This window comes from Entelurus aequoreus, linkage group LG15 (assembly GCF_033978785.1).
Source record: "Entelurus aequoreus isolate RoL-2023_Sb linkage group LG15, RoL_Eaeq_v1.1, whole genome shotgun sequence".
In the NCBI taxonomy this organism is placed as follows: domain Eukaryota; kingdom Metazoa; phylum Chordata; class Actinopteri; order Syngnathiformes; family Syngnathidae; genus Entelurus; species Entelurus aequoreus.
In genome coordinates this window covers 4,072,219-4,144,307 of record NC_084745.1, presented here as the reverse complement: position 1 = coordinate 4,144,307, position 72,089 = coordinate 4,072,219, and the positions used below count along the sequence as shown (strand labels likewise).

The 72,089-nt window shown below is 39.3% G+C and overlaps 1 long non-coding RNA gene across 2 annotated transcripts; it reads right to left on the bottom strand.

Annotated features, from left to right (window-relative positions):
* Nucleotides 1-15,471: 15,471 nt before the first annotated feature.
* Nucleotides 15,472-65,923, bottom strand: LOC133630347 (uncharacterized). 2 transcript variants are annotated; one of them, XR_009821234.1, is made up of 3 exons: nucleotides 65,830-65,923; nucleotides 24,067-24,139; nucleotides 15,472-15,613 (listed from the first exon to the last, which is right to left on the bottom strand). It is a non-coding gene; the product is annotated as an uncharacterized LOC133630347 (long non-coding RNA). The 2 variants fall into 2 exon arrangements; XR_009821233.1 differs by lacking the exon at nucleotides 65,830-65,923 and adding an exon at nucleotides 52,417-52,537.
* Between the last annotated feature and the right edge of the window lie 6,166 nt (nucleotides 65,924-72,089).

The following is a 72,089-nucleotide window of genomic DNA, read 5'->3' as shown; positions in this document are numbered from 1 at the left end:
TTTGTGTGTTGTATGTAGACCACATTGTTTGTGTGTTGTATGTAGAGCACATTGCTTAGCAGAGTTGAGTGATGCAAATGCATGTGAAGTTGATCAACACATTGTATTATTATTATTCTCCAGTGCAATAACATAACAGTACTGACATGAAGGCTAAAAAGGACATTAATGGGAGCCTTAAAAAACAAAAACAAAAAGAAGTAACTAAATAGTTACTTTTCACAGTCACGCATTACTTTTTGGTGTAAGTAACTGAGTTAGTAACGGAGTTACTTTTGAAATAAAGTAACTAGTAACTGTAACTAGTTACTGGTTTTCAGTAACTAATCCAACACTGATGATAACCATGCCGTACAATTAAACAGTTGATTGACAGCGAGAGAAATGTGGTCATTTGTCTTTTTGCTACTACACCTAGCGAACTTCACCTGAAAGCTAGCTAGCAACCCAAGCTAAGTCCCGCCCACAATGGATCGTAATGATTAGTAATAGTTTTGACTCTACTTTGCAATTGAGACGCAACAGAAGAACATTGTTGCTGCTGAGGAGACCAGTCTGCAAATAATTAGCAGTTTTGGTAAGTCATTCTTTAAAATGTCATTTATTTTGTCATGTAGCATTTTGTTACACACTTTGTTACACGTGTTGTGTTTGTGATACACCGATCAATAGTTAGTGATGTCATTTATTCAGACTGCATGACTTTGTGAAGCAATGACCTGTTTTTATTCACGCGGTGTTGTTGATGGTTCCTGGACCCGCCGGGTCTTAATGGCACTATTAAAGGGCAGCTAATTTGAGATAGAACATCACTGATGCTTTGTAGCTGCCTCTGGTACTTAGTGACTGGTCCAGGTTTTAATTAGTGATGGGCGATATGGCCTCAAATCTATATTGCAATGTAGAATGAAGCCTGCAGTGATAAGCATATCTAGTATAGACTATGTCAATGATAATAGAATCATCAATCAGTTCACAGAGTCTTCATTTGTCTGATGACATGTACGTTAACAACGTGTTATTCTCATTGGAATTATTTCTCAAAACTATTATTAATCTACCTGCAAATGTACAGTTAGTAGCTGGTGATTTTCTAACATGCTTTAAATGAAAAAGTACTAAACGCTTACTTTTCTGTGTTTGGATCATTTACGTCACTTTTGGGCGATACCACAAATCTGAGTATGGATCCAACATTACAGAGGTCATACAAAGCTGATATTAATATTCACATTTTTATTTGATATTTTTACATTTTTGATCACAATTTAATCAGACAGAAACACGGTGGTGTAACTTTGTCAATTAGCTATTTTTATTATTAGCTAGAAATTAGTTACTTTTTAAGAGATGCATTACTTTTTATCTAATGTCTAAAGTGAAACTTTTTACTGTTGCTTTCTTGCTCCTATTTAAAATGTTTTGCCCACAGCCAAATCTTACTAAAACATACTAAAAAATACTAACACATACTAAAACTTATGGAAACGTGCTATCATTGTTAGCCTTCTCATGTTTTTGCATCTGTTTTTAATAATTTTACCATCCTCTTTCCACTGTTCTATACATGTACTATTTTTTTTACACTTTGACAGAAAAAATCATCTTAAAAATCATCTTAAAATGTATCTGTGGCAGGCCGCCACAAGTACATTTGTATGTATGGAAACCATTGCAGAACTTAATGTATTTGAAACAATCAGGAAATATTAAAATTTAAATACTTTTTAGACACACTTGGTTAAAACAATTTATAAATTAATGAATAAAACTTCAATTTGAACAATAAAATCATCTTGAAATGTATTTGTGGCGGGCCGCCACATGCACGTGTATGTATGGAAAACATTGCAGAACTTCATGTATTTGAAACAATCAGAGCAACTATGAACATGTTAAATATGTTTTAGACCCACTTGGTTAAAAAAATTAAATAAAACTTACATTTAAAAAAATAACATCATCTTAAAATGTAATTGTGGCAGGCCAACACAAGTATGTTTGTTTGTATAGAAAACATTGCAGAACTTAATGTATTTGAAACAATCAGAGCAAATATTAACATTTTAAATACGTTCTAGAGGCACTTGGTTAAAACAATTATTAAATTAATAAATAAAAGTTCAATTAAAAAAATAAAATCATCTTAAAATGTATTTGTGGCGGGCCGCCACCAGTACGTGTACGTATGGGAAACATTGCAGAACTTAATGTATTTGATACAATCAGCAAATATGAACATGTTAAATACATTTTAGACACACTTGGTTAAAACAATTAAATAAAACACACATTTTAAACAAAAAAAATAATTTTAAAATGTATTTGTGCCGAGCTGCCACAAGTACATTTATGTATGGGAAACATTGCACTACTTAATGTATTAGGAACAATCGGAGCAAACATGAACATGTTAAATACCTTTTAGACACACTTAGTTAAAACAATTAAATAAAACTACAATTTGAAAAAAATAAAAACATTTTTTTAAATGTATTTGTGGCGGGCCGTCACAAGTACATGTATGTATGGAACACATTGCAGAATTTAGGAACAATCAGAGCAAATATGAACATGTTATATACATTTTAGAGACACTTAGCTAAAACAATTAAATAAAACCAAAATAAAAAAAAATATAAAAAAAAAATCATTTTAAAATGTATTTGTGGTGGGCCGCCACAAGTACATGTATGTATGGAACACATTGCAGAATTTAGGAACAATCAGAGCAAATATGAACATGTTAAATACATTTTAAAGACACTTAGCTAAAACAATTGAATAAAACTGAAATTTAAAAAAAAAAATTAATTTTTTTTTTTAAATGTATTTGTGGTGGGCTGCCACAAGTACATGTATGTATAGAAAACATTGCAGAACTTAGGAACAATCAGAGCAAACATGAACATGTTATATACATTTTAGAGACACTTCGCTAAAACAATTAAATAAAACCAAAATAAAAAAATATATTAAAAAAATAATTTTAAAATGTATTTGTGGCGGGCCGCCACAAGTACATGTATGTATGGAACACATTGCAGAATTTAGGAACAATCAGAGCAAATATGAACATGTTAAATACATTTTAGAGACACTTAGCTAAAACAATTTAATAAAACACAAATTTAAAACAACAAAAAAAATCATTTTAAAATGTATTTGTGGCGGGCCGCCACAAGTACATGTATGTATGGAACACATTGCAGAATTTAGGAACAATCAGAGCAAATATGAACATGTTAAATACATTTGAAAGACACTTAGCTAAAACAATTTAATAAAACTAAAATTTAAAATAACAAAAAAATTATTTTAAAATGTATTTGTGGCAGGCTGCCACAAGTACATGTATATATGGAAAACATTGCAGAACTTAGGAACAATCAGAGCAAACATGAACATGTTAAATACATTTTAGAGACACTTAGCTAAAACAATTTATTAAAACTAAAATTTAAAACAACACTTTTTTTTTTAAAAATGTATTTGTGGCGGGCCGCCATAAGTACATGTATGTATGGAAAACATTGCATAACTGAATGTATTAGGAACAATCAGAGCAAACATGAACATGTTAAATACATTTTAGACACACTTAGCTAAAACAATTAAATAAAACCAAAAAATAAAATAAAAAAAATAAAATCATTTTAAAATGTATTTGTGGCAGGCCGCCACAAGTACATGTATGTATGGAACACATTGTAGAATTTAGGAAAAATCAGAGCAAATATGAACATGTTAAATACATTTGAAAGACACTTAGCTAAAACAATTTAATAAAACTAAAATTTAAAATAACAAAAAAATTATTTTAAAATGTATTTGTGGCAGGCTGCCACAAGTACATGTATATATGGAAAACATTGCAGAACTTAGGAACAATCAGAGCAAACATGAACATGTTAAATACATTTTAGAGACACTTAGCTAAAACAATTTATTAAAACTAAAATTTAAAACAACACTTTTTTTTTTTAAAATGTATTTGTGGCGGGCCGCCACAAGTACATGTATGTATGGAAAACATTGCATAACTGAATGTATTAGGAACAATCAGAGCAAACATGAACATGTTAAATACATTTTAGACACACTTAGCTAAAACAATTAAATAAAACCAAAAAATAAAATAAAAAAAATAAAATCATTTTAAAATGTATTTGTGGCAGGCCGCCACAAGTACATGTATGTATGGAACACATTGTAGAATTTAGGAAAAATCAGAGCAAATATGAACATGTTAAATACATTTTAGAGACACTTAGCTAAAACCATTTAATAAAACTAAAATTTAAAACAACAAAAAAAATAATTTAAAAATGTATTTGTGGCGGGCTGCCACAAGTACATGTATATATGGAAAACAGTGCATAACTGAATGTATTAGGAACAATCAGAGCAAACATGAACATGTTAAATACATTTTAGACACACTTAGCTAAAACAATTAAATAAAACAAAAAACAAAACAAAACAAAAAAAATCATTTCAAAATGTACTTGTGGCGGGCCGCCACAAGTACATGTATGTATGGAACACATTGCAGAATTTACAAAATCAGAGCAAATATGAACATGTTAAATACATTTTAGAGAAACTTAGCTAAAACAATTTAATAAAACTAAAATTTAAAACAACAAAAAAAATAATTTTAAAATGTATTTGTGGTGGGCTGCCACAAGTACATGTATGTATGGAAAACATTGCATAACTTAGTAATAATCAGAGCAAACATGAACATGTTAAATACATTTTAGACACACTTAGCTAAAACAATTAAATAAAACAAAACAAAACAAAAAAAAAATACAATCATTTTAAAATGTATTTGTGGCGGGCCGCCACAAGTACATGTATGTATGGAACACATTGCAGAATTTACAAAATCAGAGCAAATATGAACATGTTAAATACATTTTAGAGAAACTTAGCTAAAACAATTTAATAAAACTAAAATTTAAAACAAAACAAAAAATCATTTTAAAATGTTTTTGTGGCGGGCCACCACAAGCACATGTATGTATGGAACACATTGCAGAATTTAGGAACAATCAGAGCAAACATGAACATGTTAAATACATTTTAGACACACTTAGTTAAAACAATTAAATACAACTAAAACTTTAAACATGTATGGAAAACATTGCATAACTGAATGTATTAGGAACAATCAGAGCAAACATGAACATGTTAAATACATTTTAGACACACTTAGCTAAAACAATTAAATTAAAAAAATAAATAAAATAAAATCATTTTAAAATGTATTTGTGGCGGTCCGCCACAAGTACATGTATGTATGGAACACATTGCAGAATTTAGGAACAATCAGAGCAAATATGAACATGTTAAATACATTTTAGAGACACTTAGCTAAAACAATTTAATAAAACACAAATTTAAAACAACAAAAAAAAAATCATTTTAAAATGTATTTGTGGCGGGCCGCCACAAGTACATGTATGTATGGAAAACATTGCATAACTTAGTAATAATCAGAGCAAACATGAACATGTTAAATACATTTTAGACACACTTAGCTAAAACAATTAAATACAACAAAAAAAATAAAAAATACAATAAAATAATTTTAAAATGTATTTGTGGCGGGCCGCCACAAGTACATGTATGTATGGAACACATTGCAGAATTTACAAAATCAGAGCAAATATGAACATGTTAAATACATTTTAGAGAAACTTAGCTAAAACAATTTAATAAAACTAAAAAAAAAAAAAAAAAAAAAAAAACATTTTAAAATGTTTTTGTGGCGGGCCTCCACAAGTACATGTATGTATGGAAAACATTGCATAACTTAGTAATAATCAGAGCAAACATGAACATGTTAAATACATTTTAGACACACTTAGTTAAAACAATTAAATAAAACTAAAATTTTAAACAAAACAAAAAGTCATTTTAAAATGTTTTTGTGGCGGGCCGCCACAAGTACATGTATGTATGGAAAACATTGCATAACTTAGTAATAATCAGAGCAAACATGAACAAGTTAAATACATTTTAGACACACATAGTTAAAACAATTAAATAAAACTAAAATTTTAAACAAAACAAAAAAATCATTTTAAAATGTTTTTGTGGCGGTCCGCCACAAGTACATGTATGTATGGAACACATTGCAGAATTTAGGAACAATCAGAGCAAATATGAACATGTTAAATACATTTTAGAGACACTTAGCTAAAACAATTTAATAAAACTAAAATAAAAAATAAAAAAAAAATAAAAAAAATAAAATGTATTTGTGGCGGGCCGCCATAAGTACATGTATGTATGGAAAACATTGCATAACTGAATGTATTAGGAACAATCAGAGAAAACATGAACATGTTAAATACATTTTAGACACACTTAGCTAAAACAATTAAATAAAACAAAAATAAAATAAAATCAAATCAAATCATTTTAAAATGTATTTGTGGCGGGCCTCCACAAGTACATGTATGTATGGAAAACATTGCATAACTTAGTAATAATCAGAGCAAACATGAACAAGTTAAATACATTTTAGACACACTTAGTTAAAACAATTAAATAAAACTAAGATTTTAAACAAAACAAAAAAAATCATTTAAAAATGTTTTTGTGGCGGGCCGCCACAAGTACATGTATGTATGGAACACATTGCAGAATTTAGGAACAATCAGAGCAAATATGAACATGTTAAATACATTTTAGAGACACTTAGCTAAAACAATTTAATAAAACTAAAATAAAAAATAAAAAAAAAATAAAAAAAATAAAATGTATTTGTGGCGGGCCGCCATAAGTACATGTATGTATGGAAAACATTGCATAACTGAATGTATTAGGAACAATCAGAGAAAACATGAACATGTTAAATACATTTTAGACACACTTAGCTAAAACAATTAAATAAAACAAAAATAAAATAAAATCAAATCAAATCATTTTGAAATGTATTTGTGGCGGGCCTCCACAAGTACATGTATGTATGGAAAACATTGCATAACTTAGTAATAATCAGAGCAAACATGAACAAGTTAAATACATTTTAGACACACTTAGTTAAAACAATTAAATAAAACTAAAATTTTAAACAAAACAAAAAAAAATCATTTTAAAATGTTTTTGTGGCGGGCCTCCACAAGTACATGTTTGTATGGAACACATTGCAGAATTTAGGAACAATCAGAGAAAATATGAACATGTTAAATACATTTTAGAGACACTTAGCTAAAACAATTTAATAAAACTAAAATTAAAAAAAATAAATAAATAAATAAATAAAATGTGTTTGTGGCGGGCCGCCATAAGTACATGTATGTATGGAAAACATTGCATAACTGAATGTATTAGGAACAATCAGAGAAAACATGAACATGTTAAATACATTTTAGACACACTTAGCTAAAACAATTAAATAAAACAAAAATAAAATAAAATAAAATAAAATCATTTTAAAATGTATTTGTGGCGGGCCTCCACAAGTACATGTATGTATGGAAAACATTGCATAACTTAGTAATAATCAGAGCAAACATGAACAAGTTAAATACATTTTAGACACACTTAGTTAAAACAATTAAATAAAACTAAAATTTTAAACAAAACAAAAAAATCATTTTAAAATGTTTTTGTGGCGGTCCGCCACAAGTACATGTATGTATGGAACACATTGCAGAACTGAATGTATTAGGAACAATCAGAGGGAATATGAACATGTTAAATACATTTTAGACACACTTAGTTAAAACAATTAAATAAAACTAAAATTTTAAACAAAACAAAAAAATCATTTTAAAATGTTTTTGTGGCGGGCCGCCACAAGTACATGTATGTATGGAACACATTGCAGAACTGAATGTATTGGGAACAATCAGAGGGAATATGAACATTTAACTTCACATTGAATATTGTGACCAGCAGACTTTCCTTAAACATTTGTGAAGTCTGAGAGACAAAAAGTTATTAATGTGTCATAAATGTGGTGAAATGTCTCAGAAGGTGAAGACTTGGTGTGGAAATAGGAAACAGGAAATAGGAAATAGGAAAGAAAGGTGATTAGCAAGGCTTCAGTGTGGAGGTAAGCACGTTGGAAAGGTGCAGGAGAAAATGTGTTGTCAATGGACTGATTACACATGTGACCTTTTATCTGATGGCTCACTAATTGAATCATGTGCTAAATAGATGATGATGATGATGATGATGATGGTGATGATGGTGATGGTGATGATGAGGATAATGAAGAAAATGCCTTTTTTCCCAGGCAGGAGGTAATAGTAGTAATTGCCTTTAAATGGAGGTCTGAGTGAGAAAAGTCGCAGACATGAATAATACAAGAAGTGGTGAGATAAAACCAAAAAGCCTGAGCTGGCACTAAAACGGAACCCGCCTCGCAATTATTACTGACACCCGGTGGAAACGATCATTATGGGGACCGTAGAAGGCCCTTAGTAATTTGGAGGGAGCCGCCCAGCTCAAAGGTAATAGCACTAAAGGCGAGGAGAGCATGAATTTTTAAAAGTTGTTCTACTGTAGGAAAAACAAGGACAATCGCTCTTGTGAAGCCGTCGGACGCGGGAGGCGGGATCAAAAAGGCGGGAGGGTTGAGCTCCTGATTATTTGTCGCCACGGGAGCCGAGTGATTGACATCATCGCAATCCTAATAATTGCCACGGAAATAGCACTGGTTGTCACGTCTGCGCGCGTGCCACGGTGATTGGCAAACACGGTGACTGACAACGTCAGCGCCAGACAACACCCGTGACATCGCCGCACTGGAGACCAGTCACGCAACGCTGGCAGGGAAGACTGGTCCTGACCCTGTACCACAGACCCTTCAGTTCTGTCATCAGGCTGGTTGCTTTTTTAAGTCCACCTTAGACCGACTCACAGGGAGGTTTTGAAGTCAGCCTTAGACCAAGGCACAGGAATATTTTGCAGTCCACCTTAGGCCAAGATTTAGGGAGGTTTTGAAGTCCGCCTTAGACTGAGTCACAGCGAGGTTTGGAAGTCAGCCTTAGACCAGGTCACAGGGAGGTTTGAAAGTCCGCATTAGACTGAGTCACAGAACGGTTTTCAAGTCCGCCTTAGACCGAGTCACATGGATGTTTGGAAGTCAACCTTAGACTCAGTCTAAGGGATGTTTTGAAGTCAGCCTTAGACCAAGTCACAGGGAGGTTTAGATGTCGGCCTTAGACCAAGTCTAAGGGAGGTTTTGAAGTCAGCCTTAGAACAAAACAAAGGGAGTTTTTGAAGTCAGCCTTAAACCGAGTCAAAGGGACGTTCTGAAGTCAGCCTTAGACCGAGTCAAAGGGACGTTCTGAAGTCAGTCTTAGACCGAGTCACAGGGAGGTTTGGAAGTCGGCCTTAGACCGAGTCACATGGAGGTTTTAAAGTCAACCTTAGACCGAGTCAAAGGGAGGTTTTGAAATCCACCTTAGACTGAGTTACAGGGAGGTTTTGAAGTCATCCTTAGACCGAGACACAGGGAGGTTTTAAAGTCAGCCTTAGACCGAGTCACAGGGAGGTTTGGAAGTCAGCCTTAGACCGAGACACAGGGAGGTTTTAAAGTCAGCCTTAGACCAAGTCACAGGGAGGTTTAGATGTCGGCCTTAGACCAAGTCTAAGGGAGGTTTTGAAGTCAGCCTTAGAACAAAACAAAGGGAGTTTTTGAAGTCAGCCTTAAACCGAGTCAAGGGAGATTTTGAAGTCAGCCTTAGACCGAGTCAAAGGGACGTTCTGAAGTCAGCCTCAGACTGAGTCACAGGGAGGTTTGGAAGTCGGCCTTAGACAGAGTCACATGGAGGTTTTAAAGTCAACCTTAGACCGAGTCAAAGGGAGGTTTTAAAATCCACCTTAGACTGAGTTACAGGGAGGTTTTGAAGTCATCCTTAGACCGAGACACAGGGAGGTTTTAAAGTCAGCCTTAGACCGAGTCACAGGGAGGTTTTACAGTCCGCCTTAGGCCCAGTCACAGGGAGGTTTGGAAGTCAACCTTAGACCGAGTCGCAGTGAGGTTTTGAAGTCAGCCTTAGACCGAGGCACAGGTTTTGCAACAATCCTTCACAGATGGACTCAGTCAGATTGTAAGACACAGATCATGTCGTCTTATCAACTCGTGACTGACTTTTATCTTCTGGAGAATCACTTTCTAAATGCTCTGAATTTCTTCCTGTTTTTCAGCAGAACAATGCAGAGGTTTTTGTGGAAGTACTGGTCAGTTCTCCCCAGACGGTGTCAAGTTCAGACAGCAAAGTAGATGACATAGAACCCAGACCCATCAGGTCAACAATTAAATGTCTACCACACTCTTTAAAGTGGACCACATATGCAAAACCAGCCTTTCTTACCTATTGCTTCCTGTTTTTGTGTTTCTGGGGTCTGCATAAGTCCCGGACATTCGAAATCAAACCTTGGAGACATGGCAGAGATGTTTATAAAACAATCTTGCCTTCCTTCTTACTTCCTCCAAACAAGACGTTTGGAACGTGCTCAATGTGGGATATTTCTTGAAGTTGTTGACGTCAGAGGATTTCTGCAGTTATGGTCAGGTTTTACCCAAAGATCTTTGTGCGGGTCCACCATTATAGTCCGACATTGCCAGTCCTTTTCTTCAATAAACAACCTGCAGATTGAATGACTGAGCACAGCACAGCACAGCGTGTCACGCCCCTTGACCATGACCTATTTACCAAGGTGGAAGAAAAAGTAGTTCCCACCAATCGGGTTTCATTGAGACCAGATCCCAGTGGTTTAGGGACTTTACACTGTGATCCTGGTCATGATAATCCTGAGCTCAAATAACTTGAAGGCAGAAGGTCTTAACCTAACTTGGGTCAGCCATGGATTAATTGAGGTGACATTGGCGCCCTCTTGTGGACAAAGACAGAAGCGGCGGTCCATGACCACAAATCTCTCAGCATCAGTTTATATGACCCAATCCAAGGAACTTTCCCCACTCCTAGAACTCACTTCCTGTGGACATTATTACACACATTTTAAATAACACATATATAAATCCATTACAGTGCATGATGGGTAATTTAAGCCAAACACTTTCTCTACACTTCCCCATGTTTAGCTGCTCGATATTTCTCATTGATTACTAAACTTTAAAGAGGTCGTCATAAGTTTTTTTTAAATTGTTAATTAACCTTTACTTAATCAGGAAAAAAATCCGACTGAGGTTAAAAAAATATTTTTCAAGGGAGTCCTGGCCAAGAGGCAGAAAATGTACACGTAAAATGACCTTCACGTTACACATTAAATGACCTTCACATTACACATCAAAATGACATCAAGTACAAGAGTGACAGACACGCGAGGCTGCTTTAAATGCTCTCAGCTGGGATTTAAAATCATTTAAGGGTAAAAATTCAGTCCCTTGGTAACAAGTTCCAAGCACAAGAAGCTGCAGGGACTAAGTTAAGTTAAGTTAAAGTTAAAGTAGCAATGATAGTCACACACGCACACACACTAGGTGTGGTGAAGTTTGTCCTCTGCATTTGACCCATCACCCTTGTTCACCCCCTGGGAGGTGAGAGAGCAATGAGCAGCAGCGGTGGCCGCGCCCGGGAATTTTTTTTGGGGATTTAACCCCCAATTCCAAGCCTTGATGCTGAGTGCCAAGCAGGGAGGTAATGGCTCCCATTTTTATAGTCTTTGGTATGACTCAGCAAACCAGGTAGGAGTCCAACTTTCACATGCTCTTGATATTTCATGTTTTATCGTTTATACTTCACATTGCATTGTCGTCACGGTGTGTTTCTGTGTGTGTGTGTGTGTGTGTGTGTGTGTCTGTGTGTGGGTGTTAAAGTTGCCCTAACCCGAACCCCTAACCCTAACCCTAACCCTAACCCTAACCTAACCCTAACCCTAACCCTAACCCTAACCCTAACCCTAACCCTAACCCTAATTCCAACCTTTGATGCTGAGTGCCAAGCAGGGAGGTAATGGCTCCCATTCTTATAGTCTTTGGTATGACTCAGCAAACCAGGTAGGAGTCCAACTTTCACATACTCTTGATATTTCATGTTTTATCGTTTATACTTCACATTGCATTGTCGTCACGGTGTATATGTGTGTGTGGGTGTTAAAGTTGCCCTAACCCTAACCCTAACCCTAACCCTAACCCTAACCCTAACCCCTAACCCGAACCCCTAACCCTAACCCCTAACACTAACCCTAACCCCTAACCCTAACCCTAACCCTAACCCTAACCCTAACCCTAACCCTAACCCTAACCCTAACACTAACACTAGTTTCAGTGTTGGTGCACATCCTCTCAGTTCCAGTGTTGGTGCACATCCTCTCAGTTTCAGTGTTGGTGCACATCCTCTCAGTTTCAGTGTTGGTGCACGTCCTCTCAGTTCCAGTGTTGGTGCACATCCTCTCAGTTTCAGTGTTGGTGCACGTCCTCTCAGTTCCAGTGTTGGTGCACATCCTCTCAGTTCCAGTGTTGGTGCACGTCCTCTCAGTTTCAGTGTTGGTGCACATCCTCTCAGTTCCACTGTTGGTGCACATCCTCTCAGTTCCAGTGTTGGTGCACATCCTCTCAGTTTCAGTGTTGGTGCACATCCTCTCAGTTCCAGTGTTGGTGCACATCCTCTCAGTTCCAGTGTTGGTGCTTATCCTCTCAGTTTTAGCGGGAGATCTTTCAGACGTCACTTCCATCCTCCCGAGACAAACATCTCAGGCTCCTTCATCTGTTTCTTTCACACTCGGCGTCTCTAAGTCCTCCTTAACTTTCCAGGCGTGTTGAGCTGAGACTCCCATTAGCGTCTGCATGGGACGCCATTAGCATGCATAATCACCTTCCGCAGCCAAGCTTCTGGAAGATACCACAGAGGGCCAACATGGTGTGAACATCTGTGTTATTATGCTGCACATTGAAGCTTTGTGAAGTGCCTGTGGATTATGTCTGCTGGTGTCACACTCACACCCACTAGCACTCCTAACTCAATACACTTTTATTTACCCCCCAGGTGGAAGTTCACATACGCTCTTAAGAGCCTTCAACGTCTTCACTTAGGCTCCTTCATTATTTATTGGCCGGGTAGTTTGTCTACGTCACCATCTTACATTTGTAGTCAACCTCAACTTACCTTAATAACCTCATATTTCATTAAAATAACAATTGAAATGGCAATATTTGAGTATTAACCCCACCGTGACTGAGAACTGTTGACGTTTTAGACTTTTTTCTTTTTTAAATTTTTTTTATTAATCAACAGAAAAAAAATAATGATACAATATTTATTTATTTATTTATTTTTTATTTTTTATTATTATTATTTTTTTAAATAATGTCCTGCCCAGCTTCTCAGGCAAATCATATAGCAGATGTAGATGCACATATCGGCTGTTCAGATTTACTTCACAAAAGAGAAGTGTAGGATACTTCTCTTGTTGCCTTACTTGTATTTTGACTTTATTAAATGTATTTATATTATCATTTGGTGCAGCCGGGCCGGAGCAGGAGGGGATAGAAAGAGAGAAAAAGGAAGACAGAGGGGGGAATTGTGGGGACAAGAGGGGGATTAGACAGAGAGACAATAATAATACAATAATAATACAATTCCAATACCAAAACCCAGCAACTTTCCGAATAGCAATCAACAAAGTAATTGAAAGGACACACAAACATGACACAAAACAATCCAAAAGTAGTCAAACAACAATAAGTAACATCAACAACAGTATCAATATTAATAAGAAGTCCAACATAACAGTGATTAAACATGGACATTATCATCACAGCCATTTATACAAATGTAAATAAAAACATTAAAAAATGAACAATAGTGTCACATCTCATAAGTTTGACAACACATTGTGTCCAATATTTACCACCAAGATAAAATAAGTCTTATTTTAGGTTCATTTAATAGTTAAAACACATTTAAATAATTTATCACATATTCCAATTTATGACTCATTATTATCTACACTTTTTTCTACTGATATCATCTCCATAGCTTGTGTATACCTCTCAGTAATTATTATGTGTGTATACCAGTCAGTATGTATTATGTGTGTATACCAGTCAGTATTTATTATGTGTGTATACCAGTCAGTATGTATTATGTGTTTATACCAGCCAGTATGTATTATGTGTGTATACCTGTCAGTATTTATTATGTGTGTATACCAGTCAGTATGTATTATGTGTGTATACCAGTCAGTATTTATTATGTGTGTATACCAGTCAGTATGTATTATGTGTGTATACCTGTCAGTATTTATTATGTGTGTATACCAGTCAGTATGTATTATGTGTGTATACCAGTCAGTATTTATTATGTGTGTATACCAGTCAGTATGTATTATGTGTGTATACCAGCCAGTATGTATTATGTGTGTATACCAGTCAGTATGTATTATGTGTGTATACCAGTCAGTATGTATTATGTGTGTATACCAGTCAGTATTTATTATGTGTGTATACCAGTCAGTATGTATTATGTGTGTATACCAGCCAGTATGTATTATGTGTGTATACCAGTCAGTATTTATTATGTGTGTATACCAGTCAGTATGTATTATGTGTGTATACCAGTCAGTATGTATTATGTGTGTATACCAGTCAGTATTTATTATGTGTGTATACCAGTCAGTATGTATTATGTGTGTATACCAGTCACTATTTATTATGTGTGTATACCAGTCAGTATGTATTATGTGTGTATACCAGTCAGTATGTATTATGTGTGTATACCAGTCAGTATTTATTATGTGTGTATACCAGTCAGTATGTATTATGTGTGTATACCAGTCAGTATGTATTAAGTGTGTGTACCAGTCAGTATGTATTATGTGTGTATACCAGTCAGTATGTATTATGTGTGTATACCAGTCAGTATTTATTATGTGTGTATACCAGTCAGTATGTATTATGTGTGTATACCAGTCAGTATGTATTATGTGTGTATACCAGTCAGTATGTATTATGTGTGTATACCAGTCAGTATTTATTATGTGTGTATACCAGTCAGTATGTATTATGTGTGTATACCAGTCAGTATGCATTATGTGTGTATACCAGTCAGTATTTATTATGTGTGTATACCAGCCAGTATGTATTATGTGTGTATACCAGTCAGTATGTATTATGTGTGTATACCAGTCAGTATTTATTATGTGTGTATACCAGTCAGTATGTATTATGTGTGTATACCAGTCAGTATGTATTATGTGTGTATACCAGTCAGTATTTATTATGTATGTATACCAGTCAGTATGTATTATGTGTGTATACCAGTCAGTATGTATTATGTGTGTATACCAGTCGGTATGAGTTGGACTATCATCATCTATCCATTTTTGTAATATTACCATTTTTGTTTTGATGCATATTGAAAGAAAGCTTTTGGACTTTGATCAAGTTTCATCCAAACAACGTCTTTATTTATTGCTTTATCATTTTCTCAAATATTGCAAAGCAGACATTCTGTTGCAAGATGATCAATATTTAAAGTGCTCGTGGGGAATTTGGCACAACTTGTGAGGCGCGGGTGTGCACAACCAGAGCGGATGCCACGATGCAGAGGACTGGAGAGGTTAGTGAGGCGAGTCTTGTAATTTCTCACACATGACACTGAAGCAGGAGACCAAATAACTGTAAGGAACAAAAAGGCAAATCAAAACAGAGGAAATGTCCAACCTGTCACCCATAGGGCTGGGCCTTTTGGCTAACAAGAATATTAATGATCTGATTTCGATTAATATCACCATTTTTTTATTGTTAGTAATCTTCCAGTTGAATAACATCAGCTGTAAAACTAAAGAAACTAGAGATTATAAATGTTATATTAGCATAGATAATGCAAATTACATAGTAAGAAGCAGAGTCACGCTAGCAACGTGCACATGGACACATTTAATCGGATTAAAAAACCTAAACAGAATGAAAATGTTTCATGTAAACACTCGGAATATTCTGACCCGATCACACGTGTTCGGATCAAAACTTTATTCTGATGGAGACGGGCAGTTTATGCTAAAAGTCATTGGGAATGTAGCACATGAAAACACATTTTTGACATTTGGGATCGAATGATCGTTAGTGCGCATGTCTTTGATGTCAGATATACTTTGGTGGTGGAGCAGGACTTCATTTAGTCGTCTCGTAATGAAGCGATTGTCTTCCACGTTCAACATGTACAGACGTTGTATGCTGTTGACTTTGTTGCTTTAATACGGACTAGCAAAAACTAAAGTATGTAATCGAGTGTCCATGTAACAATAAAAGAAGAGATCTAGTATCTTAACGAGCTGTTTTACTCACGACCTTAAAGCTACTCCAAGTGCTAACTGCTAGCCTCAAAGAATGTCGTAACATGAAGATGTGCGACAACTTATACGTATCGCAACATAAATGGCACACAGCAGCTCCATCTCAGAAAGAGAGGTAAAACAAAAGTAGCGAACAGAAGGAAACAATGATTAATAAATACTCCGATAACGTCGGACAAGCAGAAATGCACAAAGTCATGTTTGATAACTGTGGCAGTCACTGCCTAGTCAGCATATGCAGTGGGCAAACTTGTCCAAAAGATGGCGCTTTAACACAAATAATCACACACCTTTCTGTTTATGTTCGGTTCTGAAAATGCACGTCATAATTAACTGATTATTGTCAGCGTCCATGTACACTGGAACATTCTAATCCCATAGATGATCAGATTAAATACATGTTGTCCATGTACACGTGGCTAATGTACCGACAAACACTTTCATGCTTGCAAGTAAAAGGACGCCCATATAAGGAGACGTCAGTTAACTTCCCGTGAAGGCTTCACCTGCATTCTTAGCACGCCTGCTGTACTCTGCGGTGCGGAGACAAGCCCTTTGGAAAATAGACTGAGAGTAAAGTGAAAATGGAAACATGAATGCGGAGACATAACAGTGCAGCATGCAGATAGAGCTGTGGATGCTTGAGTAGTCGGGTTATAAACAATACATTATATTCATCTTCATAAAAGCTTTTATTCTATTGCCCAATGAAGAGAATGCATGTTGATGACACTTTCTGGCTGAGTCTGCAGAATGGAGAGCGACAGGCGGCAATGAAATGTAGCGTCCTGAGTGAGGGCTATTTTAAAGTCTGTCCATCCACAGTGTGGAGCCGCTCCTGGGTTACTAATCTTAGCCCCCGTTATGACATTCAAACTACATTTATTTGAAGTATTATTATCACTGGAAGAGTAGCTAATCACGTAACACACTGAGCAAGATATCCGTAATTTCCGTATTATTACATACAACCTACGATCTGTGATAGTGAAACACTACATTAGTGTCAATGATCCTTACTAATGCAGTTTTACATTTATATCAACTCAAACTCTGTTGGAAATAAGCTGCCACGGGCAGAACATCACTCCTCCCTTGTTGTAAGGACCTGAGACAACCCTGTTTGTTTGCTAACATAAATGTATTTATCCATCCATCCATTTTCTACCACTTGTCCCTTTTGCGGCCACGGGGATGCTAGGGGGTAGCGGGGGTTGTATATTGTAGCGTCCCGGAAGAGTTAGGGATGCATGGGATTCTGGGTATTTGTTTTGTTGTCTTTATGTTGTGTTACGGTGCGGATGTTCTCCCGAAATGTGTTTGTCATTCTTGTTTGGTGTGGGTTCACAGTGTGGCGCATATTTGTAACAGTGTTAAACTTGTTTATACGGCCACCTGTATGGCTGTTGAGCAAGTATGCCTTGCATTCACTTGTGTGTGTGAAAAGCCGTAGATATTATGTGACTGGGCCGGCACACAAAGGCAGTGCCTTCAAGGTTCTCGTTCTGTACTTCTCCCTACGGCCGTGTACCACATACTTGCCAACCTTGACACCTCCGATACCGGGAGGTGGGGGGTTGGGGTGTGTGTGTGGGGGGTTGGGGCGTGGTTAAGAGGGGAATATATTTAAGCTAGAATTCACCAACTCAAGTATTTCATATATATATATATATATATATATATATATATATATATATATATATATATATATATATATATATATATATAATTTTATATATACATACATATGTATGAAATACTTGACTTTCAGTGAATTCTAGCTATATATATATATATATATATATATATATATATATATATATATATATATATATATATATATATATATATATATATATATATATATATATATATATATATATATTTATTTATTTTATTATACATATAAATAAAATAAATACTTGAATTTCAGTGTTCTGGAGGCTATCCAGTAGATGGCAGTATTGTCCTGTTTAAGAGTGTCACAACATTGCTGTTTACGGCAGACGAACTGCTTTACGGTAGACTAAACGTGACGTGTGTTGTTGTGTGTTGTTACCACGCTGGGAGGATGTTAATGAAACTGCCTAACAATAAACCCACATAAGAAACCAAGAAGAACTCGCCCTCGATCATTCTACAGTTATGACGTCATTGGGCAGGCAAGCTGTTTATATTGTGGGAAAGCGGACGTGAGAACAGGCTGTCCCCACTCAGGTCCGCATTGAGCTGGAGGGGGCGTGGCCTCCAGCTCCGGCTGAATACCGGGAGTTTGTCGGGAGAAAATTTCTGCCGGGAGGTTATCGGGAGAGGCGCTGAATACCGGGAGTCTCCCGCTAAAAACGGGAGGCTTGGCAAGTATGGTGTCCCACTCCGTGCAGCGGCGTTTTAAAAGTCATACATTTTACTTTTTGAAACCGATACCGATAATTTCCGATATCACATTTTAAAGCATTTATCGGCCAATAATATCGGCAGTCCGATATTATCGGACATCTCTAGTTGTAAGCCATATTGTCCTTGGTTTGTGGCAAAAGGAACAATGTTTGTCTGGCACTGGTTCCAAGTGGGACCTGCTCCACCAGACCCAGCAGCTGGAAGTTCCTTGCAAGTTCTCCTGCCGCACGTTGCTGCCACCTACCTAGCACAGGTCTGTCACTTCAGGACCTAATGGTTTTATATTGGGGAACCTTTTCTCAAAGGGCAAAACACACCTATGTGATTACTTTGTATTATTTCTATTTTCCTTGATTCAATTCCATACATTTCCTCTTCCTCGAATCAGACTCAAAAGTCATCTTTCCTCACAATCCCATCGTGGCCCCGAGTTGACACAACCTGAAGTTCACCCCGATTTCCTGGCGGCACTAATCTCCTGGGAGCATTTGACTGCACACAGCTCTGTTTGTCTCGGGCTCGCACCCGGCCACCCTAGGGCAGGTAGCGCTAATGGCCTCTGCAGGAACCAACACTGGTCCCTTAGCGTCGATGCTAATGAAGGCAGGAACCAACACGCACTTTGTTCTGACTGGGGAATTTGATGATTAAAAAATGGTTCTTTGCAGCGACATGACAGTTTGGGCTTCTCGGGGCTTTTTATGCAAAGTGTTAATGGCCGACAGTCTGCGGTGTTGGAATACAAACACAAGACTGTACTTTGATTTGTGCACTCGGAATGAGCAAGTGCTACACAAACTCAGCATGTGAGTAGCAGCCAATGACTAACTGGACAAAATGGATCACATTTACATTCACCCACCACAATTATCAATCTGCAGCGGCATGGGAGGAAACTTAGTTCAGTAAAAACAATTATTTAAATACAAATCCTGTTCTCATCGTGCAAGTTTCGCTGTTATTGTGGTTTTTAGCTGTACATTGATTGATTGATTGATTGAAACTTTTATTGGTAGATTGTACAGTACAGTACATATTCCGTACAATTGACCACTAAATGGTAACACCCCAATAAGTTTTTCAACTTGTTTAAGTCGGGGTCCACGCTAATCAATTCATGGTACAAATATGTACTATCAGCATAATACAGTCAAATATATACTATAATACAGTCAAATATATACTATCAGCATAATACAGTCAAATATATACTATCAGCATAATACAGTCAAATATATACTATCAGCATAATACAGTCAAATATATACTATCAGCATAATACAGTCAAATATATACTATAATACAGTCAAATATATACTATCAGCATAATACAGTCAAATATATACTATCAGCATAATACAGTCAAATATATACTATCAGCATAATACAGTCAAATATATACTATAATACAGTCAAATATATACTATCAGCATAATACAGTCAAATATATACTATCAGCATAATACAGTCAAATATATACTATCAGCATAATACAGTCAAATATATACTATAATACAGTCAAATATATACTATAATACAGTCAAATATATACTATCAGCATAATACAGTCAAATATATACTATAATACAGTCAAATATATACTATAATACAGTCAAATATATACTATCAGCATAATACAGTCAAATATATACTATCAGCATAATACAGTCAAATATATACTATAATACAGTCAAATATATACTATCAGCATAATACAGTCAAATATATACTATAATACAGTCAAATATATACTATAATACAGTCAAATAAATACTATAATACAGTCAAATATATACTATAATACAGTCAAATATATACTATAATACAGTCAAAAATATACTTTAATACAGTCATCACACAAGTTAACTACACACTTCCAGTAAAACAGTCATTGTCAAATGTTTTTCACCAAGTCGCACCTCAGAAGCACCACCATCATTAACATGCAGCAGCGTAGTAGGCCTAAGTATTCATTAAGTAGCATCATCATGACCAACATTAACGTACAGCGGCGTAGTAGACAGAAGTATTCATTAAAAACAAGTACATGTAATGTTTCTAGACATTGTTAACACTACACACAGTTTGAACAGTCACACTGTGTTTGGATGTAGGGAAAATAAAAGGCCGTACTTGAATAATGAATCAAATATTTGGTGCACCAGGAGCTGGAGCCTGCGTACCAGGAGTGACACACATACCTCAGTTTGACAATCCCTGCACTAAACACTGGATTTTGTTGTAGATTGATTCTTCTGAGCGGGAATCATAGTAGCAGACGTACACAATAATAATAATAATAATAATGAATTACATTTGTAACGCACTTTAAATTTGTTACAATCTCAAAGTGCTACAAAGTATAAAAAAAAATAAAAAATAGAAAGTTAGAATATATAATAGAAAATTAAAATAGAAATGAAAACATGAAAAAACACTAGCTAAACACTAGATAAAACATGTGCTTAGTATGTGTACTGTATATTGTATATAGCAGTATTCATCAGTACTTTAATTGTTACTATATGTAATTGGTGTAAATAAAGATGTGAAAAAAATCTACCATTTTTATTACCATTTTTCTTAGCGCTAGAGGTTGTACACCAGCAACATCATGTAACATCTCACAGCAGGGAAGTCTTTTATCCAGAGCTGCTTTTTAAGTCTTAACAAAGTCAACTATGTTAGCTAATGCAGTTTTTATGTCATTTTCACTGTTTTTGTTCACACTCAGCTGGAAATGTTTACCTTTACATGACATACCGTATAAACGATGTCATGTAAAGAAAACACAACCCATTAACGTGTTGGAGTATAAATTGTTATTTGCGTTCATGTTGCACACAGACGTATTTGAGTGACGGACCGGAGGCCACATTGAGTGTTGACAGCCAACAAAGTGTGTGTGTGTGTGTGTGTGTGTGTGTGTGTGTTCTGTGTGTGTTATGTGTTGTGTATATTATATCAATAAACAGACTTAGTGAGAAAAAGTTATGTTCGATGGTCCAGTTTGTGGTCGAAACACATTTAAGCTAGGTGTGTGTTGATGCTATGCTAACGCGGTGACGTCAGACAGCGACCTAACCCTAACCCTAACCCTAACCCTAACCCTAACCCTAACCCTAACCCTAGACCTGTCAGCTATCTTACTTCTGAGCAATTTCGTGGATTATTGTTTGACTTCAATTTTTCACTTTTTTGAGTGGATTAACGATGTTTTGTGGATGAATGGATTGCTGCGAGAATGATTGATAATCGTGCGTGACTTTGAGCGACTTTTGAGGAGGAAATATTGCTATATTACACAAACTTTTGTGTGGGGTTGCTTCCTTATTTGTCATTATTCCACTTGAGGTTCAGTTCAGGATGTTTATAAAAATAAATACTAGCCAAATATACAGCAAAAGAAGGTACCCATAAATAACTAATGGGAAATAAACATACGTACAATTATGTAGTGCTAAAATAAATCAACTAAATTAATACAAATATTTTTCTTAAAGGGGAACTGCACTTTTATGGAATTTTGCCTCTCGTTCACGATCATTATGAAAGGGTTGGATTTAAAAAACAACAACATTCTAAATATTAAATAAATGTAAATAAATGTTTGCTTACAGGTCCTCGATTCCGCCCATAAAATCCGATAAATTAACATTCAAAAAGTGTTAACAATACATTTACATTTGGTGACTTAAATATTAAGAAGTAGTTACTATAAATATGAACAAGTATTAGTGATATTGTTATTATACGTATTAACAGGTATTAGTCATATTGTTATTATAAATATTAACAAGGATTAGTGGTATTATTATTATTATATATATTAACACATATTAGTCATATTGTAATTATAAATATCAAAAAGTATTAGTGATATTGTTATTATAAATATGAACAAGTATTAGTGATATGGTTATTATAAATATTCACAAGAATTAGTGATATTGTTATTATAAGTGCTAACGCAGACAAACTATTTATAGCGGCGACATGATCACTTCCTGTGTGCCTTTGTTGACATCACAGAGTGGTTTGCTGCTTCCTTGCTTCCTTGCTCCCTGTAAGTTTATTGTAGATCATAAACCATGCCTCTCACCTGGACAGAAGAAGTCTGAGTAGGTATTCCAACAAGTTGGGACACTTTGACAGCCAATTTTTGCACATGTATCTGTGGAATTGTCATTTTTAATATCATTCACATTGATTTCAGTGATATAAAACGGATTATTCTCTATAAAATGTGTTTTATTAATATTATGGGTGACTGGAACAAAGTAAAGGTAATTGGATTTACATTATTCTCTTTGTGTAAAATCACCTCAATTTTATCGCTACAGTATTTGAACTTTGTCCAAACTATTGGAATGGATACTTAATCTACATATTTAAAGACAAAGCTTTGTGTTATTAACAATTATTAGTACTGTATCAAAATGTCACCTTTACTCTTTACGTTGTGCCTTTTATGATCCTTTTTTCAATAAAAATGAACACTTTGAGCACCCTTACACAGGAACTTGACTATGCTGGGTTTACACAATTCACAAATGTAAAGAAACGTAGACCCGTGCTTTTCTGAAAATGAGTTTTATTAATATCTTGAACAATTGTGACCCAAAAAGATTTAAAAAAAACAAAACTCAAACATGTTCACTGGTTGGTGGATTGAAATATTTTATTCTTGGAAACTGTAAAACCAGCCTGCCTTAAGGTGTCATGTCCCTAATGATTGTGTTCCAGAACCTAAAAAGCACTGAATATTATTACAATAATTAATGAAAGATAATTGTAGAGTCATATAGGGTAATCAAATATTAATGCCAGATTTGTTTCAGGATGTTTTGTTTGCGGCGTTCCACTCGCCGCCGCCACCTGACTCGTCCCCAGTGGAATCGGGGACATGTGGCCTGGCGACCCTTCGCTAAGTCCTCCCTCCGCCCTCCCCTGACTTTTGAACTATCTGAGTTTTTTTTGTAGGGACATCTGGAATCTGTCCTTTAAGGGGCGGGGGTGCTGTTATGATCCGCTGCCCGTATCATGTTCTGTTTGGTTTTTGGACACCTTCAGTTCCTGTTTTGTGCACCCCTAAGTTTTGTTTTCTGTTACCCTGGGTGCTTATTGTCTTCACCTGTCTCTGATTGGTGTTCGGGACGCTCACCTGTTTCCCGAGCACTGATCAGAGCACCATTTAATCCTGCCTTTGCCGGTCAGTCAGTCTGGCTTCTTAATTTGCTACACGCAACAGTTGATGACGGTTTGATTCCTGTTCTTGTATGCTCGCTCCCACGCCAGCCCCCTTAAGCTTTGCTTCTCGTGCTATGAGCACACCTTTCTTTTTCCCTGTATGATTTATCCCAATAAATCATTTCCTACCTGCACGCTGTGTCCGGAGTCCGTCTGCATCTCGGGAGAACCACCCCCGCATCACCATGGTCACATGTTTGTCCTAAATACAAAAGCAGAGGAAAGACATTCATCCCCCTTTTTCTCCCCATGGATGATTGCTGGCTTTAATTCATGTGAATAATTACAGATAATCACAGTCGATTATGCACCTAATGATCATATGACCAATAATGTCATTTCATGAGGATTTGGAATTTAGCAACAATGTGCAGTTAATGAATGTGAAAATGATTGCTGCCACTTTGTTATGCCCCAAACTATATACAGTATATCTACATGAAATGACAACATGAAGAAGTAGTTCAGGGCATTATTAATAACTCATTTGTAAATATTGGGCCAAACCTACAAGATCCTTTATCTCAGGACTGGAATTATACCAGAGACAGTTTGGTGTTAATTATTGTGACAGAAGAGGACTCATTTATATTCTCAACAAATGCAAACTGTAATCATTCACCGACTAATGAAATAGATGAGGAAATTATAACAATCATTAAAAATATCTCAAAACCAATTCATCATTTGTAAGGGAAATTCCCAGACACAAAAAAATAAATAATAGCAGAATTATTGAGAAATGTTTGAGCAACTCTTTGGATCGATTCCTCAATTAATTTGACTTTGACAAACAGTAAAGTACGTAGCAAAGCACAAGAATGTGTCAGAGAGGAATAATAAAAGGTGATTTAGTGACACAAAAGCATAAAATCTTGGAGCAGAATGAGCAAGAAACGTAAACAAGCAAGTTGACAAAGCAGAACAAGCATGAAGGTCTAAAAGGAGGACAACAACAATGTCTGATATTATTTTTAACTGAAGGCATTCATTTATTCATGTCACACGTTTCCCTTCTGTCCTCTCCTGGTGCTCTTATTTTGCCTCTACTTCCTGTTTGGTGTCTGTGTTTTGCAGCACCTTTACGTTCCTGTCCTGTACTTCAGTGGTTCTACATTGATAATGACGTTTAGTTAGTTCCGCCTGGCCGTGGCTGAGTTTACACCTGGGAACTTGTGAGTTTGTGATCAATAAACTCTGATTTATTGATTGCTTTGTCCCGCATGCATTAGTGGTTTGTTTGCCAGTCCAACTTTAATTGCTGCATTTCCTCAAACGAAAAATGACTTTTTAACTGCGTGTCAACGTGCATTTCTGCACCCTGGGGTCATCAACACTACGCTCCATGGTGACAATTATTATTCCATTAAAACCACAATATTTGATATCATTTATTCTGAATGCAGTCATTTATTATTATTTAACGTCTCTGAATGATTTATCCTAAACTGAAACTCTGCTTTGTCCTACGCGACTTCAAACAAGTTTCGTTGTGCAAACGTACACCTCAGCGTTGCCAACACACCTGTGTTGGTGGGGGCGTGTCTTTGGGGGCGTAGTCAATATGACGTCGTCATATAATTTGCTATGATGCATATATTTTCTTTAAAAAGGCATACAATTATATCTATATATTTAAAATAAGTCTGTTATTATTCAGTAGTCTTAACATATATTTTTTCTTACATATTGGTCTGATCTATTTTTCAACAGTTGATGTTTATTGTAAAATCCACTTAGTTTTTTCTTTCTCCAATCCTTTAAGTCACTCATTATTTAATAAAAACGACTGGCACCAAATCTCTGGTGTTATTGTAGAGCAGGGGTCACCAACCTTTTTGAAACCAAGAGCTACTTCTTGGGTAGTGATTAATGCGAAAGGCTACCAGTTTGATACACACTTAAATAAATTGCCAGAAATAGCCAATTTGCTCAATTTACCTTTAACTCTATGTTATTATTAATAATTAATGATATTTACACTTAATTGAACGGTTTAAAAGAGGAGAAAACACGAAAACAATTACAATTAAATTTTGAAACAGTTTATCTTCAATTTCGACTCTTTAAAATTCAAAATTCAACCGAAAAAAAGAAGAGAAAAACTTAAAAAAAGAATTTATGGAACATCATTAGTAATTTTTCCTAATTAAGATTAATTTTAGAATTTTGATGACATGTTTTAAATAGGTTAAAATCCAATCTACACTTTGTTAGAATATATAAAAAATTGGACCAAGCTATATTTATAACAAAGACAAATCGTTATTTCTTCTAGATTTTCCAGAACAAACATTTTAAAATAAATTCAAAATACTTGGAAATAAGATTTACATTTGATTCTACAGATTTTCTAGATTTGCCAGAATAATTTTTTTGAATTTTAATCATAATTCGTTTGAAGAAATATTTCACAAATATTCTTCGTCGAAAAAACAGAAGCTAAAATGAAGAATTAAATTAAAATGTATTTATTATTCTTTACAATAAAATGTTTTTATTTACTTGAACACTGATTTAAATTGTCAGGAAAGAAGAGGAAGGAATTTAAAAGGTAAAAAGGTATATGTGTTTAAAAATCCTAAAATCATTTTTAAGGTTGTATTTTTTCTCTAAAATTGTCTTTCTGAAAGTTATAAGAAGCAAAGTAAAACAATTTATGAATTTATTTAAACAAGTGAAGACCAAGTCTTTAAAATATTTTCTTGGATTTTCAAATTCTATTTAAGTTTTGTCTCTCTTAGAATTAAAAATGTCGGGCAAAGCGAGACCAGCTTGCTGGTAAATAAATACAATTTAAAAAATAGATGCAGCTCACTGGTAAGTGCTGCTATTTGAGCTATTTTTAGAACAGGCCAGCGGGCTACTCATCTGGTCCTTACGGGCTACCTGGTGCCCGCGGGCACCGCGTTGGTGACCCCTGTAAATGTAGACTGAACTCGTGTTGAGAGACTCGACTTCTGTCCCTTTGAGCCTGACCTCACACAAAACATCCTCTCCTTAAAAGCCGCCATTGTTCTCTTTCATTTTGTAGATCTAACCCTAACCCTGACCCTATGTGGGATGTATTCAAGTGCGTCCACAGATTCTGCTCTTGTGCATATTGCTCACGTCATCACAACATCTGGTTTCGGCGGCCAAGTTTTCACTGCATCACTAGAATGATCTACTATGAATGTCCATTCTTACGGTAACTGTGGGTGGTGTAAATGTGTATGTTTGCGTGTCGTGACGTTCATAAGATACAGCATAGGATTGGCAATAAAAAGTAAAAACAGAGTCTGTTTTCATGTGTGAACAAGAAGGAGCTCGCTCAACTGCAATTAGTGCAAAACTCCACAGAGAGAATTCTGACCCGTACAAATAGGAGGACGTATTCTAAAAGAACTTCATTGGCTGCCAGTGTCCTGTAGGATCAAGTACAACATTCTGGTTCTAGTCTTCAGAGCGCCAAATGTTCAGGATCCTCCTACCTCAGTGATCTGGTCCAGCCTTACACTCAGAAGTCTTTGGATCAAAATCTACTCAAACACTCGTTTTCGGACTAGAGGTAAACCGACCTTTCCAGGATGTTGCTCCCACACTTCAATTTATTTGTCCAGGCTTTTAATTAGCTACTTTTGGGCTGCTACAATTTTTATGTTGTCTTTTATTTTTTTTCTATATTGTTTATTAATACTGTGTTTTTGTATTATTTTATTACATTTTTTATTAGCCTTTTAAATGATGTGTAATTTCTAATTTCTAACTTTTTGGCTTCTTATTGAGCTGCTGCATTTTTTGGTTGGGTTGTTTATTTCTTTTGAGTAACTTCTACATTTCTAAAAGGGGAGGAATGTAATAGAGTGATCTATGTTTGTCTGTTGCCATCTCCTGGTTAATGTTGGCTATAGCGTACTGGGGTTACTTTTTGGTTGGCCAACGATTTACGTGGTGTTGCGCACCTGACGTCAAGTGTGTTGAGTCTGTTCTGAAGTCTACAGTAAAGAGACGTACTTCATCACCTCGCCTGGTTATTGCCTCCAACCCAATATATTACATAAAGGTAAGACCATAATAACGTTTTTTTAATTAAATGTGCTTTTTTGTGTGCTACAGTTTGTATGTGTAAAGTTAAAGTTAAGTTAAAGTACCAATGGTTGTCACACACACACTAGGTGTGGTGAAATTTGTCCTCTGCATTTGACCCATCCCCTTGTTCACCCCCTGGGAGGTGAGGAGAGCAGTGGGCAGCAGCTCTGCCACGCCCGAGAATCATTTTTGGTGATTTAACCCCCAATTCCAACCCTTGATGCTGAGTGCCAAGCAGGGAAGAATGCAGTATGAGCTTTTAAACATAACCCGTTAACTGCTGCCAATCAAATGGTGAATAAGATACTCTTTAGGGTTCATATGTTTGTAAATCTGACTGTGATGAAGTCAGTGCCTCACCAGCCATGAACCTCACCGCACATCACTGTTACATTCATTTGTTTCTATGTTTAAAGAAAACCCACATTTTTAAGGTGTGGCGGCTAATATTTTGCCGCGGCGTGCCACCACCATCAGTTACATCACGGGGAGAACCTTATTGTAACTTTTGTATGCATGTTCAGACTAAAATGGTTACAATGACCATTTATTCATAGTGCACAACTGCACACATCCGAATACTCCCACATGACACTTAAGCTACACCGGTTGAATACTCCGTAACGCTTCCAGAAAGATTGATGGATATACTTCCAGCGCATTACCATTCATGCAATGACTTTGTACATGGTGCATTTTTGTTCTCCCCTTAAGGTTTGTTCCCGCCTGGAACCACACGGTTAACACAATGATTGGGAGAGGTTGAAATATAAAAAATGACCTTTGCTCGGGGGTGCAGGTGCCATTAGCGAAAGGTCACTCAAGACAACACATTTAGCATTAGCGAGTCACTGGCAGGGTTATGGATCACACTGGAAACCAGACTTCAGTGGTCACACTTCTACAGAACATGTACTGTGACCAAGGTTTGGTTTTTGCTTTAAAGATTTGTTGTGATACAGTATCAAGTCCCAATCTATTAATACAATTCAATACAAGCACTAATCTTGCATCCAATCCGTCTAATGCAAGCCATCTCTGTCTGGTTTCACCATATAAATTGCCCTAAAGACTATATTCCTCCAAAGGTCACTCTAGGTTACCTACTAATCGGTGTGAAGTTGAGGCTAACAGTGGGGGTTAGCTAGAATAATGCATAATAACTAGCTTTTGGACGTGTGCCCGTTGTGCTTGCCCTGCATGGATGAAGCTTTTACAGAAGCCGAGGGAGGCAAGTAATATATGTAATTATGGAATACAAACATCACGATTGAATGTGACTCAAATTCAGATGAACAGCTGGACCCAAAGTGTGAGGAATATAACCCTTTTCACAGGGCGCTTGCTAGGAATGGCCATTGTTTACTTTTTAACCCGTACAAATTGGTACTATTGAAACGGTGTCGGAACTGACACCTAGAAAATGGGAAACAAGGCCTTTTTATTTGTTAGTGCTGTGACGTGTACGTTGAACAGAGTAGTCAATTGTCGTAATTATTGCAGAAATACAAAACATGTGCGGAAAAATCAAGGGTTTGTGAATGAACATGATTGGTGCTTAATGAGGACGTGTTGCCTTGTTGGAGTGTTAGGGTTCTATTTTTTGTTTTTTTTGTTTAGTGTGGTCATCAGTTCATGTAAACAATTCATGTGCATAGCAGATGACTAAATACAAGTAGGGGTTTGCATTTTCTCAACAAAAAGGTATAGGCTGAAGCTAAATGCGTATTATGTCGACCCTTTCCACTTTCACTTTGTACGTGTTGAATAGAGATAAGAAAACAACAAATCGATCTTAGAATGAAGAAACACAAGAAAGGACTCTAGAGCAGGGGTAACCAACGTGGTGCCCGCGGGCACCAGGTAGCCCGTAAGGACCAGATGAGTAGCCCGCTGGCCTGTTCTAAAAATAGCTCAAATAGCAGCACTTACCAGTGAGCTGCCTCTATTTTTTAAATTGTATTTATTTACTAGCAAGCTGGTCTCGCTTTGCTCTACATTTTTAATTCTAAGAGAGACAAAACTCAAATAGAATTTGAAAATCCAAGAAAATATTTTAAAGACTTGGTCTTCACTTGTTTAAATAAATTCATTATTTTTTTTACTTTGCTTCTTATAACTTTCAGAAAGACAATTTGAGAGAAAAAATACAACCTTAAAAATTATTTTAGGATTTTTAAACACATATACCTTTTTACCTTTTAAATTCCTTCCTCTTCTTTACTGACAATTTAAATCAATGTTCAAGTATTTTTTTTATTTTTTTATTGTAAAGAATAATAAATACATTTTAATTTAATTCTTCAATTTAGCTTCTGTTTTTTCGACGAAGAATATTTGTGAAATATTTCTTCAAACTTATTATGATTAAAATTCAAAAAAAATATTCTGGCAAATCTAGAAAATCTGTAGAATCAAATTTAAATCTTATTTCAAAGTATTTTGAATTTCTTTAAAAATTTTTGTTCTGGAAAATCTAGAAGAAATAATGATTTGTTAGAAATATAGCTTGGTCCAATTTGTTATATATTCTAACAAAGTGCAGATTGGATTTCAACCTATTTAAAACATGTCATCAAAATTCTAAAATTAATCTTAATCAGGAAAAATTACTAATGATGTTCCATAAATTATTTTTTTAATTTTTCAAAAAGATTCGAATCAGCTAGTTTTTCTCTTCTTTTTTTCGGTAGAATTTTGAATTTTAAAGAGTCGAAATTGAAGATAAACTATGTTTCAAAATGTAATTGTCATTTTTTTTCGTGTTTTCTCCTCTTTTAAACCGTTCAATTAAGTGTAAATATCATTAATTATTAATAATAACATAGAGTTAAAGGTAAATTGAGCAAATTGGCTATTTCTGGCAATTTATTTAAGTGTGCATCAAACTGGTAGCCCTTCACATTAATCACTACCCAAGAAGTAGCTCTTGCTTTCAAAAAGGTTGGTGACCCCTGCTCTAGAGTCTCTGTCAAAATCATAGTACTTGATTGTTAAGCATGTAAATACATGCATTTACCAATATATAAGTTAAAGTAGCAATGATTGTCACACACACACACACTAGGTGTGGCGAAATTATTCTCTGCATTTGACCCATCAACCGTGATCACCCCCTCGGAGGTGAGGGGAGCAGTGAGCAGCAGCGGTGGCCGCGCCCGGGAATCATTTTTGGTGATTCAACCCCCAATTCCAACCCTTGATGCTGAGTGCCAAGCAGGGAGGTAATGGCTCCCATTTCTTTAGTCTTTGGTATGACTCGGCTGGGGTTTGAACTCACGACCTACTTATCTCAGGGCGGATACATACTGTATATCTACACATACCATTGTTCAAATGCACCATTGGGTTGGTAATGGAGTTTATTCAAAAGGTGTGCCAGTCTCTCTGCGTCGGCTTGTTTCAGTACTCACCAGACATTCCTCGCACGATATCACTTTTAGGGACTTGATGCAGGTGTCTGATTCTACATTATCACCAAAATGAAGCACAGATCAATCAATCAATCAATCAATCAATCAATCAATGTTTATTTATATAGCCCTAAATCACAAGTGTCTCAAAGGGCTGCACAAGCCACAACGACATCCTCGGTACAGAGCCCACATACGGGCAAGGAAAAACTCACCCCAGTGGGACGTCAATGTGAATGACTATGAGAAACCTTGGAGAGGACCGCATATGTGGGTAACCCCCCCCGCCCTCTAGGGAAGACCGAAAGCAATGGATGTCGAGTGGGTCTGACATAATATTGTGAAAGTCCAGTCCACAGTGGATCCAACACATCAGCGAGAGTCCAGTCCATAGTGGGGCCAGCAGGAAACCATCCCGAGCGGAGACGGGTCAGCAGCTCAGAGATGTCCCCAACCGATGCACAGGCTAGTGGTCCACCCGGGGTCCCGGCTCTGGACAGCAAGCACTTCATCCATGGCCACCGGACCTATGCAACTCCCCCTCCAAGGAAGAGGGGAGCAGAGGAGAGAAGAAAAGAAACGGCAGATCAACTGGTCTAAAAAGGGAGTCTATTTAAAGGCTAGAGTATACAAATGAGTTTTAAGATGGGACTTAAATGCTTCTTATATAGCTACTTTTTTTCTTTTCTTTTAGTTTACGTTGGCGCCATAGAAGAGTTTGGGTACCCATCCCCGGCGAGATACAAGATGTGGTCAGAATTCAAAACGTGGAGAATAATAATGGCTCAATATAGGGATTTTCCGATGAGGGTTTTATGCTGCCGATCCCGATCCACAAGAATGGCCGATACCGATCATGTGTATTAACAGTACATTTATAGCACGGGGAGGAAGAATGTCAAAAAGGGCAATTGTACTGGTTATAAAGAGACTGTGGGAAGTGCAACAAGGAGCTATTTGGGCTTCAAAACTATGGCTAAAGATGACGCTAGGGCTAACGCTGCTTTAAAACGTGCCTCGCCAAAGGTGGCATGATTAAAGTATGACAATCTTTGCTTCATACTTAGCTAAACAATGAAATAAGCAGTCAGATCGACTGGTAACATAGCTAACTCGCTCCCCTGCTGTGCTCATAAAGATACGTAGACGCCCACGTAGCGCAAGTTAATGCAAGTGAAACGACTGAACGTTGTCACAAATTCCTACAATTTGTGTTTTATCTTTAACAATGTGTGTTTTACCTGTATGTGTAGTTTTAGCCATTGATGTGCCTATTAATCGACATTTTTTAAACAATTTGTAATATAATATTAGCCCACTCCAAAGTATTAAAAATGTCAGTGTCCCACATCAAACCCACAACATTCCCTCATCTTTCAGTCACCTCATAAAAAGTCTGACATGTCCTCTGTTGTGTGCGACGTGTGGGTCTGTGTGTTAACACGCCTGACATTGCCATACCTGTTTATAATAGCGCAAAAGGACAAGCTTTATGATGAATTAATAATTGAAAGAGTAATTGGACCGGCCGCTTACTGGGTCAAGGTTTTGCCTCTTAACGGGAGCCATTATTCTCCTTTGTGTGGCCGGCAAAGGGCAAACATCAGATCAAATATTCACCATGAAGAGCGAACACACAATTAGCTGTGACCTAGTGGGGCGGACTTCACAAAAACTCCCAATGCAAAGTCAACCACATCTCCTGGCGGTCACCTTGCGCGGGTTGGTCAACACGGCCGCTAATATGACCACCAGCAACACCCGAGCCGCCCATCAGGCTGTGTCAACACGTATGATTGAATATAAATGAGTCGGGGACAGGAAGTTTTAGCTGCGATCCAAGTGGCTGATGGGAGATGACCGCATGTCACTTCTCCATCTGCCAGCTTCCCTTCACTCTCCCGGACATGAAGACAAATGTGCTGCCCGCCCACTCCTTAAACGCTGCCAACTTTGCATGTCAACTTTTGACATTGCAGATTTGCCTTCCATTAAGGCGCAATCACATTAAAGATCTTCTATTATTTGCTGCTAAGCTGAGCACACACAAACCACAAGGAGGTCAAGCGCTGGTCCAAGTCTGGCGTGTGGAGATTTTGTAATGTGCCTTTGGACGCTGACGGAATGTTGGACTCACTTAATGCGCCTGACAAGGCTCTTATTTTGCTATTATTTCTGGAATAACATGTAGGCTCAAGAAAGTGTGTGTTTTACAAATAGTTTCTGTTAGAATAATTATATATAAGTTATCACACAACTCTTATGTCCTGTGGGGAGTGCTCAGAGAGTATGGGGTATCGGACTGTCTGATTGTGGCGGTCCACTCCCTGTATGATCAGTGCCAGAGCTTGGTCCGCATTGCCGGCAGTAAGTCGGACACGTTTCCAGTGAGGGTTGGACTGCCCTTTGTCACCCATTCTGTTCTGAACTTTTATGGACAGAATTTCTAGGCGCAGTCAGGGCGTTGAGGGGATCTGGTTTGGTGGCTGCAGGATTAGGTCTCTGCTTTTTGCAGATGATGTGGTCCTGATGGCTTCATCTGGCCAGGATCTTCAGCTCTCACTGGATCGGTTCGCAGCCGAGTGTGAAGCGACTGGGATGAGAATCAGCACCTCCAAGTCCGAGTCAACGGTTCTCGCCCGGAAAAGGGTGGAGTGCCATCTCCAGGTTGGGGGGGAGACCCTGCCCCAAGTGGAGGAGTTCAAGTACCTGGGAGTCTTGTTCACGAGTGAGGGAAGAGTGGATGGTGAGATCGACAGGTGGATCGGTGTCTTCAGTAATGCGGACGCTGTATCGATCCATTGTGGTGAAGAAGGAGCTGAGCCGGAAGGCAAAGCTCTCAATTTACCGGTCGATCTACGTTCCCATCCTCACCTATGGTCATGAGCTTTGGGTTATGACCGAAAGGACAAGATCACGGGTACAATTGGCCGAAATGAGTTTCTTCCGCCGGGTGGCGGGTCTCTCCCTTAGAGATAGGATGAGAAGCTCTGTCATCCGGGGGGAGCTCAAAGTAAAGCTGCTGCTCCTCCACATGGAGAGGAGCCAGATGAGGTGGTTTGGGCATCTGGTCAGGAGGCCACCCGAACGCCTCCCTAGGGAGGTGTTTAGGGCACGTCCGACCGGTAGGAGGCCACAGGGAAGACCAAGGACACGGTGGGAAGACCATGTCTCCCGACTGGCCTGGGAACGCCTCGGGATCCCCCGGGAAGAGCTGGACCAAGTGGCTGGGGATAGGAAAGTCTGGGCTTCCCTGCTTAGGCTGCTGCCCCCGTGACCTGACTTCAGATAAGCGAAAGAAGATGGATGGATGGATGGACAACTCTTATGCTTAAAAGCCGTTGCTCTATTCATTTATTTTTTGTTTTTATTCACTCATTGAGTATAATATTGTTTTTAATATTGTTTTTAATATTGTTTTTAACATGGCTGTGCAGCACTTTGGAAACATTCTTGTTGTGTAAATGTGCTATATAAATAAAGTGGATTGATTGGATTGAATCTAGTTATTATCTATTGTGCTCAAGCTGTACTTTTTCTTTTCGTGCAAGACAGACATTCGACGAAAGAGACTCTTTTCCATCTGAGATCCCCCCGCTAAAAAGCAGAGAGGACACAGATTTCGATTCTACACTCCGACGACAAGGGATTGAACCTGATCTGCCGAGGGACATCAAGGGCGTCGCCCACCCGAGCACCAGCTCCTGGTCCACGCTGGTCCTCCGGGCTTCCTCTTCTGTGGAGCAGCCAGAGTCTGGGTGCGGTCGCTCTGATCCTGCGACCTACCCAGCTCCTTCCAAACCAAGAGACACTTTTCGGACTTTTCCGGACATTCCCCAAAGAACCTTGCACAGTAAGGAACAAACTGAACTCCAATTTAAACCGAATTAGAGATTACATTTATTTACAATTATATATTTTAAAATTTTTACATTTTAACAATTTTATGTGAATGATTATTGACGCTGTGCAACGCTTACGCTATTGAGCCTGCAATAAATACCATTACAAAATACCAAGATTTTATCCCTTATCGTACCAAAAGATAGAAATCCTGTGTGTACTACAACTAGGGTTGGGTATCGTTTGAATTCGAACAATTCCGATTCCGATTCTTTGTTTCGATTCCGATTCCTGACGATTCTCGATTCCGATTCTTCTTGTACCATGCCGGGATCAATGTGTTTGACAGGTAGTCCCTGGAAGGTGGTATGTATTTTGGGTTGAGAGTTTTCACCATATCCCTGCAAACATAAACAAACATGTAATGTTGCTGTTACTGTTTAGCCCAGTATCAATTAGCTTAGCTCTAATGTTATTGCTTAACTAACCTGAATGTTGGAGATTCCACCTCTGAAAAGGGATGCAGTCTTTTGACTATGTGTGCAGTGACCTTTCTGTGGCACTCTTCCGTCTGTGGCACCGACATCTTCCCCATTGCCGCTACGGTGAACGGAGTACGCTGAGCACATCGCGGAGCCTGGCTAGCAGGTTGTAAATTGTCTATGAAAAAATATGCGGGCTAATTTGTTAGCTGCCTCGACGTTGGCGCAAAACACATTATTTATTGCATATATATTGTTTTACTTACCGGATTCGGACTGCAGTGCAGTCACCGAGGTGCCAGGCTGGGTGTCGAAGGAAGAGGCAGAAGAGGACGGTCGGCGCAGCGCGTCGAAGACGGGACACACATTTATTTGTACTCGGAGGTGCTTCATCATGTTCGACGTGCACCCTCCTAAGCACGAAACAGTCCTGTCGCACGTGTTACATTTCGCCAATATTTCATTTTTTTTAGTAAAATAAAGCCACACTTCGACCGCCGACGCCCGCTATCCATGCTTGACTGACTCGCTCGGCTACATAGGCTCGGCTATGCTAACACTTCCGGCGGTGGGCGCTTCTTCGTTGGTGTTCAGCGGCTTCTTCTTCCGGTCGGCAGACTTATTCTTTTTTTCCGGTCGGCGGACTGGGTATCGAAACTAGGAATCGAAATTTAAACTTTTGAACGATTCCGGGAGAATCGGAAAGATAGTCCCGGTTTCAATCGATACTCGATACCCAACCCTAACTACAACTAGCTCTGAAAGGTCGCTCTAAGTCATTCCACTTACACATATGTCCTGAAGGGCTTTTCATTCCATTCCCAGCCCTCAAATCTAACCTAGTCAGTAACAAGAGCCAAGATTCATTAGAGGCAAGCTATAAAAAAACAGCGGGGTTTGGGGGTTTGACTCGGCCTTACGAGATAGGCTTCTCAGCCGAGTCGACCACAACAGGAAGCGGGACTGATGCTGAACCAAAGGGTAATTAGAACTAGGCGAATTGCCTCACCATCCAACTGAGTAGAGCCTCGTCGGTGGAGCAGCCTGGTAAGACTGACTGCACCAAGAGGACCGGACCCTGTGAATGGAGAACTGGACCTGATTCGCAAGTTCTGGGAAGAACTTGTTGGTTACCACCGGAATCCAACAAAGGGCACACAACTTGTTATCTTCCTCGGCATGTGAGGAGTGGCCTCGCCGCAGATGTTTTCTGTCTTTCAGCCTTGCTAACAGCCAAAGGACGAACCAGCACCTCAACGAAGATAAGGCATACCAACAGCGGGCAGACAAAGCAGAGACAGGGCACAATCATAACGCTCCCAGCAGATTTCCGTTCTGAATAATCACGTATTGTGCGTGCTGAGCTGCTCGCATAATGTGTGACCCCTCCCTTTAGAAGCAGCCTCAGCGATGTAACTAGGGAACGTCCCAAACTGAATAAATAGAGGAGCACGTGGGCTGTGCCTCAGAGCGTAGGGTGAGACTGTAACTGAGTGTGTAGCTCCATGCGTTCTCCTCATGAGCAAAATTTAACTTGGTCTCTGCCTGATTCCTTGCTTCTTGTTGTGTTTAATAGATAGTTTGGTGCTTAAACCTGACAGTTTAAAAAACATTTTTTTCATATAATTACAATAACTACTCGATCAATTTAACAGTCAATGGGTCAAAATAAATAATTGACATTTATTCCAGTCTTGTTGAGACAGAATCAAAATGGCCTCCGCTGTTTGCAACCCTCTATTTTACCTCAATCATTATTATTGACTATAAATTCCACATAATTGATGTCGTTTTCGATCGATTATTTTGCCGTATTAGAACCACTAGAGATGGGCTCCTTTCACATTCAAATTGATACGATATAAATTCTCCGTAACTGGGAATCGATACCGGTACTCAACATTACCAATTTGTAGTACTTCATCGTGTGTTAATATATGTTCATTTCTTTCATAATAGGATTCTTGTTGTAGCTTAACTTCTCTCACTTCTGAGTCTCATTTGGAAGTATTGTATGCAACACCTGGCAAACATGAGGGTATTACCAGACTTGGAGGTCGGTCTTTCAGTTTCATTTTATAGAAAAATGACACGAAACAACTTTCTGCCTTTGGGAAACTGTAAAATAAATGAAGAAAATACATTGTGGGAGTCAGTACTAGTTTCATTTTTAGATCAAGCAGGGTTTCAACAAATATGGAATCACTCAATTCTGAGGAGATAAAAATGGTAAATGTTCATTTCCAAAGCTAACACCTGCACCAGATGAAATAAACACAAGACATGGAAAATATTGGATCTTCTAACTGTGTCTATTTATTTGGATTATCTTAAAAAGTTTCTGAGCACATTCCACAATACCACTATAACCATTTTGGTCACAATATATGTTATACGAAATTCTCATGCTGTTAAAGGCCTATTGAAATGATTTTTTTTTTATTTAAACGGGAATAGCAGATCCATTCTATGTGTCATACTTGATCATTTCGCGATATTGCCATATTTCTGCTGAAAGGATTTAGTAGAGAAAATCGACGATAAAGTTCGCAACTTTTGCTCGCTGATAAAAAAAAGCCTTGCCTGTAGCGGAAGTAGCGTGACGTCACAGGAGCTAGTATTCCTCACAATTCCCCGTTGTTTACAATGGAGCGAGAGAGATTCGGACCCAGAAAGTGATGATTACCCCATTAATTTGAGCGAGGATGAAAGATTCGTAGATGAGGAACGTTACAGTGAAGGATTTGAGAGGCAGTGATGGACGTATCTTTTTTCGCTCTGACCGTAACTTAGGTACAAGCTGGCTCATTGGATTCCACACTCTCTCCTTTTTCTATTGTGGATCACAGATTTGTATTTTAAACCACCTGGGATACTATATCCTCTTGAAAATGAGAGTCGAGAACGCCAAATGGACATTCAGTGCCTTTTATCTCCACGACAATACATCGGCGGAATGCTCTAGCTACGAGCTAACGTGATAGCATTGTGCTTTAACTGCATATAGAAACAAAAGAAATAAACCCCTGACTGGAAGTATAGATAGAAAATCAACAATACTATTAAACCGTGGACATGTAAATACACGGTTAATGCTTTCCAGGCTGGCGAAGGTTAACAATGCTGTGCTAACGACGCCATTGAAGCTAACTTAGCAACCGGACTGCACAGAGCTATGCTAAAAACATTAGCTCTCCACCTACGCCAGCCAGCCCTCATTTGCTCATCAACACCCGTGCTCACCTGCGTTCCAGCGATCGGCAGAAGGACGAAGGACTTCACCCGATGCGTTTGGCGGCCCGGAGACGTAGGAAGTCAAGGTGAGGTCGGCGGCTAGCGCGGCTAGCGCGGCTAGCGCAGCTAGCGCTCCAACAAAGTCCTCCTGGTTGTGTTGCTGTAGTCCGCTGCTAATACACTGATCCCACCTACAACTGTCTTCTTTGCAGCCTTCATTGTTCATTAAACAAATTTGCAAAAGATGTCCAGAATACTGTGGAATTATGAAATAAAAACAGAGCTTTTTGTATAGGATTCTACGGGGTACCATAACTTCCGTTACTCTGACTTCGTCACGCGCATACGTCATCATACTGCGATGTTTCAGCCGGATATTTCCCAGGAAGTTTTAAATGTCACTTTATAAGTTAACCCGGCCGTATTGGCATGTGTTGCAATGTTAAGATTTCATCATTGATATATAAACTATCAGACTGCGTGGTCGCTAGTAGTGGCTTTCAGTAGGCCTTTAAATCCTTACTGTATTCATTACAATATGTCTTCCACACCTGGAAGATAGAGAAGACACGAGGAGACATTTTACCTGTGCAAGGTAGACAACAAAGTACATTGTAAACCCTGTGGCTTCATTTTTGTGGTAGAAATAAAACCAAATTGAAGCGTCTTCTGCAGGCTAATCATCAGGACATTTACACAAAAGCAAGGAGGCCTTAACTAATATTTCCAAATGACTCACACTGTACTGAATTACTGTTTCTACTAAAGACAGTAGAACATGAGCAAGACTGCTTACTCTACCACTACTTTTGTAGAACGCCATGGGCGAGCTTGCCCGCCAATTTATGAAGCAATATACTTGTACAGTGCACTTTAATCAATGTCCTCGGCAAACACTGATGACATCTATTAAACAGACAAGAAGCAAGGAATCATGCAGAGTTCAATTTGGCTCAAGTTTTGGACTGTCCTCTTAGCTACAGATCCAACCTGCGCTCGAAGTTACAGCCCTCGTGCTCCTCTATTTATTTGGGAGGTCCCTGGTTACATCACTGAGGCTGCTGCTGAAGGAAGGGGGGTCATTTCAGCAGCCCCAGTTAGACACAGTATATGATTATTAAGAAATGCAAAAGTGCTGACACTCGTGATATCGCCCTGTCTCTGCTTTGTCTGCGTCACGGTACTCGATGTTCGCCCTTGGCAGTCAGCAGGCCGAGTCTGGACACAAACACTGATACGAGACGACTCGCAATCTTTGGATTGCCAGTCGTCCCTTTGCACAGATAGAAAAGTACAACTTCAGCATAATTGATAATAACTATAGCAATGGCCCTTAAAGGCCTACTGAAAGCCACTACTAGCGACCACGCAGTCTGATAGTTTATATATCAATGATGAAATCTTAACATTGCAACACATGCCAATACGGCCGGGTTAACTTATAAAGTGACATTTTAAATTTCCCGGGGAACTTCTGGTTGAAAACGTCTATGTGTGATGACGTATGCGCGTGACGGAAGTATTCGGACACATTGTATCCCAATACAAACAGCTCTGTTTTCATCGCAAAATTCCACAGTATTCTGGACATCTGTGTTGGTGAATCTTTTGCAATTTGTTTAATGAACAATGGAGACTGCAAAGAAGAAAGCTGTAGGTGGGATCGGTGTATTAGCGGCTGGCTGCAGCAACACAACCAGGAGGACTTTGACTTGGATACCAGATGCGCTAGCTGACGCTAGCCGCCGACCGCATCGATGATCGGGTGAAGTCCTTCGTCGCGCCGTCGATCGCTGGAACGCAGGTGAGCACGGGTGTTGATGAGCAGATGAGGGCTGGCATAGGTGGATAGCTAATGTTTTTAGCATACACTACCGTTCAAAAGTTTGGGGTCACCCAAACAATTTTGTGTTTGAGCCTTCATTTCTAAGAACAAGAATAGACTGTGGAGTTTCAGATGAAAGTTCTCTTTTTCTGGCCATTTTGAGCGTTTAATTGAGCCCACAAATGTGATGCTCCAGAAACTCAATCTGCTCAAAGGAAGGTCAGTTTTGTAGCTTCTGTAACAAGCTAAAGTGTTCTCAGATGTGTGAACATGATTGCGCAATGGTTTTCTAATCATCAATTAGCCTTCTGAGCCAATGAGCAAACACATTGTACCATTAGAGCACTGGAGTGATAGTTGCTGGAAATGGGCCTCTATACACCTATGTAGATATTGCACCAAAAAGCAGACATTTGCAGCTAGAATAGTCATTTAGCACATTAGCAATGTATAGAGTGTATTTCTGTAAAGTTAAGACTACTTTAAAGTTATCTTCATTGAAAATAAGGACATTTCAATGTGACCCCAAACTTTTGAATGGTAGTGTAGCTCTAACGAGTTCCCGTAGCTAAGTTAGCTTCAATGGCGTCGTTAGCAACAGCATTGCTAGGCTTCGACAGGCTGGACAGCATTAACCGTGTAGTTACAGGTCCAGTGTTTGGTTCGGTGTCTCCTGATAGTAGTATTGTTGATCTTTTGTCTATCCTTCCAGTCAGGGGTTTATTTCTTTTGTTTCTATCTGCATTTAAGCACGATGCTATCACGTTAGCTCCGTAGCTAAAGAGCTTCACCGATGTATTGTCGTGGAGATAAAAGTCACTGTGAATGTCCATTTCGCGTTCTCGACTCTCATTTTCAAGAGGATATAGTATCCCAGGTGGTTTAAAATACAAATCCGTGATCCACAATAGAAAAAGGAGAGAGTGTGGAATCCAATGAGCCAGCTTGTACTTAAGTTACGGTCCGAGCGAAAAAAGATACGTCCTGCACTGCACTCTAGTCCTTCACTCTCACGTTCCTCATCCACGAATCTTTCATCCTGGCTCAAATTAATGGGGTAATCGTCGCTTTCTCGGTCCAAATCGCTCTCGCTGCTGGTGTAAACAATGTGCAGATGTGAGGAGCCTTTCAACCTGTGACGTCACGCTACTTTCAACCTGTGACGTCACGCTACTTCCGCTACGGGCAAGGCTTTTTTTATCAGAGACCAAAAGTTGCGAACTTTATCGTCAATGTTCTCTACTAAATCCTTTCAGCAAAAATATGGCAATATCGCGAAATGATCAAGTATGACACATAGAATGGATCTGCTATCCCCGTTTAAATAAAACAATTTCATTTCAGTAGGCCTTTAAGCATAAGAGTTGTGTGATAATATTTACATAATCATTCTAACAACTCAGTTATTTTCACAACTTGACAACACACAAATATGTAAGATGGATATATACGTTGTAGATTTATAAGACTGCCTCTGTAGTTGAACGGGACAGTGGCCGAGACGCCAACTGTGCACATTCATGTAGTTGTACACCGTCTGGAATACAACTGGTGGGTTTCTTCATGTGAGCGTGTGAAAACATGCTCAATTTCAGCTAAAATGAAACCACACAACAAGGTTAGTGTGAGTTGTACTCATTGGAATATTCCTGGGGTTGTTGTGAATGTAGTTTTTGACATGCTCTGCAAATGTCATGTCTGTGTGATCATGTTTTGTTTTAGTCATGTCCTGTTTGGTTTTGGTCACTTAGTTCCTGCCTTTTCACTCCCTTGTTTTGTTTCCATGGTTACCCATTAGTTTCACCTGTCTCACGTTTGCACTCGCGCACCTGTTGTCAATCATGTCCGTATTATTTAAGCTGATAGTTGCCAGGAAGTCAGCCTGGCGACATTAACTCTGTTACCCCTGTTTACCTCTGTTACCTGATGCTACTCATGTTTTCCATAGTTCATGCGGATCTTCTCACGTCATAGTAAGTGGTAGTTGTATATTTCATGTTCATAGTTTTTGCCTTTGTGCTGGTCTTTGGTTTTCTTAGCCAAGTTTTTGTACTTCCACCTTGTGCTCGCCTTTTGTTTCTTTTGTTAGTGTAAAAATAAAAGATGTATTTACCTTCAAGCCAAGTCCAGTCTAGTTGTTTTGCATCCTGGGAAAGCAATCCGCGCAGTAATTTGCGCTGCCATAAAGCCTTAAAAGTGTTTTCAAGACAACTTCAAAGATGTGTCGTCTGGTATACGTCTTATTTTAGTGGGGGAATTTAGTCGACTAAAACTAAATCAATTTAGATGACTAAAATACATTTTCGTCACAGACTATGACTAAAACTCTGTTAAAAGCTGCTGTCAAAATGAACACTGCTCCACACTGTGTATGGAGACTAGGGTTGTACGGTACTAGTATAGTACCGCGATACTAATGAATCATTATCGGTACTATACCGCCTCTAAAAAGTACTGGTCCCCGCCCCCTTTTGTCAATGGACATGACGGCATGTCGTCGTCACGTGGTGACATTGCTGGTTTTGCGAGCAGAGGAGCATGTTTGGCAGCGCACACACACAGAGTACTTACAAGCAGACACAGTGTGTAGACAGAAAAGGGAGAATGGATGTATTTTGGCTTGAAAAGTAAAGATAAAGGTGAAGTTATAACACTGAAACACCCTCAGAAAGAGCTGCTTTAAGACATGGCTAGCTAGCTAGCGGCTATCATCCATCCGCAGTGTTTTAGCTACTTCTAAATCACTAACCCTGGTCTCCATTGCGACAAATAAAGTATGTTTCTTACAACTAACATTATCACTGCAGGACGAGGAATAGCTAAACATGCTTCACTACACAGCGTAGGAGGATACAATAGCTCACCACCGTCACAATGTAAACAAATGCCATGGGTGGATCTACACCTGACATCCACTGTAATGATACCAAGTGCAAGAGTGTATCTAGTCGGTACTACTATGATTACATCGATATTTTTTAACATCACAAAATCCTTTTTCCTTTTATAAAAATGTATATTATGTTTATAAAGTCAGTAAATACGTCCCTGGACACATGAGGACTTTGAATATGACCAATGTATGATCCTGTAACTACTTGGTATCACATCCATACCTAAATGTGTGGTATCATCCAAAACTAATGTCAAGTATCAAAGAAGAGAAGAATAAGTGATTATTACATTTTAACAGAAGTGTAGATAGAACATGTTAAAACAGAAAATAAGCAGATATTAACAGTAAATGAACAAGTAGATGAATAATCAATTTTTACAGTTTGTCCCTCATAATGTGTACAAAATAATAGGTGTATAAATGACACAATATGTTACTGCGTACGTCAGCAGACTAATTATGAGTCTTTGTTTGTTTACTTACTACTAAAAGACAAGTTGTCTAGTATGTTCACTATTTTATTTAAGGACTAAATTACAAGAATAAACTTATGTTTCATGTACACTAAGATTTTTTTGTTCAAATGAAGACAGCAATGAAATTTTTTGTGGTGCCCATTATTTAGAAAAGTATCGAAAATAATCAAAATACTGGTACCAAAATATTGATATTGGGAAAACCTTAATGGAGACACACAAATAGTGTGAGCCAGAGGGAATTAGGTATGTGTGATTGGTATTAATAGGCATCGACCAGCAATGGTAACCAGTACTTTAAAGGCCTACTGAAAGCCACTACTAGCGACCACGCAGTCTGATAGTTTATATATCAATGATGAAATCTTAACATTGCAACACATGCCAATACAGCCGGGTTAACTTATAAAGTGACATTTTAAATTTCCCGGGAAATATCCGGCTGAAACGTCGCGGTATGATGACGTATGCGCGTGACGAAGTCAGTTTAACGGAAGTTATGGTACCCCGTAGAATCCTATACAAAAAGCTCTGTTTTCATTTCATAATTCCACAGTATTCTGGACATCTTTTGCAATTTGTTTAATGAACAATGAAGGCTGCAAAGAAGACAGTTGTAGGTGGGATCGGTGTATTAGCAGCGGACTACAGCAACACAACCAGGAGGACTTTGTTGGAGAGCAGACGCGCTAGCCGGCGACCTCACCTTGACTTCCTACGTCTCCGGGCCGCCAAACGCAGGTGAGCAAGGGTGTTGATGAGCAGATGAGGGCTGGCTGGCGTAGGTGGAGAGCTAATGTTTTTAGCATAGCTCTGTGCGGTCCGGTTGCTAAGTTGCTAAGTTAGCTTCAATGGCGCCGTTAGCACAGCATTGTTAACCTTCGCCAGCCTGGAAAGCATTAACCGTGTAGTTACATGTCCACGGTTTAATAGTATTGTTGATTTTCTATCTATCCTTCCAGTCAGGGGTTTATTTTTTTTGTTTCTATATGCAGTTAAAGCACAATGCTATCACGTTAGCTCGTAGCTAGAGCATTTCGCCGATGTATTGTCGTGGAGATAAAAGGCACTGAATGTCCATTTGGCGTTCTCGACTCTCATTTTCAAGAGGATATAGTATCCCAGGTGGTTTAAAATACAAATCCGTGATCCACAATAGAAAAAGGAGAGAGTGTGGAATCCAATGAGCCAGCTTGTACCTAAGTTACGGTAAGAGCGAAAAAAAATATGTATTTCACTGCATTCTAGTCCTTCACTCTAACGTTCCTTATCCACGAATCTTTCATCCTCGCTCAAATTAATGGGGTAATGGTCCGAATCGCTCTAGCTGCGTTGACAACAATAGGAAAATATGAGGGAGTGAACAACTGACAACGTCACGCTACTTCCGGTAGGGGCAGGGTTTTTTTTTTATCAACCAAACCAAAAGTTGCGAACTTTATCGACGTTGTTCTCTACTAAATCCTTTCAGCAAAAATATGGCAATATCGCAAAATGATCAAGTATGACACATAGAATGGATCTGCTATTCCCGTTTAAATAAAAAAAATTCATTTCAGTAGGCCTTTAAAAACATTTTTCGGGGGGCACCTGAAATGGATTAATAATCAATAATTAATTAATTTCAATGGGGAACATTGATTTGATGTAAAGTCCTAAGAGAAGGCACCACTGTGTTGTAGAACTAAGACTTGTTGGAAGAAGTGATGTGAGTTTAAACACCCTCCCCCACTGGCATTAACAAAAAAACATGGAATAAAAGCTATTAATAGATTTCTTTCAACAAAAATGGAACAGTGGAGACGTCTGCTTTGAGATATCCTTTCTGGCCGCCCATAGAAGTGTTGGTGCTCAGTCCATCAAGCTGCAAATATTCTGGTAACAACATGACAAGTGTTTTTTATTATTATTATAATATTCTGGTAACTGCTGAGATGAGGGCAGGCGGGTACAGTACAGCCATCCTGTCAAAAACAGATCCTCTGAATGGAAGTGGAGTTGCACTGCAATAAGCTCAGCAAACTACTCTGTTAAATCTTCTTCTTCTTCTTCTTCTTCTTCTGCGTCGGGGAGTTAAAGACTGCTTGCGCATTAAAACTAGCGAGGAGATCAAGTGGAATTTATACTGTACGGGTGTGGCGTGGGTACCCTGAGAAGGGGTGCCAGCTAATTAGCTATTCCAGTCCACGTCGGAGACGGTGCCGGGGGGGGAGCAGGCGGGCCGTAAGGAGCCGTCTGGATCCCTGCTGTGATGAAAGGCGTCGAGCTGTCACGCAGATTTGATTGGATGCCGTTTAATTGCCGCAGTCTGGTTGGACGGCACATCGGTTAATTGTCACCCAACCTGGTCTTTAAAGCCTGGAGTGAACAGGTGTAGCATGCGGCTGATTTGTGTGCTAGTTTTCACATCTCCTGTTTACCTGCACTTTACGGTCTGTAGCTGCTGCCACCAAAAGGAGGCTTCCTCTGGCTACGTTTACAAAAGTTACACATTTGTTTTGTTACCGGGCAAAAGAGCCCCTCTTCAGTCCATTTTTGTTCGACTGAACGGATGTCAGACATCCCCAAAAAACACAAATGCGTTTTACAGAGAATAATTGGGGCAAAATACTTTTATTTGAAACTCTCGACTGAAATCAATCATCAATCGATCAATGTTTACTTATATAGACCTACAAAAATTCAATCAATCAATCAATCAATGTTTATTTATATAGCCCTAAATCACAAGTGTCTCGAAGGGCTGCACAAGCCACAACGACATCCTCGGTACAGAGCCCACATACGGGCAAGGAAAAACTCACCCCAGTGGGACGTCGGTGAATGACTATGAGAAACCTTGGAGAAGACCGCATATGTGGGTAACCCCCCCCCCCCCCCCCCCCTCTAGGGGAGACCGAAAGCAATGGATGTCGAGTGGGTCTGACATAATATTGTGAAAGTCCAGTCCACAGTGGATCCAACACATCAGCGAGAGTCCAGTCCATAGTGGGGCCAGCAGGAAACCATCCCGAGCGGAGACGGGTCAGCAGCGCAGAGATGTCCCCAACCGATGCACAGGCTAGTGGTCCACCCGGGGTCCCGACTCTGGACAGCCAGCACTTCATCCATGGCCACCGGACCTATGCAACTCCCCCTCGCAAGGGACAGGGGAGCAGAGGAGAGAAGAAAAGAAACGGCAGATCAACTGGTCTAAAAAAGGGGGGTCTATTTAAAGGCTAGATTATACCAATGAGTTTTAAGATGGGACTTAAATGCTTCTACTGAGGTAGCATCTCTAACTGTTACCGGGAGGGCAATCCATAGCACTGGAGCCCGAATAGAAAACGCTCTATAGCCCGCAGACTTTTTTTTGGCTCTGGGAATCACTAATAAGCCGGAGTTCTTTGAACGCAGATTTCTTGCCGGGACATATGGTACAATACAATCGGCGAGATAGGCTGGAGCTAAACCGTGTAGTATTTTATACGTAAGTAGTAAAACCTTAAAGTCGCATCTGAAGTGCACAGGAAGCCAGTGCAGGTGAGCCAGTATAGGTATACAGTATATATATGTATATATGTATATAAAGGTATATACAGTATAGGCGTAATATATGATCAAACTTTCTTGTTTTTGTCAAAAGTCTCGCAGCCGCATTTTGTACCATTTCATTTTGTACCAATTGTGATGTATCATGTTGTATGCTTGCATGTTCGAAATAAACTCAAACTCAACTCAACTCAAATCACGAGTGTCTCAAAGGGCCGCACAAGCCACAACGACATCCTGGGCTCAGATCCCACATCAGGGCAAGGAAAAACTCAAGCCAATGGGATGACAATGAGAAACCTTGGAGGGGACCGCAGATGTGGGACTCAGTCACCAACGAGTGTTTTATTCGTTCTAAAACCGAGTTTGACCAACATTCAAACCCCACAAATAATCAAGCTAAAACATTCTGGTATATAAACTGTCCAAGAGATTGGACAGTTTCATGAGATACTCGGATCAAACTTGACTATCTAGACCAGCGGTGCCTAAACTCCATGCCACCAGGGGCCGAAGTGAAAGTGTGCCAATGAGTTGCAGGCTAAAAACTGGGGTTTTAAGCGTATAGTAGCACCATGAGTGAGGAGTTTAGCCTCGTACCGCCAAGGTAGTGAAGTCCGTTAGGTTGAATATATGGCAAGTAGTTACCATGGGGCCGTGCCATCAGCGATTGAAAGAGGTTTGTATGAATATGTATTCTACTCTGGGGGAGTTTAGGTCCATTTTAAAAGATCGAGAAACCAGTTCTCTTGGGAAATGTACTTGCTTTTAAATTGAATTATTACTTAATTGTTTTAAATTATTTTTGACCTGTTGTGGTATGACTGCTGTTGTTCTGTTGTATTGTCTTGTTGTTATTATTGTTGTAAATTTGTTTGTGCCGCCCTCTTTGTCAGTTCTTTGTCAGTGTGAACTTTGTCAGTTCTTTGTCAGTTCTATGTCAGGCTGTTGTTCTGTTGTATTGTCTTATTGTAATTATTGTTGTAACTTTGTTTGTGCCCTCCTCTTTGTCAGTTCTTTGTCCATTTGTTGTCAGTTCTTTGTCAGTGAACTTTGTCAGTTCTTTGTCAGGCTGTTGTTCTGTTGTATTGTCTTGTTGGAATTTTGTTTGTGCCGTCCTCTTTGTCAGGGAACTTTGTCAGTGAACTTTGTCAGTTCTTTGTCAATTCTTTGTCAGTGTGAACTTTGTCAGTTCTTTGTCAATTCTTTGTCAGGCTGTTGTTCTGTTGTATTGTCTTGTTGGAACTTTGTTTGTGTCGTCCTCTTTGTCAGTTCTTTGTCAATTCTTTGTCAGTTCTTTTTCAGGGAACTTTGTCAGTGAACTTTGTCAGTTCTTTGTCAGTGTGAACTTTGTCAGTGAACTTTGTCAGTTCTTTGTCAGGCTGTTGTTCTGGTGTATTGTCTTGTTGGAACTTTGTTTGTGTCGTCCTCTTTGTCAGTTCTTTTTCAGGGAACTTTGTCAGTGAACTTTGTCAGTTCTTTGTCAATTCTTTGTCAGTTCTTTGTCAGGCTGTTGTTCTGTTGTATTGTTTGGTTGGAACTTTGTTTGTGCTGCCCTCTTTGTCAGTTCGCTCTTGAAAAAGCGATTTTAATCTCAATGAGCCTTCACCTGGTTAAATAAAGGAAATTGAATTGAATTGGGAAGCGACCCTTTGGCAGGCCAAACGAAACAACTTGGGGCCACACGTTGGGCACCCCAGATTTAGACTGTAGAAAGTGAAGTTTGATGGTGTTCTGGGTTTATTAGTGGTGTAAGTGGTCCCTGGGAATACATCCTCCACTACAACACATAGAAAATGAAATATTAAAAGAGCAATCCGGGAACAATGGGCTAATCCAGTGCAAACCCAGGACCTGGGCCTTATTGACTCCCTGCCATTATAATCCATATCATAAGCATCTGCTTGGATGCTGTGAAGAGCACATTAGCTGTGGGCATCTTATGAGCTTCTCAGCTGACAGCAGCCTGGAGGGAGTCATTTAGAAGAGTAGCTGTAAAGCCACGCAGCATGAATCCTAATTCTGCTATTGTGTCTGCTGAGAGCTCCACGCTTCCTTCCCTTCACCCGAGCAAGTGCCAGGATCCTCCTGACTGAGACAAGTTGACTTTCAATATTTCTCCTTGGAAATATTTGAGTTAGAAGGATGTTTTCATGATGCTGAGCTGCCTGATTCCCGTTTTGTTGTTTTCTCCTCGTGTGGTTCCAGTCCAAACACACACATCTGGACTCAGTCCAGTCTACCGGGCAATAGTATGACCATAAACAAACGTAATGAGACTTTAATGCAACCTGTCAACTGAGAGGTTGTAAACTACAGCTACAAAACCACTCTCAATTAGTTCTAAATTGAAATCTCTATCCAAATAAAGTTGATTTTGTTTTTGTTTTTTAGTAGAGTAGTACGTCAACCTATGAGCTTAATTGGTTCTGTGAAGGAGTTCTTAACTCAAAACAGTTGTATGTCAAATCAATGTCACCCATTAAAGTCAATTGAAATGAGTTTATTGGATGCTTGGTCGCTCAAACAGCACAATTTTAATGTACAATTTGCTTTTTTAAAAGAAAAACAAACTTTTTGCTCAGAAATATTGTATGAATAACATAATTGAAAATAGCACTAAAACTACAGCAGTGTTATGAAGTAATTTAGTAATAATGTACAGCATTTACATTAAAGGGTGGATTTATACAGTATCCCCTTTCCATCTGATTGTCTGTCAAACACACCATCCGCAGCTTCTACATATTCTCATAGATACATGTCCGCTTCAGCAGTAATGAGCTCAGTTATGTTTTAGATTATTTCTTGTTTTAATTCAATGAATATCATGCACTTCATATTTCAGCAAAGATTTTCAAAATGTGTACTTAATTTTTACTACACTTTCCGTCACCAAGTTTTGAGCAATACAATGATTTGCAGTTCAGTAAAAACATTTAACAAAACGTTCCTGAATGACATCCTGACTACCAAATTGCATTTGTGCCCAATTATTGGGGTATTTTCTCAAGTACATTTTTAAGTATGCAAGCAAATAAAAACCAGCGATTAACTGTGATTAATCACAGTTTAAAAATGTTCACCACTTGATAGCCCTATCATATATATACATATATATATATACATATATTTTTTTTAAAAATATATTTTTCATATAAACAGTATACAGTATGTATAGCCGAGGTTACTGTGGTTTATCTGTTATACAGTGCTCAATACCGGGGTTGTGCGGAATATTCCTTAGGTCAGGAAAAAACACGGAGACTATATATCCTTACAAGCCTGTTTCGCAGGTTTCCCTGCTCTTCAGGGGATTTTATATAAGTTATATATATATTTTATAAAATCCCCTGAAAAGCAGGGAAGCCCAGGCTTGTAGGGATGAAATAGCCTCCATGTTTTTTCCTGACCAAACGGATATATATATATATATATATATATATATATATATATATATATATATATATATATATATATATATATATATATATATATATATATATATATATATATATATATATATATATATATATGTGTATGTATGTATGTATGTATGTATGTGTGTATGCATGTGTGTATATATACTGTATATATGTGTGTGCGTGTATATATATTGTGTGTATATATATATATATATATGTGTGTGTGTGTGTATATATATATCTATATATATATTTGTGTGTGTATGTATGTGTGTATATATGTATATATATTTGTGTATGCATGTGTGACACACACACACGCACACACACACACACACACACACACACACACACACACACACACACACACACACACACACACACACACACACACACACACACACACACACACACACACACGCATTCTTGTATTTCTTACCTTCTTGAGACCTGAGAAAAATGCCTACCTCTTTAGGACCAGCCTTTCTAGATCTATAAAGATTTGTATTTACAACATTAATAATATATACATACTATGCAAATATAAAAAAGGTAAGCTTTTTTTTACTTTTAATTTTTTGTTTGTAATTAATTTTTTACATTCATTATTTACTTAGTTATTACAGTATGTCTTTATATACATATTTATTTGATTCTTTTCAATTAATTTTGGCCAAAGTGGGTGCATTTCAATTTCTTATACACACTTGTTATTTCATATATTGGCCAGAGGGGGAGCACTTTTAAAAGCGACACACAGTCAATGATAAAAATCCCTCCTTTTTGGGACCACCCTCATTTTGATAGATGTCACCACAAATGAGACATTGTCTATTAGATGCAATGTTATTGGGACCATGATTTATGTCATCTCTTGCTCACACCTCCCCTGAATCGGCAGCCCAGCAGCTTACCAACTCTGTTACACACACCTTCTACTGACCACACATTTACAATAATGCAGGTAGAAAGGTCAGGATCACCATCAGACTCACTCACATTCAAGTAGTAGAGGAGAGCTCTAAAGCAAAGTAATCGCTAAATAAAATCAAATATAACTTTAAAGTGCTATATTGCATTGCACATAGCCCGGAAAACATTTTCAAAATAAGATGTGTAAATAATGTCTAAAGTGGGTAAAATAAGTGCTCAATAATGTTTCATTTATCTGTTTTAGTTTTGGACCAGACCTTGAATTGACTTTAGAATCTAGCAAAGCTGGAGGATTTACTTGCTACGGGTGGTAAATCCTTCCACAGTTAGCGTCCCTGGCGGATACTCACTGGTTTCCTCAGCTCTGCCGCGCTTCTGTTTCTACCCAGCGACTTCCCACTAAAGAGGCAGATGGTTCAGCTTTGCGATCTCTCGGTGCAACAACATATAATAAGCTCTGCAGGCAACAACACACAGAGGTCACTGGCTGTCAAGCTCCTCCAATAACCTGCTGCTCTGAGCTGCCCACAACCCGTGGATGAGATGGTGGCCCGATCACGCGTGCAGCCAACTGTCCCATTCGGAGATTTTTAATGAAACCTGACCACTTCCCCCTATTCCGGCGTGACATGAGTGAAATAATATAACTGCTGCATGTCCGTCTGGAGGCCTATTTACCATTCCCCTTTCTCCCGCTGTGGTCCCCACTTTGACCCTGGCGCGACTTTGAAATCTTCGCCAGCGCAAATTCCACCTGATGTTTGTTGAAATTTCACCTGACTTTCATCAGCCTGCGAGGGAAGGCGTCTGTTTGACTGCCTGCATGTCACAGGGTTGATGGGGCTTGGTGGAGGGGGGTTGGGGGGGTAGGGGGGGGGGGGGGGTGTCCAGGGGGTTGCAGCAGCTAAGATCTTGTCTTTGTCACTAAATATCAAGTAGACTGCTGGGGGAACAAAGCGTGACAATGTGGGATGAAGTGTTCCAGTGGGGTGTTCATTCCACGTCTGTTCCGGCTTGTTATGGCTCCGTCTTTCTTCCTGCGACCGTGTCATCCCAGGTCTGATTCCAGTTCTTTGTTGGAATATCCCTCCACTGACACACTGTCAAGAAAATTCTACGTCTGAATAACAAGTTCATGCTGTGATCAAGCACATAAAGATGTTGAACTACAAAGTCGGACACGTAGAATGTGACAATATGCAAAAACATGTCATGTTATTGACAAGACCAAAGGTGGATCTTCCTAGAACTGAGGCCAACAGTCAGTCTGTGTCCATGCACTAAATTAGTCCGATTTCTCAAGTAGTAAATAAGCCTCCTACAGCCCATAGAAACACCTTAATTCTTCATTTATGAAAAGTTGGACTAACACACCTGTATTTTAATCAATCAATCAATCAAAGATTATTTATATAGCCCTAAATCACCAGTGTCTCAAAGGGCTGCACAATCCACGACGGCATCCTGGGCTCGGATCCCACATCAGGGCAAGGAAAAACTCAACCCAATGGGATACTATGAGAAACCTTGGAGGAGACCGGGGCGACCGGTGCAATGGATGTCGAGTGGATCTAGTTCAGGATCAGAATCAGAAATACCGTAATTTCCGGACTATAAGCCGCACCTGACTATAAGCCGCAACAGCTAAATTTAGGGTAAAATACAGATTGCTCCATATATAAGCCGCACCCGACTGTAAGCCGCAGGGTTTTGATGTGTAATTAGCGTAGTATATAGGGGTTCCTGCTACCACGGAGGGGATTGTCGGGACAGAGATGACTGTTTGGGAACGCAAAGCGTCCCATTTATTAACAATAAATCTTTCAATCATTCAATCAAACTTTCACATCTTTGACATGGCGAACAGCATTCGTGCAGAGTACAAATAATACAACGGTGCAAAGTAATACAAAGTGCTCGCCTGTACGTTATCAAAATAACCAGCCTACCGGTATATGAAAAGTCAGTCTTTAATCATTGTGTCATCATCTTCTTCCTGTGTACTAAAACCACCGAAATCCTCTTCGTCGGTGTCGGAGAAGAACAGGCCGTATATAAGCCGCACCCTTGTATAAGCCGCAGGGACCAGAACGAGGGGAAAAAGTAGCGACTTATAGTCCGGAAATTACGGTACTTTAATAGTCCCAGAGGAGAAATTAAGATTTTCGGCACAATCCCATTCAAGAGCAGACAAACATTACAGGGAGACAGAATAGGATCAAACATTACAGGGAGACAGAACAGGATCAAACATTACAGGGAGACAGAACAGGATCCCTGACGGCTCTGCCAACTTCCGGCGCCCCTTACAAAAAAGGTGAGAAACAGGTAAATGCTGGGAAGGGGGGAAGGTAAGAAAAAAAAAATATATATCTTCAGTCTAAGCCTGGGCCCCTGGAGAGGGGGTCAAGATTGAGGCCAAGGAAAAAGTTAGTTAATTAATTTGTCTTTATCTACTATGAACACGTCACTTCCTTCTGACGGCGTTCCACGCCCCAAACCTTGCCGGCCTCGTTCTGCGCAGAGGATTCTGGGAGAGGTATTTTGTTTTCAGGCCTGACAAACGCTAAAGCGCCAGGAAAAACCACAATCACCAAGTTTTTGTTCGATTGAAACCGCAATACCGCAGCATCTACACAACCGTCACATCCCTAGTGTTTACTGTTGTTGTAGTTGGCAGTGATGTAGAACAGCAACGCTATTATTATTATTTGGCCGTGCCATATAGCTAATTAAGGGTCTGCTCCCTGTACGATCAGTGTCAGAGCTTGGTCCGCTTAGCCGGCAGTAAGTCGGACACGTTTCCAGTGAGGGTTGGACTCCGCCAAGGCTGCCCTTTGTCACCAATTCTGTTCATAACTTTTATGGACAGAATTTCTAGGCGCAGTCAGGGCGTTGAGGATATCCGGTTTGGTTGCTGCAGGATTAGGTCTCTGCTTTTTGCAGATGATGTGGTCCTGATGGCTTCATCTGGCCAGGATCTTCAGCTCTCACTGGATCGGTTCGCAGCCGAGTGTGAAGCGACTGGGATGAGAATCAGCACCTCCAAGTCCAAGTCTATGGTTCTCGCCCGGGAAAGGGGGCCATCTCCGAGTTGGGGAGGAGATCTTGCCCCATGTGGAGGAGTTAAAGTACCTCAGAGTCTTGTTCACGAGTGAGGGAAGAGTGGATGGTGAGATCGACAGGCGGATCGGTGCGGCGTCTTCAGTAATGCGGACGCTGTATCGATCCGTTGTGGTGAAGAAGGAGCTGAGCCGGAAGGCAAAGCTCTCAATTTACCGGTCGATCTACGTTCCCATCCTCACCTATGGTCATGAGCTTTGGGTTATGACCGAAAGGACAAGATCACGGGTACAAGCGGCCCAAATGAGTTTCCTCCGTCGGGTGGCGGGGCACTCCCTTAGAGATAGGGTGAGAAGCTCTGTCATCCGGGAGGAACTCAAAGTAAAGCCGCTGCTCCTCCACATGGAGAGGAGCCAGATGAGGTGGTTCGGGCATCTGGTCAGGATGCCACCCGAACGCCTCCCTAGGGAGGTGTTTCGGGCACATCCGACCGGTAGGAGGCCACGGGGAAGACCCAGGACACGTTGGGAAGACTATGTCTCCCGGCTGGCCTGGGAAAGCCTCGGGATCCCTTGGGAGGAGCTGGACGAAGTGGCTGGGGAAAGGGAAGTCTGGGAAAATGGATGGATAGATGGAGGTAGACAAACACCCTGCAAGTGAGTGTGTAGTTTTATTATTGGTTGAGACAAAAAAATATCATAAAACAGTTTTTTAGGAAGCTGCGACTGAATCGTAAACCAAATACATGACTTGCAAGCCGGCAAGGATGCACACACACTCCGAGGCAAGCACATATTGGCCGGAACAGGGCTTTTGCCTCAGAAGGGAATTAATTTGTTTCTTTTAAAGGGCCAAGACAGCGAGGGGAGCCCGTGGCGTTAAATAGAGATGATCATTGAGCTGTCCAAAAACATATGGAGATGGACCCTGAGAGACGCGGGCAATGAAGATAAAGCTGTTCTCCGGCAGCCATGAGCACTAATGTAATAGGCTTGGCTAGACAGATAAACAACACAGCACCTCTGGTGAGTAGTCAAGCCCCTTATAAATAAAAGTTAAGATGGATCCTCCTTGTTCTGAGTCATTATGGATCGCCTGCCTCACTATCCAGCCCCTCCCCCACCCGGCGGTCATCAATCTCCCGAGCTCTCCATAAAAGCCTGCAGCCGATAATTAATGATAGATTGGTGGTTAATGAAAGATTTAGGTGGCATAAAGGATGCTCGGCAATCCGCTGGCGTGTGTGAGGCTTTTGAGCTTTGATAGCCCACGGCCCATTAATCGAGCCCCCCCAAGACAAGCCGAGGTAATGGCCTGACAGTCACAGCCGTGGCAGGTGGAGGTAAAGGTTAAGGGGGAGGGGCTAGAAGCATCTTGTGGTCACCACGCAGCAGAAGGCGTCGCAGAGGGCACTCGTCACAACGCAGACAGCCGTTTAACCCCCAGTCTCTCGAGGGGGGGGTTGAGGCAACACTGTGCCACACGCCGCTGACAAAATATTTAATTCCGACATAAAAGGTGACTTCACACTAACACGCTCCCTCTTGCCTCTTTTCTCTTCTTCCCCTCCACAGCATTCAATTTATTTCCTTCAGACGCATGCTTCACCAGGTACCTCCCCCTCCCGGCTTATCAAGTTTCCATGGCGACGCCTCGCATCCACTCCTGTTTTATTCCAGCCTGTTGGGACCCCCGTAGGGGAAAGCTTCACTCGGAAATAACGGGAAGGGGAGTTTAGTGGGGGGAGAACAACCTGCGGCAGCAGTGAAGAGGAGACTTGCTGCCATCGCACCTCGCTCCATTTACCTCTCCCCCTTTTCATGTGGCCTTGCATCCAGACTTCTAGTACCACACATAGACAACACGACTGCAAAGTATGTCTATGAAGGTTCTCATTCATCCGGTCTTTATAGTCTTAGGGCCTTCAACTGGACTGTTTGGTTGGTCTTAGAAGACGTTTGGTCTCTCATCTGAGTAGACTTCATCACTTCATGATCATGGACTTAGATTGTTACATCTAGTCTTAGACTTAGATTGTTACATCGAGTCTTGGACTTAGATTGGTCACATCTAGTCTTAGGCTTAGATTGCTACATCTAGTCTTAGACTTAGATTGGTCACATCTAGTCTTAGACTTAGATTGTTACATCTAGTCTTAGACATAGATTGGTCACATCTAGTCTTAGACTTAGATTGGTCACATCTAGTCTTAGACTAAGATTGTTACATCTAGTCTTAGACTTAGATTGGTCAAATCAAGTCTTAGACTTCGATTGGTCACATCTAGTCTTAGACTAAGATTGTTACATCTAGTCTTAGACTTCGATTGGTCACATCTAGTCTTAGACATAGATTGGTCACATCTATTCTTAGACTTAGATTGTTCACATCTAGTCTTAGTCTTAGATTGGTCACATCTAGTCTTAGACTAAGATTGTTACATCGAGTCTTAGACTTAGATTGTTACATCGAGTCTTAGACTTAGATTGGTCACATCTAGTCTTAGACTTAGATTGGTCACATCTAGTCTTAGGCTTAGATTGTTACATCTAGTCTTAGACTTAGATTGGTCACATCTAGTCTTAGACTTAGATTGTTACATCTAGTCTTAGACATAGATTGGTCACATCTAGTCTTAGACTTAGATTGGTCACATCTAGTCTTAGACTTAGATTGGTCACATTTAGTCTTAGACTAAGATTGTTACATCTAGTCTTAGACTTAGATTGGTCAAATCTAGTCTTAGACTTAGATTGGTCACATCTAGTCTTAGACTAAGATTGTTACATCTAGTCTTGGACTTAGATTGGTCACATCTAGTCTTAGTTTTAGATTGGTCACATCTAGTCTTAGACTTAGATTGGTCACATCGAGTCTTAGACTTAGATTGGTCACATCTAGTCTTAGACTAAGATTGTTACATCTAGTCTTAGACTTAGATTGCTACATCTAGTCTTAGACATAGATTGGTCACATCTAGTCTTAGACTTAGATTGGTCACATCTAGTCTTGGACTTAGATTGGTCACATCTAGTCTTAGTTTTAGATTGGTCACATCTAGTCAGACTTAGATTGGTCACATCTAGTCTTAGACTTAGATTGGTCACATCTAGTCTTAGACTTAGATTGGTCACATCTAGTCTTAGACTAAGATTGTTACATCTAGTCTTAGACTTAGATTGGTCAAATCAAGTCTTAGACTTAGATTGGTCACATCTAGTCTTAGACTAAGATTGGTCACATCTAGTCTTGGACTTAGATTGGTCACATCTAGTCTTAGTTTTAGATTGGTCACATCTAGTCTTAGACTTAGATTGGTCACATCGAGTCTTAGACTTAGATTGGTCACATCTAGTCTTAGACTAAGATTGTTACATCTAGTCTTAGACTTAGATTGCTACATCTAGTCTTAGACATAGATTGGTCACATCTAGTCTTAGACTTAGATTGGTCACATCTAGTCTTGGACTTAGATTGGTCACATCTAGTCTTAGTTTTAGATTGGTCACATCTAGTCAGACTTAGATTGGTCACATCTAGTCTTAGACTTAGATTGGTCACATCTAGTCTTAGACTTAGATTGGTCACATCTAGTCTTAGACTAAGATTGTTACATCTAGTCTTAGACTTAGATTGGTCAAATCAAGTCTTAGACTTAGATTGGTCACATCTAGTCTTAGACTAAGATTGTTACATCTAGTCTTAGACTTCGATTGGTCACATCTAGTCTTAGACATAGATTGGTCACATCTATTCTTAGACTTAGATTGTTCACATCTAGTCTTAGTCTTAGATTGGTCACATCTAGTCTTAGACTAAGATTGTTACATCAAGTCTTAGACTTAGATTGTTACATCGAGTCTTAGACTTAGATTGGTCACATCTAGTCTTAGACTTAGATTGGTCACATCTAGTCTTAGGCTTAGATTGTTACATCTAGTCTTAGACTTAGATTGGTCACATCTAGTCTTAGACTTAGATTGTTACATCTAGTCTTAGACATAGATTGGTCACATCTAGTCTTAGACTTAGATTGGTCACATCTAGTCTTAGACTTAGATTGGTCACATTTAGTCTTAGACTAAGATTGTTACATCTAGTCTTAGACTTAGATTGGTCAAATCTAGTCTTAGACTTAGATTGGTCACATCTAGTCTTAGACTAAGATTGTTACATCTAGTCTTAGACTTCGATTGGTCACATCCAGTCTTAGACATAGATTGGTCACATCTATTCTTAGACTTAGATTGGTCACATCTAGTCTTGGACTTAGATTGGTCACATCTAGTCTTAGTTTTAGATTGGTCACATCTAGTCTTAGACTTAGATTGGTCACATCGAGTCTTAGACTTAGATTGGTCACATCTAGTCTTAGACTAAGATTGTTACATCTAGTCTTAGACTTAGATTGCTACATCTAGTCTTAGACATAGATTGGTCACATCTAGTCTTAGACTTAGATTGGTCACATCTAGTCTTGGACTTAGATTGGTCACATCTAGTCTTAGTTTTAGATTGGTCACATCTAGTCAGACTTAGATTGGTCACATCTAGTCTTAGACTTAGATTGGTCACATCTAGTCTTAGACTTAGATTGGTCACATCTAGTCTTAGACTAAGATTGTTACATCTAGTCTTAGACTTAGATTGCTACATCTAGTCTTAGACATAGATTGGTCACATCTAGTCTTAGACTTGGTTTGGTCACATCTAGTCTTGGACTTAGATTGGTCACATCTAGTCTTAGTTTTAGATTGGTCACATCTAGTCAGACTTAGATTGGTCACATCTAGTCTTAGACTTAGATTGGTCACATCTAGTCTTAGACTTAGATTGGTCACATCTAGTCTTAGACTAAGATTGTTACATCTAGTCTTAGACTTAGATTGCTACATCTAGTCTTAGACATAGATTGGTCACATCTAGTCTTAGACTTAGATTGGTCACATCTAGTCTTAGTCTTAGATTGGTCACATCTAGTCTTAGACTTGGATTGGTCACATCTAGTCTTGGACTTAGATTGGTCACATCTAGTCTTAGTTTTAGATTGGTCACATCTAGTCAGACTTAGATTGGTCACATCTAGTCTTAGACTTAGTTTGGTCATAACTACACTTAGACTTAGATTGGTCAGAACTAAACTTAGACTTAAATTGGTCACATCTAGTCTTAGACTTAGATTTATCACATCTTGTCTTAGACTTAGATTGGTAACATCTAGTCTTAGACTTAGTTTGGTCATAACTAGACTTAGACTTAGATTGGTCAGAACTAAACTTAGACTTAGATTGGTCACATCTAGTCTTAGTCTTAGATTGGTCACATCTAGTCTTAGACTTAGATTGGTCACATCTAGTCTTAGTCTTAGATTGGTCACATCTAGTTAGACTTAAATTGGTCACATCTAGTCTTACACTTAGATTGGTCAGATTTAGTCTTAGATTGGTCACGTCTAGTCAGACTTAGATTGTGACCAATCTAAGTCTAAGACTAGATCTACTTGGATGAGTTGTGAGTCGTCTTCTAAGACAAACCCAACAGTCCAGTAGTGATGGATTGAAAGCTCTGAGATGCTGCAAAGTACATTTTTCAGTGAGTTGCAATCTTTGCTTCCTGCCTACCATAGTTGATACATTATTATCGTAAATATTCCTATTTTAACCTGTTCTTTCACCACTTGAGGAAGCCGCCGATATGTTGACGAGCTCCACCGCCAGTTCAAAGGTTTCTCTATTCTTCTCTCTTTTCTTTCAAGGCCGACAGTATCGCTGACATATCAGTTCTCACAAACACCTCAAGGTAACATGCTCGTGTCAAGACAACAAAAAGAAGATATACAAGTGAGAGTTTGGATATTATGAACCTTAGAAATATCACCCAGGAGTTTTATCAGAACTGGACAACATTTCAGACTATAATAAATAGAGGAAAAGGAGTTAGGATTCTCTGAAGCCATCAAAAGCTATAATTTAAAGTGAAAATCCTAATTGAAAGTCCTCGGTATTGTGAACAAATACACCCTGAAACACCAACAGTACCTCCTCTGATGGAATTTATGTGGACATTATTTTTGTAATTTCTTTAGAGCCCAAACAAAGTCTGCGGGCTATAGAGCGTTTTCTATTCGTGCTCCAGTAATCTGGAATGTTCTAGCAGTAACAGTTAGAAATGCTACCTCAGTAAAAGCATTTAAGTCCCATCTTAAAACTAATTTATATACTCTAGCTTTTAAATAGACCCCCCTTTTAGACCAGTTGATCTGCCGTCTCTTTTTCTGCTCTGCTCCCCTCTCCTCCGTGGAGAGGGGGGGGGGGGGTACAGATGCGGCACTAGCTGTCCAAAGTTGGGACCCAGGGTGGACCGCTCATCTTTGCATCAGTTGGGAACGTCTCTGTGCTGCTGACCTGTCTCCATTCAAGATGATCTTCTGCTGGCCCCACTATGGACTGGACTCTCACACTATTATGTTAGATCCACTATGGACTGGACTCTCACACTATTATGTTAGATCCACTATGGACTGGACTCTCACACTATTATGTTAGATCCACTATGGACTAGACTCTCACTATTATGTTAGATCCACTATGGACTGGACTCTCACTATTATGTTAGATCCACTATGGACTGGACTGTCACACTATTATGTTAGATCCACTATGGACTGGACTCTCACTATTATGTTAGATCCACTATGGACTGGACTCTCACACTATTATGTTAGATCCACTATGGACTGGACTGACACTATTATGTTAGATCCACTATGGACTGGACTCTCACACTATTATGTTAGATCCACTATGGACTGGACTCACACTATTATGTTAGATCCACTATGGACTGGACTCTCACACTATTATGTTAGATCCACTATGGACTGGACTCACACTATTATGTTAGATCCACTATGGACTGGACTCTCACACTATTATGTTAGAGTTATGGTACAGATCTATTTGCCTTCTTTTGTCTTCCCAGAATCCAACTCTGGTGCTTCGTGGAGCTGAAATGTTTCTGATCTCTCTTCAGCCGGCATGAAAGTATCTAATTGATAAAGAACAAACTTGCTTTGAGCTCATTAGCATATTGTTTCATGCTAATAAATCACAGCTGTAACTCAATTCTTCCAAGCGTCTCACATTTCCATTTGGAGAGTGGAGGCGCCGTCCTTGGAGTCTGTAACATTAGAATAACTACAGCTGAGCTAATATAGACATCTGATATCAAATTAGATCACATAATTTCATTTCTTTACTTAATTATCAATTCCTCTCTGCAGGACCTTCCGAAAGAGAAGAGATGTAATCTGCCACGCCATAAATTGCTCTTCTTATTTTGATATTACCATTTAGAACATTTGAAATGCATATTAAGTGGCCGTGTCCAGATAGTCTTACTTCAATTGTGTTATCTCAAAAGGACTATCCAAGGTGTGACGCCGCATGCTTTATTTTCAGATCTTATTTAAAGAAGTTCTTTGAACATTCTTTTGTCCTCACTTGAGTCGTCTGCCTTCGCTGCAAATTCCGTGAAAGAGCCAGGATTTTGTCAACAAAACATGTCAACATCTTTACAAAGGGATTTATTGTGCAATAAATAGTATAAATAGTACCACGGCGGCCGTGAAGCTGTACACAAACACAACACACTTGACTATTTATTCAGTCAAACAAACTACAGTGCTAATGAGCTCAAGTCGTGTTGTAGTACTGATACCAACACTTTGCTATCAGTACTGATACCACTACTTTGCTATCAGTACTGATACCAACACTTTGCTATCAGTACTGATACCAACACTTTGCCATCAGTACTGATACCAACACTTTGCTATCAGTACGGATACCAACACTTTGCTATCAGTACTGATGCCAACACTTTGCTATCAGTACTGATACCAACACTTTGTTATCAGTACTGATACCAATACTTTGCTATCAGTACTGATACTAAAATGTATTTCAGTACTTTTCCTAATAAAGTGGACCGCAAACAAATGTCATGGTTGGCTTTATTTGAACAGAAAAGTGTGTGATACAGGAATCATGTTTCTTATTGCACTCAAAGAACAATTTTAGAAGAATGACATAAAAGGAAACTGCACTTATTCATTGATGCATTCTAATTGTAGGTGGCTAGCATTGTAGCTAATAGGAGCAACCCAAGTCACTTGAAGAATACGTTCAGTAATCATCAATAATACTTCATTTACGTGCTGTGACCTGTATGATCAATCAATCAATCAATCAATCAATCAATCAATCAATCAATCAATCAATCAATCAATCAATCAATCAATCAATCAATCAATCAATCAATCAATCAATCAATCAATCAAACAATGTTTTCTTATATAGCCCTGCATCATGAGTGTCTCAAAGGGCTGCACAAGCCACAACAACATCCTTGGCTCAGATCACACATCAGGGCAAGAAAAAACTCAACCCAAAAAGATGACAATGAACCCACCCACCCCCAGGGAGGGTTCATTGGTATCCACTAAGGACTGGACTCTCACACTCTTAACTAGATCCACTATGGACTGGACTCTCACACTATTATGTTAGATCCACTATGGACTGGACTCTCACTATTATGTTAGATCCACTATGGACTGGACTCTCACACTATTATGTTAGATCCACTATGGACTGGACTCTCACACTATTATGTTAGATCCACTATGAACTGGACTCTCACACTATTATGTTAGATCCAGTATGGACTGGACTCTCACTATTATGTTAGATCCACTATGAACTGGACTCTCACACTATTATGTTAGATCCACTATGGACTGGACTCTCACACTATTATGTTAGATCCACTATGGACTGGACTCTCACACTATTATGTTAGATCCACTATGGACTGGACTCTCACACTATTATGTTAGATCCACTATGGACTGGACTCTCACACTCTTAACTAGATCCACTATGGACTGGACTCTCACACTATTATGTTAGATCCACTATGGACTGGACTCTCACTATTATGTTAGATCCACTATGAACTGGACTCTCACACTATTATGTTAGATCCACTATGGACTGGACTCTCACACTATTATGTTAGATCCACTATGGACTGGACTCTCACACTATTATGTTAGATCCACTATGGACTGGACTCTCACACTATTATGTTAGATCCACTATGGACTGGACTCTCACACTATTATGTTAGATCCACTATGGACTGGACTCTCACACTTTTATGTTAGATCCACTATGGACTGGACTCTCTCACTATTATGTTAGATCCACTATGGACTGGACTCTCACACTATTATGTTAGATCCACTATGGACTGGACTCTCACTATTATGTTAGATCCACTATGGACTGGACTCTCACTATTATGTTAGATCCACTATGGACTGGACTCTCACACTATTATGTTAGATCCACTATGGACTGGACTCTCACTATTATGTTAGATCCACTATGGACTGGACTCTCACACTATTATGTTAGATCCACTATGGACTGGACTCTCACACTATTATGTTAGATCCACTATGGACTGGACTCTCACACTATTATGTTAGATCCACTATGGACTGGACTCTCACACTTTTATGTTAGATCCACTATGGACTGGACTCTCTCACTATTATGTTACATCCACTATGGACTGGACTCTCACACTATTATGTTAGATCCACTATGGACTGGACTCTCACTATTATGTTAGATCCACTATGGACTGGACTCTCACTATTATGTTAGATCCACTATGGACTGGACTCTCACACTATTATGTTAGATCCACTATGGACTGGACTCTCACTATTATGTTAGATCCACTATGGACTGGACTCTCACACTATTATGTTAGATCCACTATGGACTGGACTCTCACTATTATGTTAGATCCACTATGGACTGGACTCTCACACTATTATGTTAGATCCACTATGGACTGGACTCACACTATTATGTTAGATCCACTATGGACTGGACTCTCACTATTATGTTAGATCCACTATGGACTGGACTCTCACTATTATGTTAGATCCACTATGGACTGGACTCTCACACTATTAACTAGATCCACTCGACATAAACATTGATTGATAGAAAATGGATGGATTGTACTTTTTCGTCACTTATTGTTTGTCTTTGGTACACTAATGTGTTTATTATAGGCCATTTGTTCTTTCTTTTATTTTTGCAAAAATATACATCTATTTCTATATTGCTCTTTTTATCTTTGGTATAAACATTATCATGTGAACTCCAAGTTATTGTTTTTTTGTTGTTGCTATTTTTGTATTACAACACTTTATTATTGATCATGTTGTCCTGCATTGTCATCTTTTGTTTTGTGATTGTGTGATGTTTTCATGCCTGGACCCCCAGGAAGAATAGTCTCCACTGCGGTCTAGACCAGGGGTCGGCAACCCAAAATGTTGAAAGAGCCATATTGGACCAAAAAAACAAAAACAAATCTGTCTGGAGCTGCAAAAAATTAAAAGCCATATTACATGTGTCATGAGATATACATTTAATTAAGAGGACTTAAAGGAAACTAAATGAGCTCAAATATAGCTACAAATGAGGCATAATGATGCAATATGTACATATAGCTAGCCTAAATAGCATGTTAGCATCGATTAGCTTGCAGTCATGCAGTGACCAAATATGTCTGATTAGCACTCCACACAAGTCAATAACACCAACAAAACTCACCTTTGTGCACTCATGCACGACGTTAAAAGTGTGGTGGACAAAATGAGACAGAAAAAGAAGTGGCATAAAACACGTCCTAGAAAGTCGGAGAAAGTTATGCATGTAAACAGACTATACGGTGAGTTCAAGGACCGCCAAATAAGTAGGACAAAACGGCGCTCGCCAAATACTTGAATCGGTGAAGCATATTTAATATAAACAGTGTGATTTATAACAATTACGGAGGTTTGTGTCATGTTTGTCCTCCTACAGAAACCATACTAAACAAAAAAATTGATTTTTTTTCCCCTCATCTTTTTCCATTCTTCATACATTTTTGAAAAATCTCCAGAGAGCCACTAGGGCGGCGCTAGAGCCGCGGGTTGCCGACGGCGGGGATCCTTAATAAACTAAACTAAACTAAACTTGAATAGACATTTTTATGTTTTGCGCATTTCTAGGGGCAATGTTACAGTAAACGCGGCTATTGTGTTAGCGGGGGAGAGCAGAGTGACAAAGTGAGCAGCACATGGCCACGCTCACAGAGACTCTGAGTGCTCCAACATCAGCAAGAGGAAGAAGGCCTGACAAGTTGCAGGGAAAGACAAGAGTTGATGATGCATTCGGGGGGGAAAAATGACTTTTTTAGCACCGATTTGTCCTGTTTTAATGTGGATTTATACTTAAGACTGATGTCCTCACCTGGTGTGGCTCTCCCTGCACTCTGGACTCCCAACGCTCGTCTTAATTAAGCACACATTAGATATAAAAATCATCTCCACGGTTTTCTGTGCTGGCTCTTCTGTCTCATCTTCTGCATCTTTCTTCTCGATTAGAATGTCTTCTGCATCTGCCTCCTCACTCTCTCCTGATCTCTCTTCCAGGGTTGCCAAACTCCCCAGTAAGGAAGGTAGATATTGACTGTCATACAAGTTGCCAGACGTTGATGGATGACATCAGTTTGCATAATTGATTACAATGGATGCTGTAAACATCAAAAGGTAAAGTAAAAATGCAACTTTAAATGAATTTGTAGTTTGTAGTCGCAAGTAGGAACACACATTTGTTGCTGGAAAAAGGAAGTATATATGTATATGTTTACCGTAATTTCCGGACTATAAGCCGCACCAGCTAAATTTAGGGGAAAATACAGATTGCTCCATATATAAGCCGCACCCGACTATAAGGCGCAGGGTTTTGATGTGTAATTAGCGTAGTATATAGGGGTTCCTGCTACCACGGAGGGGATTGTCGGGACAGAGATGACTGTTTGGGAACGCAAAGCGTCCCATTTATTAACAATAAATCTTTCAATCATTCAATCAAACTTTCACATCTTTGACATGGCGAGCAGCATTCGTGCAGAGTACAAATAATACAACGGTGCAAAGTAATACAAAGTCCTCGCCTGTACGTTATCAAAATAACCAGCCTACCGGTATATGAAAAGTCAGTCTTTAATCATTGTGTCATCGTCTTCTTCCTGCGTACTAAAACCACCGAAATCCTCTTCGTCGGTGTCGGAGAAGAACAGGCCGTATATAAGCCGCACCCTTGTATAAGCCGCAGGGACCAGAACGAGGGGAAAAAGTAGCGGCTTATAGTCCGGAAATTACGGTATATGTGTATGTACATATGCTTATACAGTACATATATATATATATATATTTAATTAGGGTTGTACAGTATACAGGTACTAGTATAGTATCGCGGTACTAATGAATTAAAAACAGTATTATACTCTGTTTGAAAAGTATCGGTTCCTGGGCATCGGGGCGCGTCACGTCACGTGGTGACATTGCTGGTTTTGCAAGCAAGGAGCATGTTGGGCAGCGCACACACACAGAGTACTTACAAGCAGACACAGCGTGGAGACAGAAAAGGGAGAATGGATGCATTTTGGTGTAAAAAGTAAAGATAAAGGTGAAGTTATAACACTGAAACACCCTCAGGATTACTTCCAAATCACTAATCCTGGCCTCCGTGGCGACAAATAAAGTAAGTTTTTTACACGTAGCATTATCACTGGAGGACGAGGAATAGCTAAACATGCTACACTACACAGCGTAGGAGGATACAATAGCTCACCGCCGTCACAATGTAAACAAACGCCATGGGTGGATCTACACCTGACATCCACTGTAATGATACCAAGTACAACAGCGTATCTAGTTGATACTACTATGATTACATCGATATTTTTTGGCATCACAACATCTTATTTTATTTTATTTATATATATATATTTACATATATTATATATTATTTATAATGTTTATAAAGTCAGCAAATACGTCCCTGAACACATGAGGACTTTGAATATGACCAATGTGTGATCCTGTAACTACTTGGTATCAGATCGATGTAGATACTTCTGGAACAGGGACAGATGTAGACACTTCTGGAACATGGACGGATGTAGACACTTCTGGAACAGGGACAGATGTAGATACTTCTGGAACATGGACAGATGTAGATACTTCTGGAACAGGGACAGATGTAGATACTTCTGGAACATGGACAGATGTAGACACTTCTGGAACAGGGACAGATGTAGATACTTCTGGAACAGGGACAGATGTAGATACTTCTGGAATATGGACAGATGTAGATACTTGGGACAGATGTAGATACTTCTGGAACAGGGACAGATGTAGATACTTCTGGAACAGAGACAGATGTAGATACTTCTGGAACATGGACAGATGTAGATAATTCTGGAACAGGTACAGATGTAGATACTTCTGGAACATGGACAGATGTAGATACTTCTGGACAGGGACAGATGTAGATACTTCTGGGACATGGACAGACATAGATACTTCTGGAACATGGACAGATGTAGATACTTCTGGAACAGGGACAGGTGTAGATACTTCTGGAACAGGGACAGATGTAGATACTTCTGGAACAGGGACAGATGTAGATACTTCTGGAACAGGGACAGATGTAGATACTTCTGGACAGGGACAGATGTAGATACTTCTGGAACATGGACAGATGTAGATACTTCTGGACAGGGACAGATGTAGATACTTCTGGGACATGGACAGACATAGATACTTCTGGAACATGGACAGATGTAGATACTTCTGGAACAGGGACAGGTGTAGATACTTCTGGAACAGGGACAGATGTAGATACTTCTGGAACAGGGACAGATGTAGATACTTCTGGACAGGGACAGATGTAGATACTTCTGGAACATGGACAGATGTAGATACTTCTGGACAGGGACAGATGTAGATACTTCTGGGACATGGACAGACGTAGATACTTCTGGAACATGGACAGATGTAGATACTTCTGGAACAGGGACATATGTAGATACTTCTGGAACATGGATAGATGTAGATACTTCTGGAACATGGACAGATGTAGATACTTCTGGAACAGGGACAGATGTAGATACTTCTGGAACAGGGACAGATGTAGATACTTCTGGAACATGGACAGATGTAGATACTTCTGGAACATGGACAGATGTAGATACTTCTGGAACATGGACAGATGTAGATACTTCTGGAACAGGGACAGATGTAGATACTTCTGGAACAGGGACAGATGTAGATACTTCTGGAACATGGACATACGTAGATACTTCTGGAACAGGGACAGATGTAGATACTTCTGGAACATGGACAGATGTAGATAATTCTGGAACAGGGACAGATGTAGATACTTCTGGGACAGGGACAGACGTAGATACTTCTGGAACAGGGACATATGTAGATACTTCTGGAACAGGGACAGATGTAGATACTTCTGGAACAGGGACAGATGTAGATACTTCTGGAACAAGGACAGATGTAGATACTTCTGGAACAGGGACAGATGTAGATACTTCTGGAACATGGATAGATGTAGATACTTGGGACAGATGTAGATACTTCTGGAACAGGGACAGATGTAGATACTTCTGGAACAGAGACAGATGTAGATACTTCTGGAACAGGGACATATGTAGATACTTCTGGAACAGAGACAGATGTAGATACTTCTGGAACATGGACAGATGTAGATACTTATGGAACAGGGACATATGTAGATACTTCTGGAACAGAGACAGATGTAGATACTTCTGGAACATGGACAGATGTAGATACTTCTGGAACAGGGACATATGTAGATACTTCTGGAACAGAGACAGATGTAGATACTTCTGGAACATGGACAGATGCAGATACTTGGGACATATGTAGATACTTCTGGAACAGGGACAGATGTAGATACTTCTGGAACAGGGACAGATGTAGATACTTCTGGAACATGGACAGATGTAGATACTTCTGGAACAGGGACAGATGTAGATACTTCTGGAACAGGGACAGATGTAGATACTTCTGGAACAGGGACAGATGTAGATACTTCTGGAACAGGGACATATGTAGATACGTCTGGAACATGGACAGATGCAGATACTTATGGAACAGGGACAGATGTAGATACTTCTGGAACAGGGACAGATGTAGATACTTCTGGAACAGGGACAGATGTAGATACTTCTGGAACAGGGACATATGTAGATACTTCTGGAACATAGACAGATGTAGATACTTCTGGAACATGGACAGATGTAGATACTTCTGGAACAGGGACAGATGTAGATACTTCTGGAACATGGACAGATGTAGATACTTCTGGAACATGGACAGATGTAGATACTTCTGGAACAGGGACAGATGTAGATACTTCTGGAACAGGGACAGATGTAGATACTTCTGGAACAGGGACATATGTAGATACTTCTGGAACATAGACAGATGTAGATACTTCTGGAACATGGACAGATGTAGATACTTCTGGAACATGGACAGATGTAGATACTTCTGGAACATGTACATACGTAGATACTTCTGGAACAGGGACATATGTAGATACTTCTGGAACATAGACAGATGTAGATACTTCTGGAACATGGACAGATGTAGATACTTTTGGAACATGGACATACGTAGATACTTCTGGAACATGGACAGATGTAGATACTTCTGGAACATGGACAGATGTAGATACTTCTGGAACATGGACATACGTAGATACTTCTGGAACATGGACAGATGTAGATACTTCTGGAACATGGACAGATGTAGATACTTCTGGAACATGGACATACGTAGATACTTCTGGAACAGGGACAGATGTAGATACTTCTGGAACATGGACAGACGTAGATACTTCTGGAACAGGGACAGATGTAGATGCCCCTCCATGCGGACTATTTAGCTCGTTAGTAACCAAATTTATGAAATGGCTTAATTGGCGGATGCTAATGAGGGACAATTAATTTGCGTCCTCCTAATTGTTTCTCCCTCTGCCAGAATAAAGCGATTAAAACACAAACCAAACACATCCATTCCCCCCTCTTTATGACAAGGGTGCTAAAAAAAGGAGCTCATCATTCAGGGGAAAGTTGTTGGACAGAAATGAAAAGGCGATAATGAGCGGGCGGGGGTCAAAATGACAGAATGCATAAAGCATCCTCAGAATGCTGATTGTTTAGCCAACATAAAACACTGCAGGGGTGTGAGCCTCACAAGCAGGCGCTGATTTAAGGCCCGCATGCCATGGCGGGGCAGATAGTACATCATGAACGCTTCCACTGTGTCTCAACTGGCATCTGGAGAACACTGGCATCCTCCACGCACTCCTGTCTGCTCGCTACCTCCCGTCACCATGGTAACCCTGCACACCATCACTCCCACAAGCCTCCCTCTCCTCCTCCAGACTGCAAGCATGTGAAAGACCAAAAGGAGCGTGGAGAAGACGAAATAGGACGAGTGTTCCACGTTCAGGGTCGCAAAGGTGTGGAAAGTTTCCGCTAAATGTCCGAAGTTTGGACATTTTGACCATTTTTTTACTATTCAAATTTGGACACCGTCCATCTTATTGTGTAGAACAGGGGTCACCAACCTTTTTGAAAGCAAGAGCTACTTCTTGGGTACTGATTAATTCGAAGGGCTACCAGTTTGATACACACTTAAATAAATTGCCAGAAATAGCCAATTTGCTCAATTTACCTTCAACTCTATGTTATTATTAATAATTAATGATATTTATCTTTGTGGAAACACTGATCATCTTAATGATTTCTCACAATAAATATATATAGAAACAGATAAATATTAAGATTAAAGATTAAAGTACCAATGATTGTCACACACACACTAGATGTGGTGAAATTTGTCCTCTGCATTTGACCCATCCCCTTGGGGAGCAGTGGGCAGCAGCGGCGCCGCGCCCGGGAATCATTTTGGTGATTTAACCCCCAACTCCAACCC